Genomic DNA, 72089 nt, shown 5'->3' with positions numbered 1-72089 from the left:
TTTAGCCCATGTGAGCAGAATGCTCAAGTGAGATTTTGCCATCCGTTTTGTTTGAAGGGGGTATACTGGAATCAGCGTGCAGTCGGTTGGGCGGTCGCGCGGTCGGTCGAATCTTGTGTCGTGAACTACTTCCTCAGTTTTTGAACAATTCTAGTGAAATTTGGCACAAATGTTTGCCTTGGGGTGTTGATGAGCAGACACACTATAGGCCCCTGAGCAAATTTACAAACTTTTTTTTCCCCCTTGGGGCACTATGGGGAGGTTGCGAAATTCAGGTGAGCATCTAGTCTACTGGGCTCTTTTTGAGTATTTTTTATTTTATTTTTGCCACATCATATGAGATGGGGATTTGAGGTTTGCAAAACATTAATCACCCTGTTTAAATTACAGTATCTTTTGCCCATAAATAAATTGGTACATGTAGGTGTCCCGATGCTGTGGTTATGTTTCATGAGATAAAGCAAATTCAGGGGAGGGTAGTCATGCAAGCTGCAACCGGAGTGTTGTGCGTTTTAAAGTATTTTTCTTCTTTTCAAACATCTTTCATAGATGTAGGCACAACATGTGACAAACTGTGAAACATGTCTGAAGCGTAGAAGTATATAAGGCTTATATGTTATGTCATTACAGCCCGAAGGTACAACCGCTGGTCAAAGCAGGGAAGCAAGCAGTGCAAGCAGTATTTCTCTGCAGCAATCAAACAAGGGGAACCATTACCAGGTAAGCTTCTTTGTGTTTATGTTTAAGTGCATCTTTAGGCAAAGGGTTGAGAAAAGTTGTAATTTTGTTGTCATTTTAAAGGGCAGGAAACTGGTATAGCATGTATTAGAAGTGTGCATATAATTTATATAAAAATCAGAATATTGTGTTCCAAGAAACTAAGTTCCAGGGATCCCCAGCTTTCAGTTTTGGTAGCTTCCATTTACTAGTTTCAAGGTCTAGTCATTATTATACCCCTGCCAAACGAAGTATATAGGAATCAGCGTGTTGGCAGAAGTTGATGACAGTGGCAGAAAGTGCATTGCCATGGTAATGGCATATTATGACAAACAAAGGGGGGGGGGATCTTGCGTCGCGAACTACTCCTTCAGTTTTGAACAATTACGTGATAACTCAAGTATGACTTGATGGAATATCATCAAACTTTGAGTAGGACTTGGCAATTAATAAATTTGATTTTGAGTGACACTGCAATAGCTGGGGGGGGGGGGGGGGAGGGGGTTATTCCCCCATCCATCAGATGTTCTTCGTTTACGCGATAATTTGAGTATGACTTGATTGATGTCATTAAACTTGGTGAGACGGTCATGTAGGACATGACAAGTAACTCAGGACTCATTTGATTTCCCCACCCCCATCTCGGACCTCGGCCATATATCAATGTGTGGCATGTGTGTATACATGGATTATTTGTTTTACAAAAATGCATAGTCAAATTTATTGTTATTCCTATTTGATTATGCACATATGCAACTTTTTTTCCAGGAGTTCTACTTTTTTTCTTCAGTTTCCAGCATTTATGGAGAAAGTGCACTTAATTGACATTAATTGGCTTTTCATGTACTCTGAAAGATAGCTTAGTCAAATTAATAATAAGTATTGAAATTTCATATGAGTTGATAGTGCAAATATGCAAATTTGTTCAATATAATGCAGTGCGTGAGAGGGCAGAGGCATACCAGTCGACTAGTTCCTATTTAATAACCTAATACCCCATTCACAGTGGCCTCAAACACCGCGACAGCAGCGGGACTGTCCCGCTGCTGTCGCGGTGTTGTCTTCAGTGTGAAGGCTCGGACCCGTTATAAACTATCGCGGGATAACACCGCCTAGCGATAACGCCGACACAAACTATCGCTAGGGACGCCTAGCTACAGCAGCGGGACAGTCCCGCTGCTGTCGCGGTGTTTACTCAGTGTGAAGGCTCTCCGCTATAACACCGCGACAAACACGTGTGATTTGTTTACTTACCTATCACTGACCTCTTTTCTACAGCAATGGGGAACATAAAGTGAAATAGAAATAAAGTAACCAGTGGATTCAAATTGATTTTATTATTATGTAGGTATTATAATTATCCAAATAAAAATATTTCACACTTCAAAAAATTAAAATATTCTGACTGGAAGCAATACAAATGCTAGTTTTTTAAAAAGTAATATGATCGAGGATACAAAAAGCAACTTGACATGTTTACCGCGCAATTTCAAGCAAGTATTTCCGGTCATATCGGGGTCACTCGCGGGTCATGAGCCATGCATACACGTGTTTGTTACGGAGGTAATAAAAATCACCCGCTGCAGCGTGAATGGGTACATGATATTTATCCCGCTGCTGCAGCGGGATAACTTTTCTACTGTGAATGCATTTGTAGCGGTGTTATGGCGGTGTCGCCGCTCCGCTACAACGCCGCTACAAATTTCAAAACCACTGTGAATGGGGTATAAGATAGTATCGATGATGACAAAGGATTTAGAATGTATTGTTCTTATTTCATACCCAGGGAGGAAGGCCTGCACCACTTTCCTGCAAAGACATCAAATCACCATGGAATGGCAGGCGGTAAGAAATAAGGTGATGAACGAAAGGAATAAAGCAAAGAAAAACTTTGATGACAGAGAGAGGAGCTTCCTAAACTAATAATATTAGTTGGGTCAGATCATATGGTCTGATTAACATCTTTTGTTGCCTTTTTTGGCACAATACATGTACCTTCACCTGTATATTCCAGTAGGTATGTGGCTTCTAAATGAATATTCATGAAAGAGCTTGCACAAGGACTCATCCTCGTTTTGTTTCAGTGTCAAGCCTGGTCCTTTATCTGCACATGCGCAACCTGTAACTTGCTCTAATTTGTGATAGAGCTGAATTGATGAAAGTCTAATATGGTGGGCAAAGAGGTCAGTTGAAACATTGGTGTAATGATGATTAATGAGCCTGAATGAAGTTAGTTTATTTCGGTTTTCCCTGCCATTGACTTAGTGTATGTATTAAAGAAAGTGCTAAATGGTTATATAGTGGACATTTTGTAACCTGGATGTATGCAAGTTAAATGAATATTAAAGGTAATACAAAGTTTTGGGAATATTTCACTAGGGTCAGAGAATAACGTTTAAATTTTCATTATCATTGTAAAACCTTGTGTACGAAAAACCGCCTCTGAATAAATTGGGCTCTAAAACGCTTTGGATTTCGAGATATTCTAATATGAAATTTATCGGTGCTCCCGATAAATTTCAAATAGCGCCTACGGTCATATAACGGTAGCTGCGACCATGAAAATCTCGGAATATGCAGTTCTGATATTAGGTTTCCAAAAGAATAGTCAAGAAACATTGCTTTAAAGCTAAAGTAATATCAATCCGGAGAGGGCGCTATACAACATAAAGAGTTTATTATCTACAATTTCATCACTTTAGACTCGATTACAACAGCGACAACGATCATTGTGTTTTGTTGGATCGTATATATGCTTCCAATATGTACATTTGAACAAAATTCATGACCCCATACCAAAACTTTGTATTACCTTTAAATTTAATTCAGGATCAAATGAAGATGACATGTATCTAATTAATGATGTAATGATGAATACTGCTTTCAGTGCATGATGAAGGTTTGGACATTAGAAATGATTGGTTGCACACTGTACAGTGAAGTGTAGTTATGCAGTCAAACTTCAAGTTCAATTCAAGTTTATTAGAGTGAACTACATATTATTAGACAAAGGGTATTTATAGTACTTGATAATGATGTCAGTTTGAGCACAATCCCTTTTCGAAGTGTTTTTGAAGAGCATCAACTTGATTCCACAAGCACAGATATTACAAAGACACTTAGATGTCATTTTACTATCTAATCTTGCATATATATGGATTGCACGTTTGCATCTAGTTGAACTTTTGTTATTGTTATTCCTGTTATTGGAATATTTTACAGCATTGCCTTTTATATGGTGTACATATTTGGCTACATCAGTGTTCTTTGTGACAAGAGTAAATAATGCTAATTTGCTCATTTAGTGCTATAATAATTACATGTGTTAATGTTTTTATTCATGAGAAATGTAGGAAAAGTATAACGATTACATTCTGACCCACTAGGTTGTAGTGTTGCATAACATTGGGCACTGTCCCTATTCATCCCAGAATAGACATCGAAATATGAAAATGACTACATCGGGATTAATTTCAGAACCGAAGATCTCCACATGTATGTTCTTTCTTTTGCTTTCATTTGTGAGGACCCAGACCAAAAATGAGATGACTTCCTTTACTAGATTCAAAAGATACAGGCAAAGTTTTGACCACATCTTAATTTTACACCTTTTTTGAGAAGCTCTGTTTTCGTTCATGCACGAGTGGTTATTCATTGGTTCATGTCAAGTTAGTCATGGTTGGGTAGAGTATGTATGTTCCAATTATATGTAGAATTTCAAGGTTAAGCATTATTAGTTTTATAAATATTTTAGAAATATAAAACTACTACTGCTACTACTACTACTACTTCTACTACTACTACTACTACTACTACTACTACTACTAGTCTTGTATTACTACAACTACTACTAGTAGTACTACAGTACTACTACTGCTGCTGCCACTGCTGCTACTACTGCTACTACTACTACTACTACTACTACTACTACTACTACTACTACATTGGAACCTCTTTATAACGAGGTCCTTGGGACCATGAAAATTACCTAATGTTATATCAGGTTTCTCATTATATCAGTGTAAAAAACCAAAGAAATATAAAGAGCTGGGACCAGCAAAATTACCTCGTTATAAGAGGATTTTGTTATATCCGATATCGTTATAACGAGGTTCCACTGTACTACTACTACTACTGCTACTGCTGCTACTACTACTACCACTACTACTACTACTACTACCACTACCAAGGAGGTTTACTACCAAAACCACCACCACACTACTTTGTTCTGTCTCTCTCCCCTTCCTCCCTCCCTTTCCCTATTTCCAATTTTCTGTCTCTTTCTTGCCATTTCTTTATTTTCTTGCCTGATGATGTGATACACTGAAATATTTTCTTGTATTGTCTGTGCAATTTAAATTGTTTCTTTAATATTCAATGTGACTATTAATTTAATATTTTGCATTGAGATCTCTCCCATTTATATAATATATGTATTCTACTTCATGCTTATTTATAATTTTGAGCATGTGCCCAATTTTTATTGCTTGATTTTAGACTTGCTCAATTAATCCATGGTTTACCTTTGTAATAAATTCCTTGCTAATAAAATAACTAAATAGTTCCCGCGTTTTGTTTTTGCTTTTGAATGTGACCTTTTGTGGATGACCAGTTGAAGATGTGAATGCATATTTTGATTGAGTTTGTGTCCATATACACATGTCTGTGAGATTCGTTGTGTCTGGTTCGTTTTGTTTGGCTTGTGCTAAACGGTCGGGTCGCGTTCGGGTTCCTTTTTGAAAGTTAGCATATGGTGTCTTCACATGCAAGATTCTTTTTCCTTTTCATATTTTTCTTATAGTATACAAATCCATTCATATGACATTGATAATGATATTATGATTTATAAAGAGGATAGTTATAATTATGATAATGGGATGAAGATGGTAAAAACTGTTGCGCACCTGTTGCGCCCTGGATCCGCCACTGCATGTCATATCGAGTATTAACAAAAACAAAGGACATGTGCGAATATACCTCCACACAAGAAAAAAATGATAAAAAAAACATTAATAATAACATAGACAAAATAATCGATAAACTTGTACTTCAAGGAGACACAAATATGTCTCCATTGAGTGGGTGTTTCCTAGAAGTAATGCATGTCTTCAAAGACCCAGGAAGTTTCCAGTTTGTGGAATTAAATCAAATAACAATAATAATAATGATGATGATAATATTTCTATAGATCTGACATTTGGGAGACATTTTGGTGTTATTATACCTACTTATAGGAGACACCCACATGAAGGAGACATTTTCGTGTTAATAAACAAGAATTTATAACAATGTTAATAGAAATGATAATAATGATAATAGTTATTATAATTATAACGATAATAGTAATTTAATATAGACTAAGCCTATGTGCAATCCTTATAACCCTTTAGGCTTGTATGAAGACTAATAGTATGTTCAAAAATCTATAAAGCAAAACATACATTTTAATTATGTTACATTTATATATATATATACATATATGTGTGCATGCTCAGTATCACTATCATTAGGAGACATGTCTCCCAATAGTATGAGAAAGACAAAATGTCTCCCTTTTGTTGCTCAGATAGTAATGAAACGTAAAGGAGACATAAATTACGACGGTATATCTTTTACCGAAAAAGTGTGTCTTTGAGGGTAAAAAGTAATTAAGTAATTGAAAGACTCTGGTTTGAAGATCTTTTCTGCGAAATAAAAACGAAAGTTTGTATGCTTGTTTTAACTTTATGGTACCATTTTGCTACTGTCTCCAAAATATTGATTTTTATCACATGTCTTCCGTATGTGCAATCCATAGTTATATATATATATATATATATATATATATATATAATATAAAGATAAGAGGGAGAGAAAGAGAAAGAGAGAGAGAAACAGAGACAGAGAGACAGAGTGAGAGAAAAGGAGAGGGAAGTCATGTGGAAAGACTATGGTTATGGTTGAAAATACAACATATATTCAATCTTCAATACAACACTAACTTTAAAAGATGAAACGTATTAGCGGTTGAGGTGTCGATGGTACAATGGTTCATTCGTTTGACTTTCAATCCAACGTTTGAGTGTTCAGATCCCAACCCGGCACTAACGTCCTTGGCAAGACATTACTCAACATTTGCCCCTCTTCAACCAGGTGTAAATTGTTACCAGGAGCACGTGTTGTACAACCTATGCAGTAGGGGTCAGAATCTTTCGAATCCATTGAGAAGGCTCTTTGATGTCTTCTAGTCGACGTGCTATCATGCAGCGGAACACCTTCCGAAACACTGGGTGCCGCCACGCGTAGATGATTGGGTTCACGCAGTAGTTCAGTGACATGATGACGTAGAAAACTATAAATATTGGCGGATCAATAAACGTGAAAAAGGTCACCGTAGTAGGCGCGATGCATACAAAGAAAAATAAGACAACAACGAATAGATTCTTTGTGATTTGTTCGTCCAGCTGACGCCGGTCGACTTTCCTTTCTCTTGTCCGGATACTCCTGGTGGGATCTCCTTGGACGTCAACACGCACGCTCTGACGCATACTGTTTCTAACTTTTTGCACGTGGTTTCGAACATGCAAATAAATGCCGATGTAACAAAACACCATTGCGACCATTGATATTAAAGTACATGCGCCAACGAGGTAATTATACGTATGTCCTTTCACGACACCGCAGAGATGGTTAAACAAGCCAAAATGTACACGACCTACCCAAAGGAAAATTATAAGCAGTACAATAGGAATTGACAGTACAAGCACGATCACTGCTGCAATCTTGCGTTGAGAAAATAGCATCTGATGATTTTGCGATGGTCTCGTGATGATCAGGTATCGGCCGAATGCAATGACGACTAAAAGACTGAAACTCCAGAAGTTGACGACACATGTAATCGCACCCACCACTTCACAGACGAGTGAGTAAGATTTATGTGCGTCTGTAGCGCCAAGCAACGCTCCCGCCTGAAACGGTAGAACAAGAGCGCTCAGGAAATCAACGCAGCTCAGCGTCACTACGAAGGCATTGGTGGGGGTCTGGAGTCGGCGGGATAGCGACACGGCTACGATCACGAACAGGTTCCCGACAATACCGATGATGCAGATGACGATGAGGATGCAAGCTGGAACCATTAAGTACGGGTTGATGCCCATGTTGTGTGTGACGCTATTTGTTGTAGGCTGAGAAAAGGTCATTGGAGATTCTGTGGTAGTCACATCACTGTCAGTGGCGGTTTGCGTTTCCATGTTTCCTAATCAAAGAAACAAAAAGGGAAATCCTTTTAACAAAGCGAAATTTAAGAGAGGGAAAGATGGGATGAAAGTTAGAAACGCAAAGAAAGAGTACTGTAGGTAGGCTTAAAGTACAAATACGGTAGATAGAAGGCTTGTTTGAAGACACTGAGAAAAGAAGATGTCGAGAATAACTATAGAAATATGAAAGTGACTAGGAATGGTATGGGGGGGGGGGGTAGGGAGAGAGACGGAAAATACACGCATCCACATTCACTTTAGAAAGGAACTAGAAGGGGCACTTATCATTAAAAAGGGCACTTTAGGGGTAGGACTACATGAAAAATACGGTTCTAGAACACCTACCCCCTGGACATACACCCCCGGATAACCACCCCAGTCAACTACCCCCCGAACAACTACCCCCAGACAACTACCTCCTGGGACAACTACCCCCGGACAATTCCCCCGGACAACTACCTCCAGACAACTACCCTCTACGACAGCCATCCTCTAGGACACCTACCCCCCCCCCCCCGGACAACTATCCTAGAGGTAGTTTTTCTGGGGGTAGTTTTCCGGGTGGTAGTTGTCCGGGGGTAGTTGTCCGGGTTAGTTGTCCGGGGTAGTTGTCCCGGACGGTAGTCGTCCTAGAGGGTGGTTGACTGGGGGTGGTTATCCGGGGTGGATGTCCAGGGGGTAGGTGTCCGGATACGAAAAAATACTTGTACGCCCAATCTGCTCCTTCATCAGAGCTGCCTTTTCGGATGAGTCATACTTGTTTCTGATTGATCATACTTCTTTCGATATATTGCATACATTGTAATGATGGTCCACGTAGTGCAATTTGGATGTCTTTTAATGGTTTATATATTATTTTCTTTAGAAATCAATTGGCACGATGAACAAAAAAGACATCCAGGGATTGGGATTAAATACACACGTGAGCACGATCGATAAAGTATGCTTTAATCAAAACCAATATATCGGGAATAGGGTAAGATTGTAACGCCGACAGTTATTATGACTCGAATCAACTAAAAATTCCATGGTTACATAAAACAGTTTTAAAGAGTTTGAAGTATGTATTAATATCACATGCAGTAAATAGCCTTGATATGGCTGTAATTTCATGGATCAGGAAACGCTAAACTAATTTCCTCTATTTTGTAACAGAACAGGATATTGCCCTATTCCGATCGCTTATTATCTGTTTGCTATGTCATGCAAAGTAAATTATGCAAATAAAGATTATTGTTCAATTTTGCAAATATGCTTGCACAGTAAACCACATAACCCACGTAAAACAAAAAATACGGCATTGTTTTTGCAGATATATAAACATGACTGTACATGTCAAATAAAAGGCAATGCAGTCAAGCAAGGGAAAGAAACCGTTTCATAATATATATTTTTTGAAGGCGGGTAGAACATAAACCGCATTCGAGTTCGTATTAAAGAGTGACGTGTAGCATCTGTTGTTCAGAATATATAGGAGATCAAATGATAAAAAAGGAAATAAATGAACTTAGTAGTTTCATATTTTCCCCAATGGTTTTCCTTTTAATAATAATAATAATAATAATAATAATAATCTAATAGTCCACTCCAAATTTTATTAAACCGAAACGGAAATTCTTTTTGCCCAATTGATCGTGAGCCCGGCAGCAACTAAGCAGCGCCAGATCGACGTTGGTCTATCCCTTATTGTTGAACGCCAAACAAGGTAGCAACAACTCCCATCTTTTAACGTCTTTTGGTATGACGCGGCCGGTCGGTCAAATTTAGAAATGTCACAAACCAAAAGTACATTGAACCCCTATTGTATGCAATTAAACAAAAGCATTATATTAGCGGGAGGGTTGAAGCCAAGGGTTACGTCTATGCTCTATTCTAGATCTAGATTCTAGAGTGCATGACTATCATCAGGTATATCCAAAATGTGTAATATAGTTCTGAACAACAAAACTTGGACAAAGTATTGAATATTTGACAATAATATCTTCCAGTTCCTTTTTATCTCAAATTGAGAGCAATAATTATAACAAAACCAAAATGGCTTGAAAATGGATGCCTCTTACCTGTTAAAGAAAGGTCACTCGCTGAGTTGTATCTTTCTTGAGGCGGGTTCCGACGATGTCGATCATTCGTGGTCGTCCAAAGAATAGGATCACAGTCGCACTGGATCTATAACTTCACTGGGCCCCGGTGAGCAGACGGCCGGAAAGGTGTGATTCTGTGACGCGTAATCCTAGCACTTTCGCAATGTTCGTAATATGGAGGTAGTATATTAGTCGTTGATATAATAGGTGATAGTCTGGGTCCTGAAAAATGAGGTTAACCCAGATTTGGGCTGACGTGCGCTTTTTCTCTGCAATAGCCACTAGTCCTCCAATTACGTAATCCCTCGGATAGGACTTCAGCAGAAAGTCGCCTGGATCTCATTGCCTTTCAACTAACGCAGTGGAAAACAAGCTATCGGAGCAATCACATAAGTCTAACTGTCAGTGAAAGGAACTATGAAAGCATTTGATAGGAAATTGAGTAGACCTATAAATGAATGAAAATCAAAGCTCGTTAATTTGTTGTCACGGATCGAAATTGAACAATGGTCTATAAAAGTCAGGTCACGGTTCGCGAATTTTGGTTACATCACAGAGGGAAAAAAAGGAGAGCCGTATCTAGCAGATAGTTCAATCAATTTTTACGTACCTCATTGCGTTCAATCGCTTAATTTCAATCTCAAGGTTGCGATCAAAATAATGTCTAAATTAGATCTTTTCCGGTATAACTGTTACTGAACGTCATGCCGGCTTCCTAAATTCATCAATTATCTAAACTGTACGGTCTATCAGTCCAAATTCTCTTTAATAATAACAATATATAAAAGCGCTTTCTACCGGAGTCTCTAAGCGCTAAAACAAACAAAATACAATGACATACACTTATGTATTAAACCCAGACATTATTATACAATACATATAAAATATACATCGATGTGAACAGAGTAAGTTAATCATCAAAAGCAATTTTGAACAAATTTGTCTTAAGACAAGCTAAGCCAGTTCACGGCTGCAGTCTGAGCATGAGCAGATAAAGGTCATTGCAGAACAAGTTGTGAAGTACACGAAGACGAAATACTGGATACGTGCTCATGAAAGTTATGTAATCATTATTCATCTATGCACTCCATGATACACAGGTGGAAGTATTCTTTGAAAAGAGGAAACAAAGGCTATTAAATGTAGCACCTCCATCGAGGGGAGGGGATTCGTATTCGTGAACAAAAAGCGGGGGATTGGGGGGAGGGAATTGAGCACTATTTTGGGTATTGCTCAACGGGGGGGGGGGGGGGGGGGGAGGTAGTGGGCACTATTTGTTTTACTAAACGTCCCCCCTCCCCCCCCCCCCCCCCCCCCCCCCCTTGAGCAAAAAAATAAAAAGATGAAATTGTGGTTACCATCTTTCATGTAGGTGCAATAAGCCAGTTCACGGTTGCAGTCTGAGCATGAGCAGATAAAGGTCACTGCAGAACAAATTTTGAAATACACGGAGACGAAATACTGGATACGTGCTCATGAATGTTATGTAACATTATTCATTCATGCACATTTAGTGCACTCCATGGTACACAGGTGAAAGTATTTTTTGAAAAGGGGAACAAAGGCTATTTATAAAAGCACCTCCATCGCTATAGGAGTGATTATTTCAAAATGTATAAAGTGGGACCTCTTCATGTTTTGAAGATCTGTGGATATTCGGGGTCATTGCAGTAAGGTGGTAACCGTGAACTGGTCTATTACTTTGAGTTACCATGTGACACAAGAGTTAATGTACTTCTTGCTCTCAACAGACTGTATATAATTATGCAATACATTACATGTATTTTGTGTCATTCGTGGTTCTATCTTGGTGATGATGAATACACGAATTATGATAGAAGTATGGTAATGCTACAAATAGTTATATTTCATTATTGTTTTGTTGTCTTTTTTTTAAACGAACTGATGATAGTACACTTTTACTTGAAAATGGAAAGCTATTCCTCATAAACCAAATTGAAAACACAACTCTATGAAGTTTCCCGATTGTGTATGTAGTACCGACACAAAAAATATAATAAAGTGGCGAAAATAAAATTGTTGCTTTTGTCTCATTGTGCTATAGGTTATTTATTGATTGAAAACTGAAGAGAAAGTACTGAAGGGGTAGATCACTTATAATCAGAACAGTGTTTGCGTGTGTAAGCTAACAACCTTTTGGGAACTGATATTTCATTAATAATTCATTGGTGTTCAATAAAAGCATATCATTTATAAACAATAATACACGTATATCGTCTTGCTCATTCGTGGAGCCAATTTATTCAGCGATGTTTTATTATCATTAATTTTAATGTGGTTAGTTTTAGAGAGGGAGGATAAGAAATATAGAGAGCGGGCGAGAGAGGAGAAAGGGCAGGGTAAGTTTATCTCCCTAAACTTGCTGTGGGTGATGGAGAGAAGGAAGAGAGGGAGAGGGAGAGATATGGGGAGTAAGGGGGGGGGGGGGACCAATGATGGACAAGAAGAAAGAAGAGAGAGAAATGCTGATCAAATGATCTTCCACTAAGGGACTGTAAAACAAGTTGAAACACTGAAATATATATTTGGGGGGACGAAAGAAGTGAAAGAAGTGAAAGGCTTAAGAATGAAAGGAAAAAACTTGCCGGGGAGGAGGGGAGGTGGGAGGAAACAAAAGAGAAGAGGAGAGAGAAAGAGAGAGAGAGAGAGAGAGAAAGAGAGAGAGAGAGAGAGAGAGAGAGAGAGAGAGAGTTAGATCGGGATTGGATGTGGGGGGGGGGGGTGCTGACAGAAGAGCCGGGGCGAGGGAGGTCGCGCATGAGAAATGCCTTATTATTACGTAAGGAGGCACGCGTATAAAGTGCGCGTGCGCAGTAACGAAACTACTGAATATTCATCAGGCTTGGTGACGTCTCATGTGATTGCGCACGAAATGGGAGTAAACCCTGTCCGCTGATTGGTTGAAAGTTATTCTTCCCAAGTAATTTACGTCATCACCAGCTCATTTGCATACAACCGATGTGCGGCATGGAGATGAGTTAAGTTTTATCAACATACTCTGTTTATATGCCGAACAAGATAAAGGTGCGCAGAAATTCTTCTGGATTTTCTCAACTTTTAGAGTATTTTTAGACACTTCTGACGAAAAATAAAACTTAATCAGGTAAGAAAATCTATACTGATCTATTTAGCCAATTTTATAGAGAGAGAAAAGAAGAGAGAGAGAGAGAGAGAGAGAGAGATTGAAATGACAAGATTTAATGAAACACGCGACTTCGGAAGTCAAGTTAAATAATACTGTGCAAAAATTAAAAAAAATGATAACGAAAGTTTGAGAAGAAACAGAAGAAGAAGAAGAAGAAGAAGAAGAAGAATTAGATATTATTGTATTACATTGTATTGCATTGTACATGTATGTACCTTGGCACCATGAAGTTGTGTGATCTAATGCAAGTTAACATTTAATATTTCTTTAATCTTATTTATGTTGAATATTAATATTATTTTTAATTATTTGTATTTGCCTTGAGCATCTCTAGAGATGGATATGTTGCGCTTGATAAATATTGTTATTATTATTGTAATATAGAATTATTAATGTGAAAAGGAGATGGTGAAAAGAGATAGTTAGATAGATATCTTCTGACTTTGGAGTCAGCAGGGCGGTATTCCGCATGTCGCTAACTTGTACTGGGGGTGTGTGCAGGGGGACCACTACACCGGGGTTTCCCCCTACTCTTATACGAATGGTGCAGTGGGTTCTTAACGTGCAAAGGTAGTGACTCTTCTCTACACGGGGCCTCTATTTAATGTCCTATCCGAGGGACGTGAAAAATAGAAAGATATAAAAGGACAAATAAAAAAAAAGTAAATATGATAAAGAAAATAAAGAATAAATGAATTAATGATAAGAAAAGGAAATAATTAAGTAAATAAATAGATATATGAATAAATATTCATATAGATAATTAAGCAATAAATAAAAAGATGAATGATTAAATGAACAAATATGTTAGATAAATAGATCTTGTTTTCAACCTGGTAGAATGTCTGGATTTCTTCGCTTTGTCGGTGGGATGGTGAGAAACTCTTCTAACCGTCCCATTCTCAGTCGAGACATCATCAACGAAGCTAAGATTCGAACAAAGGTAAGTTTTATTTATCAAATTATTACATTTAAACTTTTATGAATAATGTTTCTCTCACTTTGCATATTATTTTGGCAATTATTAGTGTTTAAAATGTCAAGAAAGTTGAGAAAAGTGTTATTTGTGTGATTATCACCAAATCAAAATTATATTTAAAATCTTCTATTAAAGTTCTAAGGCTCCTAAAAATAAGTCATCGTGAGAATGATATCATTGACTCCCATTGCTATTCAGAAAATGCATGATCACATCATTCTCACATCGGTTGAGAACGACCCCCTGAAATCTCGACCCGTTCCAGAGAAGGTAGAGGATGTGGATCAAGTATACAGTATCGAACATCGAATCAAGGTATCTTGAGACTCTGCTTAATTTCAGTTTGCTTAATGCAATTGAAAATAATTCTACCATTATATAACTAGTTATAACTGATTTTAACAAGAGTTATGGGGGTGGGGCATGGGAAATGAAGGTGGGGAGCTGGAATGCTAAAATTCATAAGGAATGGGGAGAGAGAGAGAGAGAGAGAGAGAGAGAGAGAAAGAGAGAGAGAGAGGGGTGGGGAGGGGAGAGGGGGTCAAAAGATTAGAAGAGTGTGAAGCGTGCACATTAAGAAACGAGTTTGTAAATTCTTTAAAATGTCTAAAAAGTTACAGAGTTCCATGAACAAAGATCTTTAAGATAAAAGTCATCATAATTTTGATTTTATTATTGCGGTATGGTACAGGCACTTGTTCTGGAGATGGGTGATCACCGTGCCTTAACTAATGCTGACGTCATAATGACACGCCTGGAAGGGGCGTGGCATCTTCAGCAAGAATCCCATCACTATCTGGCCAACCAATACGACACACTTGTCAACAAACTCAGGGTATTTCTCGATCCTCGTTCTTCTCTTCTCAGTTCATCGATTCTTCTCTTCTTTTTATTTCTTTCTTTTTAGCCTTATGTTTCTTCTTCTTCTTCTTCTTTTACTTTCCACTTTGCTTCTTCTTTCACGTTCTTCTTGTCCATCCTCTTTTCTTCTGATTATCTAATGTCTACCGACCTTTTTTCCCCTTCAATATATTGTTTATAGCGATTACATGGAGCACGGCACCCCCCCCCTCTTTAAAACTTGATGCCCCTTTTTGTTTGTTTGTTTAATTCTTCAATTTCGCATCTTACCTATTTTCATGACTTTCGTATGATATCCATTGTCATTCATCACTATCCTATATTGCTACTTTGGTTTTTACTACTTTTTCTTCATCCTAATATTCTTTTAACCATCCTAACACATTTCCAGACCTTCGCTCGCAACATCGGGTTCGATACCGACATCGCATCATCTGATGATGTCCTGATGATCATAACCAACCTTGATCAACGATGGCGCCAGATACAGAATCAACTGAGGGAGGTGACTGGAGCTCTGGACTCAAAGAACACACAAGTCAAGGTGAGATTAGCTGATCGATTCCATAACAGGATCAAAAGTATATAAGTATCCCTGCTAAAAGTCTGTTCCTGTACAATATACTGTATATAATATAATTATCAGCAACTACATAAACTAGAGCAATTAGGGTTTTAAGACGTATTCAAGGAACAATAATTATTGTGCACCATCTTTCGAACAATGATAATTTCCAAGTGCCCTTTTCTAACCCACTGGCTTGATGTTTCCTATACGCACTAATTGGGGAAAATGGCACGTTCAGTGTATACAGCTCCCTACATGCAGGTCAATCAAATCTCAGAGTAGATGAATAACCTAGTACATTTAACTTAATGATGTGTCATTCTCAAACAGGAGCTGGCATCCTTCCTTGGTGTGAAAACGCCTGTCACCGAGTCTAGCGTATTCGATGACGTCATGGTCAGATGGACAGACCAGCAGTCAAAGTTCAATGACCTTCAGAAGGCGTTGCAGGAGAAGCAGGAGGAAAGTCGAGAGGCATCCCAAACTTTGCAGGTGATGAAATAAAATCAAAATTACTAATAACAATTTAAAGTACCTTTTAGGTACAATTTAATTGTTTCTATTGTTTTCATTGTAGTTTTTGTTGTTGTAAACATGGTGAAAAGACATAACTATGACATTAAATGCATTACGATTATACTGCTTGTCTGTGGTAACATGTGATTTTGATTTTTCTTTTCTTTTTTTCCAAAGTGCATTCACCAAAATTTTTAGGACTGGCCCTTTGTCTTTTGCTCCATAAGTTACACAATGTCTTTGACCTAATATGCTTAATTCAGAAAAGTTATATTCTTTCAAATCATGCTTTGAAAACAAAAACTATTCTGATATTTTTTAAGTTTTAACTTTTTTTGAAAATAATTGTCAACCAACCAGAACATCGCAAAGCTGATGGGCGTGGTCCGTCCTGAGAAGAAGGACGCCCTCTCGGACAGCATCGGAGGGATCTGGACCAGGAGCCAGAAGCAGATCACTGACCTCCAGCAGGAGCTCTTCCAGCATAAAGAGCAGATACAGCGATCTGGAGAACAGCTCCAGGTACAATGACACAATATTTTAATTTGGAAATTTAAAAAAAAACTCGCACACACAAACAACAATCAACTTCTTTCATTATGATCCCTTTGTTATTTGTTTCGAAGGTTTGTCGTCTTTAAATGGTTTTCACAGGTATGCCAGAGTCACATAGCACTCTTGCAATATCAGCAAATTTACAAACATTACAATCTGGATGGTTTAGAAAATCTATAGATATGAAAAATTCGTTTTTTGTATGACATGTTCCAGCGAAGGAAGTACCTGTAATAACTTGTAGTCTAGAAGCAAATTCAAGTGCATTAACAAATCTCCTTTCTGCGTTATCTTCATCCGAACTATATTTGTAAAAATCAATAGATAGTGAATAAATAAACAAGTAAATGAAACAAAATATATTAAAACATATAGGACCCGAGGTGGATTAAATTTCCAATGAATAATCATTGTTTTTATCTTGCAAACAGAACGTGGCAGGGATCTTTGGAGTGGCATCAAACTGTGTAAATGGAACGAACATTCTGGATGCTATCTCAGTAAAATGGGAGGATATGAAATCTCTCATCTCTCAACTAAGATCCTCGCTACTTGTTGAGAAAGATCAGAACAACAAAGCTCATGAAAACTTGCAGGTACAAAGTCTTCTATAAAAAAAATTTAAAAATGATTACAAATTTGTTAACATCTAATTATGAAATGTAAAACATTTTTTTAAAGATATACACTCCTTGCAATTCTACAATATATCAGGTGAAAAACTTAATTTATTCTTCTATTCAGTAAATTGTTTACTCATTTATGTTGGGTTTTTCTGGTGTTTTTAAATAGGGCTTGGCAGATTTCATGGGTGTAGAAACGTCTGGTAGTGAGTCTACAATTGTTGGCGGTATGATGGACAGATGGACGGAGAACAGAAGAGAGGTCATTGAACTTCAACGAGCCTTGATGGAGGAGAGGGAGAAGACCAAACAGGCTCAAGAAGCTCTCATGGTAATTATAATGTCAAAAATCTACACAAACAACAAAAATATGCAACCAAATAACAGAAAGAAAAGAATTAAAGAAAAAAAAAGGAACGTCCTAGATAAATATTAGGCCTACCGATAATTTACAGTCAGTTACTAATAAGTATAATGAATGGCATCCTGTATACTACAATCAAGACAGCAGTAAGTAGTAATCCAATCTATTAATTAAGTAAAGTCAGAATCTCCTCTCCCTTACTTGCTCTCTCCAGGCCCCCTTTTATCCCTCTTCCTCTCTCGCTCTCTCTCTCTCTCTTTCTCTCTCTCTCTCTCTCTCTCTCTCTCTCTCTCTCTATCTCACGTTCTATCTCTCTGCCCCTCTCTCTGTATATCTCTTTTTTTTCCTCTCCCTTTAGCTCTCTCCCTCTCCCCGTCTTTCTCTTTCTTTCTTTCTTTCTCACTGCCTCCGTACCCTTTTGACTTTACACCTATTCAGTAATTTTGTTTTTCCCCACCACCCTTATTTTTGACAGGATCATCTCTCCCGTCCTGGTCCAGTGCTTGCCTCAGTAGTCACTCAGACCGATGACCACCAGGTCCAATCGGAAGGCCAACTTTGTCACAAGTCAGTCCCAACAGATCGGTAAGTGAATTATTTTAATCATCGAATGTACAAAGTCGTAGATTCATCATTTCAAAATTAAATTGGCTAATGATTTTTAATTCGCTGGTCTCTTGGTTATAAATAAAATTGATGAGCCCCATCATGCCAAAAAGATAGAAATGCTTATGAACAAAACTTAGCAGGCTGTCCATGTTTGCATGTAGTAACTCTACCTTTTTAGATCAATCTTTTGATTTAGTAGAGTATTCTTGATTTTAATAAAGGTTGTGACTATTGTAATATTTTCTAAAATTCCTTTTCGAACAGAGACCCCTTGATCTCCGGTAAGACCGAGCAGGAGCTACAGCAGATCAAAGAACACCTTTCTACGAGCATCTCCTACCGAAGCCATAGCTTCACTTTATCTGCATCTCGCGATCTCATCCATCTTGGTCCTCGCTGCAGAAGCCTGAAGACACTCAGGGCAGGGGATGCCTTCAGACCACCAAGTAGGACATCTCTGCTTAGAGGTGATTCTGCGATAGCCAGTAGGGTCAGCTGTTTGGAGCCACCATGTAACAGCAACATGATGGTCTCCAGTATGTCCGACCTCATTCCTTGGGCGGAGACGAGGTGCAGCATTGAACTTGGGAGAGGTGTCGCAGGAACTGTTTACCTCTTCCGTCACGCAGTCTCGAAGATCCCCGTCGCTGCCAAACTCGTGGAATACCCAGGAGAGTGCTTCAGGAACGAGGTCAGGATTCATCAAGCAATCAGTGGCCTCCCATGGTTTCCTACCTTCTATGGAAGCTTTGACATCGCAGATGACCAGGCAGTCCTGGCCATGGAGTTCGTTGGGAGTGAGTCTGAGGATCGTAGCTACACCATCACTGACTGTCTCGAGAAGTCCTTTATGAAGACAGGACCGGACCTCACCAGAGATGAGTGGTTTTATGTCCTCAATGGTGTTGCAGAAGGACTGAAAGCGCTCCATTCCAAGGGATTCCTGTGTAATGATCTCAAAGAAGACAACGTACTGGTTGTCGAGGAGTCTGGTCTCTGGCGAGCCAAGATCATCGATCTGGGATGGGCTTCTGAAATTGCCACTCCTTTTGTAATGTCTCTGGATGAAGAGCAAATTGATTTTTACCGTAGCGGCCGAGGGTGTAGCCATATTGCCCCTGAATGCGTGTTGGACGCCAGGCCCTGCTCAACATCCAGCGATGTCTACTCCTTAGGCAGATTGGTTGCATCCGTAGGTCGCGCCATGAGGTATGATGATTTCGAGTTATTGGGTACGCAAATCTACCTGGCTGACGAAGACCAGAGGCCAACCGTGCAAGAAATCATCGACCAGCTTTACGAAATGCAGCTGGTAGAAGGAGGGGAAGATGGCCCCGAGTCATCTTCTTGTTAGTTTATTCATCGGAAGGGGAATGGGGGAAGGGCAAAACCATATATAGCAGATACTGTAGCACATTTAACTTGAATGTAGCTTGTAGAACTGCAGGGGGGGGGGGAACTAGTGCATAGGGGAACTGAATGCAGAACTGGTCTTTAGAAGATGGATACAGGAAAAGAAGGATGAAGGAGTATATAGATAGAGAAGAAGGTGCAGGATGAGAAGGAGCAGCAGGAGCAGCAGGAGCAGGAGGTGAGAGAGGGACAGGCCCAATGGGAACCGCAGGCCAAGAAATTTGGGGAAAATAACCGGGAGAAAGACACAGCAGGCCTTAGAACAGCTGCAGACCGAGGGTTGGCAGATTTAGACGTATATAGAAAGACAACAGTGTTGTGATTTAAATCGGGGCAAAACGATGAAACTGTACATATCATCATTTAAAAAAATGTATATACTACTGTTGCCATGAACAGTCTGCTTTCGAAATAATCACTGTGTTATGTATTGCACCATTATATATTGTTGTATGACTAAGCTATTCTGAGTAACAGACACAGTGCTGTAATTCGATTTTGTAGAGCGCATTTCATGACCAAAGGAAATTCCAATGCGTTTTACATTGCATATCAAATAAACAGGATAATGGTAAAATTTCAACCCTAAAGAGTCGCATTTCTACTACAAATTGAATCGACAAGTGTATGAATATTAGACGATATCAAGGTGGAGCAAGTATAATCAAACGTGAACAAACAAAAAATGCTACATAATTTTGGTCACAATGCCATAATAGCAAAGGTTTGATTATATCGAATCCAGAATATTTTCTGATATCAAAATATTTTCCCCGGAACTTGAAAGAAGAATGTAACATACAACATTTTTTCAAATGATTTTTTTTGCAATAATTAACAATTCATTAGTGTTCAATAAATGCATATACATGTATGCACAATTACACATGTTTCATCTAGTGCATTCGTGTAATCTGTGCTAATTTATTGTTAGTTTAATTAGCAATGTCTTAATATTAACAATTGAATCTGATTAGTTAAAGAGGGTCGTTGTGCTGAGAGGTAGGGTAAGAAGTAAGGAGAGAGGACGGGAGGATCGAGAAGGCAGAGCTTGTTTTAATACCTCAACTTGCTGTTTGTGAAGGGGACGGAAAGAAGAAGAAGAAGAAAAACGGGACTGTAAAACGAAAGAAAAGCACTGAAGTATATTTTGGATGAGAAATGGCCTATTAATGTTTAGATAAAGACAACCTTTGGCGGTGGGACTAAAAAGGCAATATGTTCGAAGGAAAGAAATCATTACTAGTAGGAGAAGGTGGGAGAAAATAAAAAGAGAGAAAAAGAGAAAGAAAAAGATAGAGGTATAGGGGCCCGTTGTATCAGTAATGTTATTTCCTAAATGGGTAATAGTTATGTTCAACAAAACATGGACAAACTAGTATATTGTAATTGCAATTGTTAAGGTGTATTGAAGAAAAAAAAAATCAAATTAACAGGCTAAAGCTGACACACCTTTAAATAACATATAAAATTCCAGCATATGAAAGGTCCCTCAATTTTGTGCTGAATTTGTTTTCTCCAAACGGACTCAAAATAAAATGACCCGCTAATAGCGTAAATAATAATTGCATACGTTTTACATTTAGTATTAGATAACAGATTTGATTCTGTCATTTTCAAAAGCGGAAATTTCCCTTTTTACAGTGCTAGATAAACAAAACTTCTAAACCGCAAAGCTATTGTAAGCTGCAAACTTATTCGTAAATATTATTGTTAAAATATTGGGGAGTGTATGAGGTCAACTATATCCCTCTCAAAAAATAATTCACGCTTGAGAGTTCATGGATGAAGTGTGTAGATCCTGTTGCGGGAAACTATAAAATAAAACCCACTCAAGTTTTGACAAATGTTTCGAGAAAACAGTAAATATAGGCCTGCTACGGGGTGCAAATATCGTATGTATTTGAATTTAGAAACATACACGTAATGTTCTGCTATGTCTTTGTCCTAAAATCATATACATATTGGGCCGAGGCACGTAGCCACGGGGGGGGGGGGGGGGGGGGGGGGCTCGGCCTAGTCGGGTCATGCTCATTTCGGTATTTTGCTGATCTTTATGACACTGATATATAACACACGTCAAATGAAACGGAATTCAGATTTGTACTTTGCTTAGCCCCTCGGAGAGGACTTAAAGCTTTCGCTCCCCATTATGGCTGCAATACAAGCATACACGCAGTCACATAAAACAAACCAGCAAACAAAACAAAAAGAGAAAACACTTTCAGCGAGAGATAATCATATACCTAGAGAGATAGAATCAAAGAGAGATAGAAGTTAGAAAAATATAATCAGAGAGAGAGAGAGAGAGAGAGAGAGAGAGAAAGAAAGAAAGAAAGAAAAGGGGGAGGAGGCGAACGTGGTTGGTAGCATGTATGAATAGTCTTTAAAACAGACTCTATATTATATCACGATCCAAATTGGAGTAAAGGGCAGCGTTATTCAGATTGATCTGTTACATAGTATGTATAAATTGTCAAAATTGATTTATTTGTATAAAAAACAAATACAAAAGTAGATAATATAACAGTTGTATTTTACACCGGCGATAACAAAGTAATTTAAAAAAATTTGATCCAAGACTAGGGTCCTATTTTCAACTTTGACCTCGACCATACCGGCTTATTTTCCAATACACGTGCATTACATCAGCGAAGAAATTTCAACTAGAATCTTTTAAAATGTCGTGGCTGTTTGGGATAAAGAAGGATCAGCCTCTGGCAGAGGCCCCACAACTTCCAGTTTTACAAGATGGAGGGGCAGCAGCTCCAACAGGAGGAGGGAAAGAGGGAAAAGGGGATAGTGGAAAAGGAGGAGGAAAAGGAGGTGGCTACGACAACTTCAGCAACTTCGATCCGTCGGGCCTGGAGCGGGCGGCCAAGGCTGCCCGGGAGCTCGATTTGTCGGGTGCGTGTTGAACTTTTTATTTCGAAGAACGTTGTCATTTTGTGGGCGATTCCTGTCCTTGATAACAGGATGATCTAATTTGTTATAAGATTAATTATAAGTAAAGGAACTCTTTACTATATCAGGGAGAAGAATATTGGGCACTAGTTCAGAAACCTAACCAAAATTTTAGTCATTTTGACCCGTGGCGTAACTCCAATGTGGAGATAAAACACTAAAACATACCGGTACCAAAAATCGAAAATGAAGTAAATATTCATCAAATGTTTAAATAAAGATCATGAGTTAAAAATCGTTATGTTTATTACCTGTTTCGTGTAAATTTTCTTGTTATTTTTGGAGTATTTTTCGGAAAAACATTGATATTAGTAGTCTAGATCTAGATTCACAGGTTTTAACTTTTACGGCAAACCGCTGCACAATACAAGTGCACACCGATGGTGGGTTGCAGGCGGGCGCGCGTCTGTGTGAAGTCTTCTTCCGTTACTCCGTATAATGAGGATCTGAGACATTTTTAGAAATACGAAATGACACCCTTTGGAAATATGGGGATTATTCTGCTCTTTCATACGACACCTCATTCATATCACCTTCAGGATCACAACAAATAAAGATTTGAATCTCAATTTTAAAAAAAAACAACGTTGACCAATTGTGCATGGTCGCGCAATGCACATAGACTGCATAGGTATGCGTGCAATCTCTATGGGAAGGATTTTAGGACACAACATCGGGTGCATGATCAGACACCCTACTCATAACGTGAGAGTCTCTGTACAAAGTCAATGTAAAATGCATCAAGATAATCATTGCGGAATCCTTTTTTTCGCATCGCCCACGCGCAGATCGTAAATATGAAACGTCTGTAAAAATGTGGATGATCCTTATTTTTGTGGAGGGGTTTGTCCGCGTTTACAAAGACGATACTTGTTTATGCGTACAATTCTTATTCTCGAAATAGCGCCCCTACTGACTCATGTTTTTCATCACTTCAGTTCATCATTCATGGCTTCATTCCTATAGTACAAGTACAAGTTCAACAGTTAGTACAACTTAGACCTGAGGCTGAAGACGAGTACAATATATGGCTATTTCTTTGACTGTGAATTTCATATAGTATTAACATAGCATTTACTTTCACTTTAGTACATAATGGAATTACAATTACATATTACAATTGCGGGTCACAAGGTTTTATCTATTCTATAAAAATAATTACAAGTAACTGCCCAGCTTTAAAAAAAAAAGATTCATTAAAAATTGTTTGAACTTTGAAGAATAGGTTGCACTGGTAACTTGTAAGTGTAGGACCTATCTTTATTTTATCAATGATCAAATAAAGAAATTGCAACTCTCCATTCTGTCATATTTTTGTCCCTTTGTTGGAGAAAAAGGAAGATCAAAAGATGTCTTGAATAGAGGGGATGTATATAATGTCATTTGAAGTGAAACACATTCAAGGCAGTCATGAAAAAATGGGATTGTACTTGAGAAAAGTGTTAAAAGGAAGTAAATTGTTTTTTTGGACCGGTGCTTGTCACTGCTAGAACTTTCATATCGATGAAGAGACAATCACAGATTTGTATGTGTTTGATCAATCAGATACTATGTACAGCGATTTATTTTTCATTGAATCATATTATTTGTTCTATTGAATTCAAATCTGTTTTGTTCAAAGTTTACCATACACATTTATGCCCACTTGGGAGTTTTATTATGGTTGAACTTGAATCCTCATTGCAACGTTTTTCCCTTCTGAACAGCCAATGCTAGAGGAGCATTAGACCTGGCTAAGATGCAAGAACAGACTAAGCAGATGGAGCAGCAAACAAAGATCAAGGTATAAATTGTTTTTATATTACATTCAATATTAGGCTCTTTTGTAAGTTTGTTTATTAGGTTTGGTACTTCATTTCTTATCTTATCTTGTGTTCCTTTTTGATGTCTTTTTATTATATCAAAGGGTTGGCCTCTTACAAGGTTTGTTGAGGAGAAATAAATGAACTGATTTTTACAGCAGTATAAAATAGTACTTTTTGTAATGAAAACTTGCTTGTTTTGACAGGAGTATGAAGGAGCTGTGGAGCAGATGAAGCTGGATCAGTCTAGGGTCCAGCAAGAGGAGAAGAGAAAGACCATGTCCCAGGAGACCCAGGAACATCAAAGGAGGGCTCAGTACCAGGACCAGCTAGCAAGGAAAAGATATGATGATCAGTTATCGCAACAGGTGATTTATAGGCTCCTTTACACTCTGTTTTTAATCTTCTTTAACGCTTAGAGGCTTCGGTGTTAAGTGCTTATAAGCACTGTTTTTTTAATTTTAATTATTATTTTGTTCTGATAAACCAATTGGGGTCGAAGAGAAACTAGCTGAAAGTTTGTTTATCATGAAGTACATAAAACCTGTATGCAAACAAATGACTGCCGGAAATCACATTTGCTGAAAAAAGCACAACTCAAATTAATTATAGGAGACTGCATATGCATGTACCTTTGTTAGGACCGTTAACTAGATTTCCTTATTTGAAATTATAAATATTTATCACCTGGCTATTACAGTACAGTTTGTACCAAAGTATTATTATAACTTAAATGTTTCGTGCTTAAAAAAAAAAAAAAATAATAATAATTTAAGGTTATGTCATGAAATCTCAGTATAACCTTTTATATTAAAAAGTTAATATAGTTTGTCCTGTCCATCTTTAGAGCATACAGTATCTTTCAAGCAGCATGTTATATAAAGTCCACATTATAAAGAATTGTTCACTCATGAAGGTCTGGAAAGGTTTAACCTCTCATGGCTAGATCAGTTGTCTTCCTATAAAACCAGAAACTTTTTCCCTCATGAAACCTCTTTAGAGTTTGTGAGTAGTCCAGATTTGAGAAAGTTTCATGCCATAAACTAGTGGCATAGTTTCAGTGAGGGGCATAACCAATCAAATTATTAACAACAAACAAGATAAAAAGAAGTAGAGAGGCAGAGAGAACTACAGAAAAGAATAATGTGATGATACTTATTTTATTTCCCAATTTAGAAAAGGATGAATGAAGATAACCTTGCCAAGCAGGAGGAGTCTGTCAGGAAGCAGGAGTCTATGAAACGATGTAAGATTACATGAATCCTTTCCGTACTTGACAAAGAGAAAACCGCCTTAAATTACTCATGAATGTAAAATTTATGTTATATGAAAAAGAACAAAAAATTGGGGGTGTACGAAAAGAGTTGCACACAACAAAAGGCTCATAATTACACTCGCCTTTCCATGTGTTTGAAAAAAGATAAAAGTAAGAGAAAGAGAAAAGGAAGTAAAAGTGTGTATGGCGTCTTAGTTTGTCACCACAGTTTCTTTGGGCAGTTTACAGCATCATATAAAGTGAGGCTGTGCAGTTGATGAAACAGATACCCATTGCGGTGCATTTTATATGAATACCGAGTTTTGTTGAATGGGTTCAATTTTAGTTTATATAAAGTCTCTTTGACTAGAAGCAAAGAATCACCTCTCACCTGAACCAATTAGTATAAAGCAGTCTCATACCACCCAAAATAATGAGCAAGTGTATATTATAAATTATCCTATCTATCATTTGTGTTATTTCTTTCAAGCAAAATTTTGTGGATATGAGACAATGTATAATCAGCTCTATGTGGACTTTTGTCTATGCTCTTTATTTGCTCAATTACACATAACCACTATTACATTGTTCTTCACTTGATAGCATCGATGGATTATGAAGCAGAATTGAGGTTAAAGAACGACATGAAGAAGATCGAAGCCGAATTGAGAGGGAAAGCTCAGATAGAGAGAGAAAATAAAGATATTAGGAAGGATCAGATCAGGCTTGAAGCAGCAGAGTACAGGGAAACAGTACTGCAGTCAATCAAGTAAGCAGGCCTGATAAAAACCTGATTTTTTTTTTTTACCCTATTTTTTCTTCTTCTCGATTTTATCTTGATTTTACTGATTTTCCCTTATTTTCTCTATTCTTCCCCAATTTTTCTTACTCAAAAGGGGGGGGGGGGATGTTGTGAGATGCCATTCCCCCCCCCCCCCCCCCCCCCCCCCCCCCCTCCTTTCTTTCTTTTTTTTTTTTACTCAAGGTGGGCTCACTATCACCCATGAGTAAGATGCTTGTTCTTAAATCACTGGAAAAAATAAAAGGCATACAATTTGCAGGCATTCTATAAATAAAGGTATTCTGGGTTTATGTAGCATTTAATTCATTGTCAATGTGTTAAGGGCTTTACAGAAATTATTACCTTGCTCATCGGATTCAGGCTTTCCCACCTACAATGAACGGTATGCACATTCTTCACTCCTTGGTGAGCATACCAGCCAGATGCCAATTTGTAAAAGCTCACAATGCTGAGCAAACTACAGTTTATTTTTCCATTTGTTTACAAATTTGCTTTTATGACGTAAGAAATAGAAAGAATATAGTTCCTGATATTTTGTTTATAATATGTAATCTGGAATTATCAAGTAAAATTAATAGCACAGGCAAAGGCAAGATAAATGAAAGTGACAAGTTAATTATCATCTTATTTTAAAACTAAAGTGGGCAAATGTTTGTTCATCTGTATTGTGATAAAAAAGGTAACTGTCAAACCATTCCAGGAATTTCAAACTTTATCTAGTACGCATTAACATAGAGGGATAAACTCATTTAAGGTAAAAGGTCTTTATTAAGGATTGATTTGGGTAACAAGTTCATGTAAAATACATAAATTTCTCTTATTTTCACATAGTTTTATTTGAGGTGGATGAGTGGGTTTTACACATAGTATCATTTTGTTTCATTGCTATTTATGGAAACAAAGTCAAATATCGTGAGTAAATTTATTTATTTATTTTTTTTGATTGCGAGGCAAAATGATGAAGTGTTATAACAGTTCTGAAAACCAGCGCAATTATGTGTATTAGCAGATGTCTAGCTCTTATTTAATAATTCCAAGTTACATGTAGCAGTTTCTCTGTGATTTCTATTTTAGAACGGCAGGAAATATTCTTGGAGAAGGTTTCAGAAGTTTTATATCTGACTGGGATAGAGTAACTGCCACCGTAAGTTTCTGAGGAACTATTATAATGATTCTGTATCTAATATGGTTGAACAAAAAGAAAATGCATGATTTTCTGCTTGAAATTCAAAATGGTTTAATTAATTGTGAAGTGAGATAACATCGCACAATGTTTCATATCAAGATATTAGACCAGAGGAAAGCGCATAATTTTGTACTCTCATTAAAAAGTATCTCAACAATTTGATTCATGACACGTCTCTGTCAAATATGTAGTGTACCAGATTGTCGATAATATTTCCTTCTCTTATATTCCTTTCTCTCCTCAATGTTGTTTTGTGTATAAATTATATAATACTTTTTCATTTTTGTTTGTATATCTGTTAAGGGGTAATTTATAACAAGCCTCATTGTGGGTTTTATGATCTTGCCACTATTACAGTAATAATTTGTCATTGATTTATATGTGTTGTTTTTACAGTGAAAAATAAATGATTTGATTTGAAATGGTTGGCCCTGTTAAAGAAGAGTCCATTATTTTATTCTTTTATGATTTTGCCACTATTATTTTAATAATAAATTGTCAATGATTTATATATGTTGTTCTACAGTGAAAAATAAATGATTTGATTTGGTATGGTTGGCCCTGTTAGAGTTTAATAAAGAAGAGTCCTTTATTTTTTTCTTTGACAGGCAGCAGGAGTAACGTTACTAGCCCTCGGTGTGTATTCAGCCAAGATGGGAACGGGCGTCGGTGCCCGGTACATCGAGGCCCGTCTAGGCAAGCCGTCGTTGGTCAGAGAAACGTCGAGACTCACGCCGATCGAAGCCGTCCGTCATCCCATCCAAGTGACCAAAAGGATCTTCAACAATCCCAAGGATGCTCTAGCAGGTGTTGTATTAGAGGTAAGCAGCATCTGGACCCTGTTTCACATAACTTGTTATCAATAACAAGTTACAATAACTGTTACAAGCTACTGAAATCGTGGCATTTGATTGGCTGAGAGTAAATTTGATGTAGGAATTTAGCATTTGTTATAGATAACAAGTTTTGTGAAACAGGGACCTGTTTGGGGCCAGAGGGAAGTTAACTCTGTGTTCAAGTATATGCGTGAATGCCCTTCTGGCTCCAAACAGACAGTGTATGTATCTATCTATTTACATTTAAAGATAAACTTGAGTTCTAGTAAACAAAGAAAATGAATTCTCACAGAATCTAACGAAACTTACACTGAATGTTCAAGATTACAAATAAATGTCATGTGCCAAACAATTTTGGAAGAAAATGTATACTGGCTGAGTAATGAGCATAGGAAGATAAGGAAATCAGGGTAGTACTAGCCCTGACACCATGTGTGTTGTCCCATACACATCTTTCTGTGTAAGTGATTGTTACTTTATACCAAGACTCTGCCAAATTTATGATGATTTTGATGACTCCAGAACCTTGCATTACACACCATTACTTGCATGCTATATGATCAACTTTTCTGATCCATTCCACACCTTTTCTTTCACAATGCAATCGCATTACCAGTACTCAAGTACCAGTACTCTTTAACAACTGATTTATTCATACTCCTTGTAAATTTAATGTGTTTTTGCTTCATTTGTTCATAACTCAAGAATGAAAGGTGGACTGTTTGAATTAGGGCCTTTGTTGAATACTTTTAGATGACACATTTTGAAGAAAAATAAATTTTGGACAAATACATTTTTCACATACATCTAATATTTCAAACTTTGTAGGGTATGAATAATTTCGGGCTAAAGGGTTACAGATCCTTTAATTCAGAATGACTCCCAAAGTTGCAATTACAATTATAATGCCATTACCCTGTCACTTACTCTCCTCAAGGTTACTCATGATAAAACCAACTATGCATGTGAAATGGAAATAAGTCTTCTCCATTGGGTTTACTATGATACTGCAAGATGACTTGTTATCAATGATGCCCTTGAAATTACACCCTTTATTAGAAGAATGTGTGGAGACCAGCCTTTTTGGGGAGAATTATTTGAGTTTAGTATGTATAAAATAAAGTAAATTGTATCCCTGCTCAACTTTTATTTTGACAAAGAAAGCCACATTTTTTTCAATACAACAAATCTTCTATAAATCCTGATCAGAACTAACCTATAATGTACTGACAATTCACGAGACAGTAGGGAAACTTTGCCTGAAATGCTTACAAAAATTGGATGGATTTTGTCTTGTGCCCTTCTGCAGTAATTCTTTTAAATCATTCTTCTTATGCCTTCTTTAACCTTTGACCTGTTTTGTAGCCAAAGCTTGAGGAGCGTCTTCGGGAGATCGCCATAACAACTAGGAATACCAAAGCAAACAAAGGCATGTACAGGAATATACTCATGCACGGACCACCAGGTACCGGCAAGACTCTCTTTGCCAAGGTAAGAACATTGTGAGATGTTGAATGCCAGGAGTGTCAAGTCTGATGAGACATGATTGGCTATACAAGAATCCACTAATTTTGTTGGTGCTGTTGTTTTTTTGATTTTCAGAAGTTTTTTTCTTTAACCACATTTTGTTCTATTACATATTACTGACTCTTTGCAGTGAAAGAGATTTTGAAAGGAACCTTTATTTCTTAATTCATAATTGTCGATCATGAATTTGAAGGTATCATACACTGTGAGGTTGCTAGGGATAAGAGATGTTGTATTATTTATTCAATCAGCAAAACCATAATTATTTAGATACCATTATGTCGTAAAACAGGGAAATTTTATTGTTTTTGTTGGTGATCCAGATTCATGCAAGTTTCACATTAAAAATGATAGAATAACATTCAATTTCTTGCTTTCTTGACTTTCTTGCTATGAAAATAGCAGTCCTTACAATTTCACAAAACTTTCTGGTTGCAAAAGTTTCTGGTTTAAGGTACATGTACTCTAAAAGGCATGGGACATACTGTAGATGGGCATTGATGTTTTATTTATTTATATAAGATTACCTGTCATGCTTGCTGTATATAGATGTTATGTTATATTATATTCTTGGTAGACATACATGTAAATCTGCATTTGCCACCATCTACCTACATGTAGGTGCCATAAACTTGGTACATGGCAGGATTTAGTCCTTAGATATATGGTTGCCGGAGCTAAAGCCAGGGTAATAATGTCCAAAGTCCTTGAAAAATCATGGATGGCAGTTTTCAGGCAATAGCCTGAATTCAGGCCCTGGCAAGTTATTTTCAGACCATAGTTTAGGTTTTTTTGTGTACAAAATAGCTCATTCTAGGTGATTTCCAGACCCTCTGATCAATTCTAACTGGCATCCCTGAGAAAGACATATAGACATTACATTGTATGTGATATGTGCTATACAAGAACTGCATTTTATTATTATTATTATCATCTGTATTTCATTTGTATTTGTATCACTACAGAAACTTGCCATGCATTCAGGGATGGACTTTGCCATTATGACAGGAGGTGATGTAGCCCCCATGGGGAAGGAGGGAGTCAGTTCAATACATAAATTATTTGACTGGGCTTCTACAAGCAGAAGAGGGTAAGAATGTATATTGGATTCTGATGTCAAAACCTGCACATCAATTGATTCTGACTTATAAATTGGCCTGATTTCCACCCCCAAAATTAAACACAAACAGACAATTTTAAGCCAAATCAGGACTGAAATGACCATGTTGTTGTTGATAGGGGTTACCTTGACCACTTTTTCTAGGATCAGGTAACAATTTTACGCAGAAAAGTTCCATTCAATCTCCTTTGCTGAAAATAACGATCGGGAGAATAACCCATGACCTTAAGTGATAATAATTATCAGTTTTGGGCCGAGAAAGTGGCCAAAATTGCTAAAACTCAAGTAGTGTCAATATATAGGACTAATATTTTTGGAATAAAAGCAAAGTTTTACCCCGGATAATCTATTTTAACGGTCCCTACGACCTAAGATTCTGATTAAATTTTGATTTCCCCTTGGGTATATGAATGCCACAGCTAATATTTAACGTTATTGTTTTTTTTTCTCTACTTCCAGATTACTACTGTTCTGTGACGAAGCTGATGCATTCCTGAGGAGGAGAAATGCGGTTAGTACACTTTTCTTTGTTTATTTCTGATACTTATACAGTGTAGTGCAATTTGTTTAACCAATAGTAGTGGTATTCCATAAGGTCCTGTTTAGTAATAACAATACTCCATAACAAAATGAATTTGAACTTACAACAGCAATTAAAAATACAGAGGAAAATGTACAATAGAGTCTGTATACAAATCCTTTGGTATCCTTGCAATAGATGTTGATTTGTCAAGAAAATATGATTGCATATTTTAATACGTTTACATATGTACAGACAGTAAACGTTGTTTAAACCAGATGAAGTAATCATGAATGAATCATGAACTTTTTGTTTCATTCAAATCGAATTAAATTTTTAATCATCTAGCAATTATGTGTGTCAATGTATTTAAAGTTTGTTGTGCTTTTTGTAATTTTTGTTTGCTGCAGGAAATAATAAGTGAGGATCTCCGTAGCACACTTAATGCCTTTCTGTATCGTACTGGTGATCAGTCGAACAAGTAAGTAGCTTGTTAAAATGCCTCTTTGTAGCCCAAAAGTTAAATGGAGGATGTTGATGAAAGTCAAAAGGATACCCTTTAGGGTACTAGACAACTGCCCCACCCTTCTTTTTTGCTCTAGAGTGCCTGCCTTTCAGACAAATTTGACGGTTGGTGTTTATTTTTAGGAGATTTACTCTGTAGCTGTCCTTCAATATATATATTATTTTGTGGCAGTATTATTTAATTGTATTCAAACTTGAAAAACTTCACAGATTATATTGTTTTGTGTTAATAAATCTTATAAGAATGAAAGATAGACAATGACCAAAGGCAAAGCACTTTTTTCTAGCAGTACAAATAACCCCATCCTTCATGTATGTGGTAAAACAATACCAACAAAGAAAAATATTGATTTGGTCTTCACCAATTAGATGCCACAAAAGAACAAATCAAATTTCCATAAAATCCATGACTGACCCAAAAGAGCAATTGAGATTAATTCTAGATTTGCTCAAGGTTTTTATTTCAAAAAATAAAAGACGAAGTATAAGTCTTATTTTCTATGAAATTAATATTTGTAATGAATATATTACTTGATGTTTTTGTTTCTTTGCAAAATCTCCATTTTCAAAACACATTGGATTAGTTTTGTGTCATAGCCCGAGTCAGACAAAAGTAAATTGTATGCTGACCTGTTCTGTTTCACTGTTTGTTCTTTGTAATTGTTATGCTTTACTGAGTAGGGGGGGGGGGGGGGGGAGGTATTGGTGACTTTCCTCCTCTAAATTCATGTTAGTAAGTTTAATACCGGGGTAAGTTTGATTGTGTCATCACCACACCGTACCGGTCATGTAATCAATACCAATATCTTCCTTCCCCTTAGATTCATGTTAGTGTTGGCGAGTAACCAGCCGGAGCAGTTTGATTGGGCTATCAACGATCGTTTGGATGAGATGGTAGGGTTTGATCTGCCAGGCCGTGAGGAGAGGGAGCGCATGGTCAGGTTATACTTTGATAAGTATGTCATTCAGCCTGCTTCGCAGGGCAGGAGGTAAGTGTGTAGTCCCATGTATGTGTTGTGATGTAGGGTTTCTTATTTCATGTGTAGTCCCATGTATGTGTTGTGATTTAGGGTTTCTTATTTCATGTGTAGTCCCGTGTATGTGTTGTGATGTAGGGTTTCTTATTTCATGTGTAGTCCCATGTATGTGTTGTGATTTAGGGTTTCTTATTTCATGCGTAGTCTCATGTATTTTGTGATGTAGGGTTTCTTATTTCATGTGTAGTCCCATGTATAGTTGTTGTAGATGCTTTTATGTATTCCTATCCCTCACATGACTCTTCTTGAAGGCATTAGTGTTTTAAGACTATGTTTTAGTTTTGAAAGTTAGAGTTGACATTATCTTCACAAAGAGAAGTGTTTAAAGGTAGTGCCATGAGAACAGGATATTCATGTACTGTGAAATTAAGAATATGATAACACTTGTAGAATACTTGAACCTTTCATAAACCTTCTCTACACTGTGGGATTTAAATGATACTTAGGCTTTTTTTTTGGCTTAGAATACCCCTAACTTACATTTTCGTCACGTAAACAGAAACTTAATGTATTGTGAAAAATTAAAAACTCAGAATGTGACTCTTGATTGTTCATTTACAATAGCTATTTATTGACATACGATGCTGCCACATACACAGAAGGGTGTAATTTTGTGAGCCCACATTTGTGATAAATGTGTAGTCCCATGTACCAAATTTGTACTCATCATTGCTTAAACTATTAAAATATATATTTATTTGCTTTTAATTTGTCTCGAATTCACTTCATTGTTATGTATGCCCACAATTCACTATATATCTCCCAATTCCGCCAGAAATGTAAATTTTGACAGATATTATGATAATTCTGAACCCGTTTTTTCGTACCCATTTGTAGACGTCTGAAGATTGGCACGTTTGACTTCAATGAGAAATGCAGTAAGATAGCTGAAATGACTGAGGGCCTGTCTGGAAGAGAGATTGCTAAACTTGGAGTGGCATGGCAGGTAAGTGGATTATGGAAATAAATAGGCTCAAGTTCTGGTAATGATTCATAATATGTTCTCAGCATTCTAATAAACTACACATTAATACTAAGTCTAATAAACAACACATTAAAGGCTATCTGCATTACTTTGGATTGATTAGACCTCCCTGTGTGGTCACAGGCAGGTGGTTATCTCATCAACTCAGCTCTCAATTAACTTAAGAAAAAGAGGACCATGGGGACCAACGGGTACTGCTTAGGCATTGTTTGCTATACAGTGTGTCCCCCAAAAAAACTATACACTCTTGAAATGGCTGCCGAATAAAAAATATATGATTCTGAGGAAAAAGTTGTATATGTATGGAAAGCTCATACACTCAACTTTCATATGACACCAAAAAGTCTGAAAAAAATTCATGCTTCGGTGAGCACTTCTCACGTTTGTAAAGGGTATGAAAATTAGGTGGCGCAGGAATTAGCATTCCAATTTGTGAGAGGTAAATCCTTTGGCACTTACAAAATTCATTGGTAATCTTGTTGCTTGTAACAAATATAATTTTTCTATATTACTTATAATTGCAAAGTGATGTACCGTATTAACCGGCGTAAAGGCCGCACCGCCGTATAGGCCGCACCCCCGATTTTGACATTTAAAAAAAAAAAAAAAAAAAAAAAAAATCGTTTTTTTTTTTTTTTTTTTTTTGGTTGTTGTTGATGTTTTGTTGCCGAAAACCCACGCGGGGAAGGACCTTCATTTAACATCGAGGTGCAGTTAAAGGCGCTGATTTGTGCTTGTAAACTTGTCACAAATAATAGTAACAATGTCGTTTTTAGAAGAATGTGTAAGATCATTAATGTAAATTAAACACAATAGAGTACCTATGGTACCAATGGTGTACCTTGTGGTACACCATTTGTTATAGAAAAAAAATTGAGGAATTATTATTATAAACTACATATTGAGATCTGTTAGAAAGATTACTTTCAAACAAAGATGACAGTGAGTGTTGTTGTAGTTTCCGAGTGGTGAGTCAACACACTGATTACTGAGCTGGAAGACATTGCCAGGCATAGCGCCATAAATAAAATTAAAAAAAAAAAAAAAAAAAAAAAAAAAAAAAAAAAAAATCATTTTTTACTCTTTCGCCGCATAGGCCGCACCCCGACTTTTTGATATTTTCTCTTCCAAAAATACTGCGGCCTATACGCCGGCAAATACGGTATTTTCTGGCATGCATTAAGACAAGTTTTCTCGTGTGGACTTGTACATATGTAGATGTGGTTTCTAAGTCTACTTAGCATTGAATATCATAATTTGTTTTGGCTGCCCCAATACTTGATATTAAGTGCTTACAACATAATGCCTCTGAATTGGCAAGAAAGAAATTGAGTCTTGGCTACATCTCTCATCAATTTTTGTCATCTTTTTATTGTTCCTGTTGCCAGGCAACTGCATTCGCTTCTGAGGATGGCGTCCTTACGAGTGAGATGATTGACACTAAGGTGACGGAGAGTGTCAAACAGCACAAGCAGAAACGAGACTGGCACCAGAAGGAGGATGCTAGGTTAGACAAACTAGAGAAGCTGCACAGTGTGACATAGTGCCCTCTATGGAGATGGAGCTGACAATGATAGAGTATTACAGAGATTTAATGGATTGTGTTCCCCACGGCATATGTCTATTTTCCCATATTGTATTCCCAAATAAAAATCTCTTGGTATGAAAATTAAATAACGGTGCTTTCTGGTATCACAACCATTAACCATAGTCATATCAAGACATTTTTTTGTTCATGGATGAAATATATGGATAAATGTCAGACATCGTATGTTGTATAGGCACATACATGGAATTACCTGCCAATGGTTAGGTAAGGGTGTTACAACATGGAGGCAGTGTACCCTACATTGAAATTGGATTGGTTGTAAGGCTGATCGTGAATGTACTGAATGACAAATGAAGTTCTATCAGAATATACCAAATGGTATCTGCCAAACAGATTTAATAAGGATTGTATAGCTGCTGAGTAATCCGCAAGAAGAGTGAAGATCAATATGTAGTCCCATTTATGCATATGTGTGTGGTGCTTTTGTAGCATCTAAGTTTGTTTTACATTATGCTGGTCCAAAATTTTCAGAATACTGTACAACCAGAATTGAGGAACGTGTTTGCATGCATGAAATGGAGTGGTTCTGATTTGCAAGAGTTTCATGTCACAAATATTTGAATCACAATTGACACAACACAAAATTTGTCTAATCCAAGCAGGTTTCTTGCTATGAAAATGGCTGCCCGTAACAATTCATGAAAATGCCATGCAGGGAAGTTTCTGGATTTGAAGTTGATTGTGCATTAAAAAATTGCATAGTGACTATTTAGCCACTTTTTCCTCAAAGTGGAATTACTTAAAAATAATTTTTCTGAATCTTCATATTGATTATTCCTTGATATCAAGCTCTTTATGTCATAAAATGAGAAATAGAATTTAATGAAGATCGTAGATAAGTCAGTTTATGAAGTGCAAAGGAAAATATTGGTATTCCAAACTGATTGGTCCCTTTGTAATGTGTATTGTTGTATTGCGATCTCTATATTCTGAAATGACCTTGACATTGACTTTGTTGTGGTCGATTTGTGAAAGAAACCTTATTCATTCATTCATTCTTTCAGAACACTTAACATGTTTTTGTAACTCCTGAATGAGTATCATTTTTAACACCAATTGATTATATAATATGCATAGTTCAGCATAACAATGTGCAAGTACATGAGTATTTCAAACATCTATTATGCAAATACGCTGTACGACTCTGAAAGATGTATCTAAACTCTATAAGGATGTCACATTTTAAATGAGAGAAAGGTCTATTCATGGTAACATCAAGCTTTTATATTATTTTTCACGTTGAATGATTTAATCCAATCTGAAAAAATCATGTTAATGAATCTACCAGGATTGTGTCAATATGAATATTCATGATATAGTTATGATATATTGATACAGTGATTTTTATTATGTGGAGAATGTTTTGCTGTTTGGGAATGCTTAATCTTTGTGAGGGAAAAGCATTATTTTGCATTTTATAAATGCTAAAATTCATCCCTGTTTTACAATTCTGTATCCAGATTAGTATATCAGGAGTGATTGATTATTTGACAAGGTGAGATTGGCCTTTTGTTACTGAACATGTTGGTCCTTCATTCTCAGATTAAGCCCTTTATTTGTAGTCAACCTTTGTTTACATATCTTGTTTGAACATCTGAAGTTGTAGGCCTATATTGAGTTTATATGGCATGAATGAGCGAAATCAGATTTTGAGCCTGCCAAAATGATATACTGACTGCTGCATAAGATAATGTACATTGGTTTATCCTCTAAACTCTCATCACTATGCCGGGGCGGATCCAGGATTTTCCAAAAGAGGGGGGGGGGGGGGGGGATGAAATTGCGACCTTTATGCCGTGTGGTCCGGCCAACTAAGGGCCTCAGAAAATGTTGAACCTAAAGATGCCCTATGGTACATTCCATGGCATAATCTGAACATTTATGTGAATATTTCTTAGCCCATACCCCCCCCCCCCCTGGATCCGCCCCTGCTAAAACTCCAATTAACAAAGATAGAAAAAAGCAGAATATATGTTTTTGAAACACGATTGTGATATACGCTCCCCAGAAGGTTTTTGGTCTTCGTTTTTTTGCCTGTATCTAGACCCTTTTTGCTACTTTTTAGTTTCACCCTTTCGACCAGCTGTAGTAATATGGTTGATAAGACCATGGTGAAAGTTTAAATTACCATTGAGAATTCAGCCCCATATGGAATGTACATGTAAATCTGTTAATTATCTAAAGTACATACGCAGCGACATAATAATTAATATAGTGAACATTTGTAATGACAAACAAATTGACACTCCTGGCGCACTTGTGTGAAAATTGTTGGCATCAAATGGTCAGAAAGACCAAGAGTTCATATTGGATTAATGAACCCCTTTCGCGGGAACTATCGTGATCATGAAACTATTGAATTATGAACCTTTCGAAAGAGTGAATCTTATGAATAATGAACGTCGCCTGTCCGATCAGATCTGAGGCTTTACTCAGTTCTCTGTCTACAACATACAAGTAAATTCTTTTAATAATGAATGTTTCGTGTGACAATTGGATGGATTTCCCCAGTATTCCCTAGTGCTTGTCAGCAATTTAAGTACATTCGTTGCATTGATCTATACCAGCCTAGTAAATGAGATCCATTTTGATCTTATCATATCTCCTTTTTATGATATAGTACATACCATGAATTACAAAGTCAAATTGTAAAGTATTTACCTCTATAATAATGTACTTTCATAAGTTCTATATGAAATAAAGATATTATTGAATCATAATTGATTTTATGATACATGATTTGAAATACGAGTTCCTACACGTTTGTTACTGTTTTTGTGCTAACAAAATTTTGATGCTTGTTATTTTTTGCATTACATGTACATCCCTCCTAATTTTGCATGAGAGTCATTCTGAGTCTATCTTGTTAGGTCTATATCCTCGGGTTTTATCTCTCTAGGTCTATCTCTATCTATTTCACTCTGATTCTATCTTTTTAGGTCTATATATATATATATATATATATATATATATATATATATATATATATATTTCTCTCTGATGCTATCTCTCTAGGTCTATCTTTATCTATTTCACTCTGATTCTATCTTGTTAGGTCTACATATATATCCTCTGGGTCTATCTCTTTAGGTCTATCTCTATCAATTATATTTCACTCTGATTCTATCTTTTTAGGTCTATATATATTTCTCTCTCTCTAGGTCTATCTCTATCTATTTCACTCTGATTCTATCTTTTTAGGTATATATATATATATATATATATATATATATATATTTCTCTCTCTCTGAGTCTATCTCTGTAGGTCTATCTCTATCAATTCTATTTCACTCTGATTCTATCTTGTTAGGTCTATATATATTATATCCTCTGGTTCTATCTCTCTAGGTCTATCTCTATCTATTCTATTTCTCTCTGATTCTATCTGTTTATGTCATATATTTATCTCTCTAGATCTATCTCTGTCTATTTCACTCTGATTCTATCTTTTTAGGTATATATGTATTTCTCTCTCTCTGAGTCTATCTCTCTAGGTCTATTTCTATCAATTCTATTTCACTCTGATTCTATCTTTTTAGGTCTATATATATATTTCTCTCTCTCTAGGTCTACCTTTTATCTATTTCACTCTGATTCTAGCTTTTTAGGTCTATTTATATATTTCTCTCGCTCTAGGTCTATCTCTATCTATTTCACTCTGATTCTATCTCTTTAGGTCTATATATACATTTCTCTCTCTCTCTCTGAGTCTATCTCTAGGTATATCTCTATCTCTTTCACTCAGCTGATTCTATCTTTTTAGGTCTATATATACATTTCTCTCTCTCTCTGAGTCTATCTCTCCAGGTATATCTCTATCTATTTCACTCTCTGTGATACTTCCGATTCTTTTGAAACTATAGACGTGGCTTTATAGATGACCACAAAAGGCCCTTTGTAAATAAGCGTGAGCCGGGAAAATATATAGGTTAAAGAGTTGGCATCATTAAAGGGCAATTTTATTATTAGAAACAAAATGGGACACTTCAGTAACAAGGGGAACATATTTATTTGTAAGGGGCACTCGTTTGAGGTGAAAGCTAGGGGGGCATTTATATATAAGAAGGGAAAATCGAGGCATGAGAAACTTGAAAAATGGGCACTATAGAAGGGATCAAACGGCACTTATAAGAAGGGGAAAGATGCTGCTTATCAGAAATGAAATGGGGAACTTGCCAAAGTAAAAGGAGCGCCTATCAGAGAGGTGAAAAAGGGGCATCGACAAAATAAAGCTCTAGGAAGGGACACCAGTATGGGAAACGAAAAAAGGGGCACCGTTATCAGAAGGGTAAAAGCCCGGGAAAAGACACCTATTAAAAAGGAAAAGGGGCACATATCAATTATAAATTGACAAAAATATGTCAGAGGTGAAAAGGGGCACTTCTCGCACCCGAAATGGGGCACTCATCAGAGGTGCATTGAAAAGGGGCATATGCACTTAAATCAGGCGCGGATCCAGGATTTTCCAATAGGGGGGGCCGGAAATTTGGAAAGTGTGCAGACCATTTTTACAACTCAACATACCAATACTGACAAGGTCATATCAGAAGCACCATACCGGTACAATTTTTGACATTTTCATCGGGGGGGGGGGGGGGAGGGGCTAAAGCCTCTTTCATGACAAAAGTTTTATTAAATTATTAGAGAAAGAAGATGATTCGTTATATTCTCGACTCTAAAATAATCCTTGTCTGAATTCAGTTTTCCCCCGCCCGCGCGTAGCGCGTAATTTTCGGACGCTTCATTAAATTATGAGAGAAAGAAGACCATTCGTTGTACCATTCTCGACTCTTAATCCTTGTTTGAATTCAGTCTTTCCCCTTGCCGCGCGAAGCGCGGCAGCTTTGACGTTTCATTAAATTATTAGAGAAAGGAGAGGATTCGTTGTACCATTCTCGAATCTCGATCCTTGTCTGAATTCAGTTCCTCCCCCCCCCCTCCCGCGCGAAGCGCGGACGCTTTAACTTTCCATAGTTTAATGATATTGTTAGAGGAAGAAGATGATTGGTTGTTCCATTCTCGACTGTCCTACTTGTAGCTACTTGCTCCCTCTATATAGAAAACTTCCCCAATCGGTGTCTTTTGTTCCCCCATGATCCTCTTCTGGCTGAAGTAGTAAAGCCTGCCTTTAATCCTTCACTGAATTCAGTCCCCTCCCCCTCCCGCGCTAAGCACAGAAGCTTAACGTGTCATTAAATTATTAGAGAAATAAGACGATTCGTTGTACCGTTTTCGACTTGTCAGAATTTTCAAAAATATTTCTTTGTCTGCTCCTTTTTTGTCTTATGTCCTCTTACTGCCCCTACCGCCCTTGGCTACACGCCTGCTTTAAAGGGAACATGAAGCAATCATGATTGTGATAGCACACAATTAGGTTAGTAGAAACGAAAGGAAAAAAAAATATCTATTACACCAACCATGGATAAATCACGGCCGGGAGCGTCATATCATATCATATCATATCATAGTTTTGTGTTATCGGGCGAGGGCCGGGGCGAAGCGACCAAGCGAGATTTTGCAATGTTGAATGCTGAAATTATGCATTCTAGAAAATCCCTAAGCCCAATAATTCTTTCCGCTATATGTCTTTCTAGCTGTATTTTTAAATTTCCAGGGCGACGTGTCCCCCTATCGGGCCCAGGATCGCCGCCCCTGCCCCTGTCCATGTACCTGTGTTGGCTAAGTCAGTAGAGCGTCCGCCTCACAACCGGGAGGTCGAGGGTTCGAACCCCGGCCGCGTCATATCAAAAGACGTTAAAAGACCTTGCTTGGCGTCCAACAATAAGGGATAGAGCAATGTCGATCTGGCGCTGCTCAGTGGCTGCCGGTCTCACGATCAATTGGGCAAAAAGAATTTCCATTTTCGGTTTAACTTAATAAAAGATTACAAAATATGGACTATAAAAGATTATTATTATTATTATTATTATTATTATTATTATTATTATTATTATTATTATTATTATTATTATGATTATATGCTGCTTAATGGTACGGGTATTTCCACATACCCATGTATTGTCCAACTCATATTGTCTGAGCTTGGCTTCACGCACATCTTCCTTACGTATACAAATAAAACGACTGAGATAGATGTCTATAATAGTTTTTGTTTGAAGAGGTTTATACGCAGGATATTTTCAATAATATGTATACTACTCTCGATCACATTATAACACCGGCTTTTAGCCCTGCGGCCATGATAAGCATTGAAGCAATCTATCTCTTCCTACCGGGTACCCATTTATTTCACCTGGGTGAAGGATGGCAAATGTAGATTGATGTTTTGCCGAAGGACATTCGCGCTGTGGCAGGGGTTCGAACCCTAATATTTAACTCTTTGTTAATAGTGCGTTTATTTATCCAATAATCAAACTACATAGTCTCCATCTATATTAGTTTATTTTACACAAGGTTGCAGCCACCGTCTATTAAAGTGTAAATGACGAGACGAAATAGTAATGACGGCAATTTCTAATGACAGTTATTTAATATGGTTGAAGACATAAATATCTACAGATTCAAGTTGGAAGATTGTTTTACAAGTTTCATCATTTTTTTTTTTTTTTTTGGATTTGATTTGATTTATTTTTCACTCAAATATCCACAAATTAAATGACATATATAAACCATACAATAATACAATATATAATAGAACAAATGAATTATAGAAGTAACGAAATACTGACAAGTATGTTCGTAATCAAATAAGTTTACAGAGTACATTCAAGTTTGAGAATAAGAGAAAATATTTTATATTGCTTGACTTAACTGAGAGGGGGAAAAAGGGAACCTCAGAAAAGCTAGGTTTGTTGAGCGAGATTCCCAGTATAAATCAAATAATGGACCATCAACAAAGTGCATCAAAATCTGCACATGTCCGCTCCCAGAGAAACCAGAGACGAGCGAACCCACCCGCCCGCGCCAGATCCTCGGGTCTCCCCCGCCAAGGCCAAGGCCAAGGCCCATTCATAATCCTCTTTTAATGTAAGATATATGGTAAATCTATCGACGAAATCAAACGAATATCTGTAAACAGGATATGAGTGTACCTGTACTTTTAAAATCAAATTCATCATTTGCAGACATGCAGGGTACCATTTCTAATACCTTTTGTAGATGTGATGCATGCAACAGGACGTTAAAAGAAAATACATCAATAAGTGCCACGTGATACTATAAATTCTCATGACAAACAAAGAAAATATGAAATCCGTTTCATTTTTTAAATCAATCACTCAATATTGTTTGAACGACATACAGCCAGCAAGAATAATTTTTTGGTACGTTTTATTTTTATCCGTAGTATTGACAATATACAGTTGCATATGAAGTTGGAATACATGTTCTTACCTCTCATCCTGAATAAACCTCCGACAATATGATTTATAAGTTTGTGACTTCTCATAACCTTATAGATCAATATTTTACCTTTTTAGATTGATTAATAAAGTTCGGAGAAGATATTAACTTTATACAAACCATATTGGCGGAACCATTTCATGAAAAGGCGAAGGACAAACTTATTCCAACTTTACGAGGAAAAGTGCAGAAAACCAAAGAGGGAAGGGCGAGGAAAATTCATGTCCACTTGTCGATCCTGAACCCTGTAGCTTGTGATCTATAGTCCGGTGATTTATCCACTAGACCACAGCACCTTAGCTCTAAACCGTGTGAGTCAAAAAAAAAGTTTACACCTAGAAAATGGCTAAGATGCAAAAATCGACTTGCGCCAAAGTTGCTTATGTGATGTATTAGAGTAATAGAGGATGAATTAAATGTATCAAATAAGATGCATTGCATAGGCTTTTTGCAGAAGCAAAGTCACACACACATACATTTGATATTTGATATTGTGTGGCATGATTTATTTTGTTACGGGTGTTATTTGGATCTGCAAAGAACGAATTAATACCCAAATCCCAATTGTTTTATTCAAACATCCCATAAGAAACTTTGGCGCATTTAAGTCGATTTTTGCACTCTCGCAAACAATGCCTCCTGTTCATCCAAGCGTGAACACATACCACACAAAAATTATACTAAATGATATGGGATAAAACAATCTTTCATAAGATGTATGATAATATACTGTTCATAGATGATTTTTGAAATAATTAGCAACTATCTAGGTGTAAACTTTTTTTTTGACTCACACTGTATGTATCCGTTCTAAACAGTGGATTATCTAGTATAGAGATGATCCGGCGTAAGAACCTAGCTCGATGGAAGATCCAAAGGGGGAGGGGGGTATTGAAGGTCATCATGCAATTGTAATGTTTCTATATTTCAATTTGTGATGCTTTAAGCTTTTGAAAGTGCCTTAAATTGATTTTTTTTTTAGTCTCCGCGATCTTTCTTCTTCTCGCCCTCTCGCCTTCTCGCCCTCTCCCTCTCTCTTTATCTTTCTTAAGCTCCCCCTCCCCATCCCACTCCCATCCCACTCCCCTGCCCTTACCCTCCCCTCTGACTCTTTCTTTCTGTCTGTCTCTTTCTCTCTCGCACTCTTATCTATCATGTCTTTTTCTCCTGGCAATATGACACAATCTTGCAGGCGGATGTTTGCCTCTTAATTTCCAAACTATACGGCAATTTAAAACAAAGATTGATTGTACGACCAGTATAAGGCAGGCGCGGATCTAGGATTTTCCAATAGGGGAGCCGGAAATTTGGAAAGTGTGCAGACCATTTTTTCAACTCAACATACCAATACTGACAAGGTCATATTAGGAGCACCATACCGGCACAATTTTTGACATTTTCATCGGGGGGGGGGGGGGGGGGGGGTTAAAGCCTCTTTCATGACAAAAGTTTCATTAAATTATTAGAGAAAGAAGATGATTCGTTGTTATTATTCTCGACTCTAAAATAATCCTTGTCTGAATTCAGTTTTCCTCCGCTCGCGCGTAGCGCGTAATTTTCGGACGCTTCATCGTTCGTTCGTTCGTGCAAAGAATATCAGGGAGTACATCATCTAGATAGGAAGATCCTTATTGAGCCAACAGATCGTCTCATCATCGAGCTCACGAAGTCCGGAAGCGCCGTGGGGGGATTTGTAGATCGGACAATCATCAATGACATGATCCATAGTTTGGATCTCTCCACAGGCGCAGTTTGGTGATGATTCAGCTCCAATTTTATGTAGGAAATATTGTGTGCGGCCAACTCCAGTTCTGACACGGTTTAGGTTGACCCAGGCTTTTCTTGGGAGGTCGCTGCCACTTGGTTTTGCACAGGGCTTTGGGATGAACTCCTTCAGGTTGGTAGTGGACGAATTCCACTGGTCTGACCAGCGTTTTGTTATCCAAGTGGCTAAGGCGGAGGGGGGGTTCTCAGGCCGCAGCTCAGCAGCCTGTGTTGCAAAGTGTCTTCTAGGGAGACGCTGTCCTTCAAAGGCAGAGGGGGCAGGAACAAGGCATTTATCTCTGTCATGCTTTTGGGCAAGCTTAGCATACTGCGCATCTCGTCTGAGCTGAGCTGGTGGTATGCCAGATAATATTGGCAGGTTGCTGACTGGTGTTGCAGTGAGTGTTCCGCTGATTAGTCTCATAGCGTCATTGAGGACAACATCAACCTTGTGTACATGGGTGCCGTGGCTCCATGCAGGTGCAGCATACTCGGCAGTGGAGAAGGCAAGAGCTAGAGTGGAGGTGCGAAGGGTGGTGAAATTAGCTCCCCATCCGGTCCCTGCAAGCTTCTTTAGGAGAGACACTCTGGCTTGGGTCTTTTGGGCTGTGGCTTTGGCATGCTCGTGGAAGGTGAGGCTTCGGTCAAGAGTGACACCTAGGTACTTTGGTGTTGAGACGAAGTTCAGCCTAGACCCATCTAGTGAGATATTCAGCTCTCGGTTGGCGCATCGGTTAGCCAGGTGGAAGACGGAGGATACAGTCTTTGGTATGCTTATCTTGAGATGCCATCTGTTGAAGAACTCGGCTAGCATTTTCAGGTCCTTCTCCAGTGATGTTTCGATTGCTTCGAAGGAGTGGTTGTTGAACCCCAGTGCGGTGTCGTCTGCGTAGGAATACTGCATGCATTCCCCTTTGGGCATATCAGAGACATAGATGTTGAAAAGTATCGGAGCGAGGACAGAGCCTTGCGGCACACCATTGCGGAGTTTCCTCTTCCTACTGCATTCGCCGTTTGATGTTTCGAGGACAAATGACCGGTCTTGTACAAGCAGCATGATGAATTTCACGATTCTTACATCTGGAATGGTCTGCAGGGTCTTGAGGTATAAGCCACGGTGCCATACTGTGTCAAATGCCGCAGTAAGGTCGACAAGAACTGCACCAAACTTCTGCTTCTTCTGGAAGGCCGTCTCTATGTCGTTTACAAGCCTGACTACTTGGTCGGTGGTTGATTTACCTTTCCTGAAACCTGCCTGTGTAGTAGGTAGCTTCTCTTCGACAGTGTCAACGATTCTGGCAAGTAGCAGCCTTTCAAGTACCTTGTAGATGTGCGATAGCAGACTGATTGGACGGTAGCTCTTGGGTTCGTCTGCAGGCTTCTTGGGCTTCAGAATGGCAATAACTTTAGCGGTCTTCCATTTTGATGGAATAGTGGATGTTATCATGCAGGTAGAGAGAAAGGCTTGTAGCCAGGAAGTAGCTTTGCGACTCATGTTCTTGAGGAACTCTGTGTGGATGTTATCGTTGCCTGGCGCTTTGCCGGACTTTATTCATTAAATTATGAGAGAAAGAAGACCATTCGTTGTACCATTCTCGACTCTTAATCCTTGTTTGAATTCAGTCTTTCCCCTCCCCGCGCGAAGCGCGGCAGCTTTGACGTTTCATTAAATTATTAGAGAAAGAAGAGGATTCGTTGTACCATTCTCGAATCTCGATCCTTGTCTGAATTCAGTTCCCCCCCCCCTCCCGCGCGAAGCGCGGAAGCTTTGACTTTTCATAGTTTAATGATATTGTTAGAGGAAGAAGATGATTGGTTGTTCCATTCTCGACTCTTAAAGGCACACTGTCCTACTTGTAGCTACTTGCTCCCTCTATATAGAAAACTCCCCCAATCGGCGTCTGTTGGTCCCCCATGATCCTCTTTTTCTTATGTTAAATGAGAGCTGTGTGTAAAGTCAGTACGGGCCGGATTTTGTGTATTACGGGTCGGACTTTGTTGCGTGAAAAGTTACCCTTTATCGGAGATTCCCGGAGTGGGAGGGAGGGATGGGGGGGGGGGGGGGGGGGGGGGGGCTTTCTTCTTTTCTTTTCTCCTTTTTTTTCTCTCTTTCTGCTTCTTTTCTCTTCTTTCTTTTCTCTTTTCTTTTCTTTTCTCTTCTCCTTTCTTTTCTCTTCTCCTTTTTTCTTCTCTTCTTTCTTTTCTCTCTTCTTTTCTTTCTCTTTTTTTCTTTTTTTGCGCCGCCAATAGGGGGGGGGGGGGCCGCGGCCGTTTCGGCCCCCCCCCCCCTGGATCCGCCACTGCTTAAATACAAAAAGAGGAAAGTCTCATTAGTTCTTGGATCTTGGATTCTTTTCCTCCTAAAAGATACTCATGACTGGAGGTGGTGCAGTTGTAAAATATCTTTGTATACTAGGCTAGCTTTAATTGTATTTTGTCCATGCACCAGGTGGGGGCCTTTAAGAAATAAAACAAAAATTTCAACCTTTAAAAAATGTATCTTAACTTTTATGCACGCAAAAAAATTGGCAATGCGCCACTTATTCGTAAAAATATGAATAGACCGTATTCATCCATTTATTGGCATTGTTTGTTTATCGATGTGATTTAGCGTTCCCTAACAACGGAGAGTCCAGTGCCAATTTTAAGCGGTGGTAAATATGGGATGATATATTTTATTTCATTTTCCTTTAACGAATTCTCGTCTCGTATATAATGCTTTCATGTGTTTTATGTGTGTTATTTTGTTTTCTAAGATTGGATTTTATTGTCAATTAATCAACATTGAAATTTGCCACAGTCCCATATGCAACTTTATATGTAGGGTCTATGGCCAAGTCTCGGAGGAACGCACGTCCGTGTCCTCATGTGTGCAAGCACCATGCACCAGTACCAGGGGCGTGGCGGCTGCGCGAATAACTGTGCCATACATGTTGCCCATTATTTAGTTTTTATTAGTGGTGTAGTAAAGGATCTAGTATGGTAATATGGTGTGGTAGGGATTACCATCCTGACTGTGTATTAAAACAAGCTGTGACTTGTGTGAGTGTGATATTGATTCTCAACAATTCAAACACCACTGTACAAAACCCTCCCGCTTTTGGAGCCTGGAGGGAGTCTCACGCCACCATGCTCATTCTCCTGCCGGCCAAATAGCTCGTAGCGGGAGACTCCCGCCAGCACGCCTTTTCTCCCGAGTCCCGCTCTCCCGCTTCGATGTAGAATCTCCCGGTTTATGAAATAACCTCCCGCCAAACATATGGTAACCAATTTTTCGTCAAATAAACGGGACCCATAACAAATAGAAAATTTTTGACGCGATATTCAAATTTTAAAACACCCCTTGAAAAAATCATGCGTACGCCACTGCCGTTGAGCAAAACAAAAATTTGCATACGACCTCCCTCGAAGCAGTTCCCCAAACTTGACAGCCCTTACAAAACTCAACTGATATTTCACTCAAATAGTAAAATGTACTATAGTGACGATTGTGATGACACATAAATGGCAGTAAAATACAATTTTTTCAACTTTCCGATGTTAGAAAGAATAGTTTAAAAATTCAAATTATGAGTCCAATTGTCAAACTTGCCGATCAGCCGCATCAACATGATTGTGTGCATCTATGTGTTATAAGTGTATTGACTATTCATGTATTCAAATGCTGCCTATTAACACGTAGATCTAGTGCAGTGCTAGAGGTCAATATGCATTAGCATTGACCCTCTATGCTTTGCTGGAGTCAAATGGAGGAGGGGTTGCCTCCTCCTCGTCCTCTTCAACCCCCTTCTCCTCTCCCCATTCCTCTTCCTATTCTTCTTCCTAGAGTTCTTCTTCTTCTTCTTCTTCTTCTTCTTCTTCTTCTTCTTCTTATTCTTCTTCTTCTTCTTCTTCTTCTTCTTCTTCTTCTTCTTCTTCTTCTTCTTCTTCTTCTTCTCTTCTTCTTCTTCTTCTTCTTCTTCTTCTTCTTCTTCTTCTTCTTCTTCTTCTTCTTCTTCTTCTTCTTCTTCTTCTTCTTCTTCTTCTTCTTCTTCTTCTTCCCATTCCTCCTCCTAGCCCTCCTCCTAGCCCTCCCTCCTAGCTCCTCCTCCTAGCTCTTCCTCCTCCCCCTCTTTCTATTTGAATCTTCTCTTTCTTTTCCCTCTCGCTCTCCTGAATAAGGCTTCTTTTAACTCTGTTTGCTCTCTTCTCTTCTGCACTTTCTCCACGCCACGGACTTAGCATCTAAAATGTACCTTGGTGACCAGATTACATTTCTGTACTCAAGGAGGGGGTGCAAACAACTTGGGAATGGTGGATGTGTCGTGACCCTGAAAGACACGTCCGATGCTGATCAGAACCTTGTTGGCCTTGTTGATGGCATACGACACATGGCCTTGGAACTTCAGTTTGTCATCAATAATTACCCCTCGGCCCATAATCCTTTTCCTCTCCACTCCTGCACTCAGGGCTGTACTCCCAATTGTGTAGTGCTCCTGACAGTCTCCACATCGAAGATGCAAATCACTACATTTGCTTGCATTAAACCAGAGTTGCCACTTTGAGGACCAGATGTGCATTTTCTTTTTCTTCTTTTCTTTATATTCTTCTTCATGTTCTGCTTCTTTGAATCTACTCCTCTTTCTCTGTTTTTTTTCTTTCTCCTTCAGCAATATTTATTGAAGGTGATCGATGTACATAGATTGTCTTTGTGTATGTTTTGTGATTCAGACAGACTCTTCTGCAAATTGAGACCCATTTACAGGTCTTATTTCTGCATTTTTTGTCATAGGGCCCAAGCTCACTGTAAGATAATTACAGAGGCAACTAAGAGTGAAAACCACAAGTCGTCATGGGATGCGGATCTTCACGCAGTTACCCGTACGAGGTCAGTCAGCAATGGGAATCCGTAGAGAAAACAATAGAGTCAAGGGGTCGCCAAAATCGGGTCACCATTAGGCGATCAGGCTGGAAGACGGTCAGAGTATTTGTGTCATCCACTTTCCGGGACTTCCATTCAGAGAGGGACGTCTTGGTCAAAGAGGTAATATCATTCACTTTAGTTTAATAACTTACATGCATAGCAGTTAAGAAGTTTGTAAAGGTGTTCATGAATTAGCCTTGCCTCCTAAACTAATCAGCTTTTCTTTGCAAATAAGAACTTATTCTTATCTCTTACTCTTCCATTCTTTCAGATAAATCTTAAGGTATATATCTTTTATCTTTTTATCTTGTCAAAGTGTGCAATTCAGCTGAGAAACACACTATTCAATATACTGGCATGCAGTATGTCTATATGTATGATTTTTATTTTTAAGAACAATAGGCAAAATTATTTTTAGACATATAGCAATTAAATGTGAAGAAACTAAACGAGTCAAAAGATACATCTTCATGAAATTGTAACTTTTTCTATGATGCAGGTACCTCAAACCACTCACATTTTGATATTATATCCAATATCTTTTTAAAAAAAAGGGGGAAAAAACTGTGATTCTTTGTAAGATTTAAAATTTGTTTGTGAATTGTAAAGTTAGATATTCATCAAGCACTTCTTTGTACCTGTATGAAAATGAACAATGAAAAGTTGAATTTCTCATACATGTTGAAGCATGGTAGCACCATAATTCTAAAGGTTTATTCCTTATGTGTTGACATCAAATGGTTATATTTCATTTTTGGCCAAGTTTTTCCAGATATAATGCTCTGAGAAGACAAGATATGTTATTGAAATGTTTGTTTCATCTGTAAGATTTTCTCAAATATAGGAACAGTTTTTTAACAGACTGAAGATGGTATTAGACGATATAATTTATAAGCAAGTAATATTTCTTTACTTTACAGGTTTTCCCAGACTTACGAGAGTGGTGCGAGAAGAGAAGACTACATCTTGTAGAGTGTGATCTCAGATGGGTAAGGATTATCTCCTCCATGTAGTAAAACTCTCAAGTTTCATTCAAGTTCCAAATTCTTAACCCTTGCAAAAAGCTTCTTCTGTATTCTGGTATTGACGCGAGATGATTTTGTCAGAAAATGACTGCGTAATGAGAAAATGAAGACAAGGAAATTCAACTCTTCTTTTCTAAGCAACTGTGTAATCGTTCTGTGCAAACTGTTGGCAATTCCGTGATTTTTTTTTCTTCAATTTCATGCCAGTTTTATCATATACTTGCTGCAACTTTAAGATTCACAAACTGTTATTGTTCTATCAGTGTTTGTAATTGGATAATTGGTCTGCAATGAAAACACACAACAAGAACGATACTGTATAAAATACTGTACCTAACCATTAACTTTACCCAAAGCTTTAATTAAACCATAACCCAAGTACTACCCTGTGCAGCATACAGTATACTTTGATATAATAATAATAATTATATGTGCTTATATAGCGCCTAACACCTACCTTACCAGAAGTCTCTAAGCGCTCTACAATAATGCGGCATAATTACTCTGGCTTTAACAGAGCAGCTGTTACTGTGCTTTAAGGAATAAGTTCCTACCAGGTCGCCATTAACTTCACCTGGGTGGAGTGTAGCACAATGTGGATGAATTTCTTGCTGAAGGAAGTTAATGTCCTGGAGTGGGATTTGAACTCACGACCTTATGATTAAAGACGAGAGTCAGAACCACTACACCATGATGCTCCAGTACACCAATAAAATCTATAGAATCTCCTGCTCTTCTGTGACCATAACGGTATTGTTTCTTTTCTGCAAAGGGAGTACCAAAGGACACTACGACCGAAGAAACTCTTAGAACATGCCTGAGTGAGATTGATAGATGCTATCAAGAAAACATCATGCCCTTCTTTCTCAACATGACGAGGTAATGACACTTCTTTTTTGTTCAGTTATGCTTCTTCCTCATATCTACTTCCAAACCTTTCATTCAACTCACATTTATTTGGCAAAGATAAAAATCAAAATGAAATCGTTGCAAATACCGGGATTGCTAAAATAAGTTAAAAACTTGTAAACGAGCAACCCCAAACATAAAAAGATACAGGTACAATACAATACAACAAAAAATATGATTCAAAAGAGTTTACTGGTTTTATTTTTTCCTCAAGGAGGCTGTTCACACCGACAGAGATAGCGCGGTCTAGCGCGCGCTAGACCGCGCTATCTCTGCGGTGTGGAAGGTACAACGTCGTTTCGGTCCGCCCAACAGCGAGCCACGGCGAGCCAACACTGGAGCACCTCTTGGGGGTGGTCCAAGAGGGATAGCGCGGTCTAGCGCGCGCTAGACCGCGCTATATCTACCGGTGTGAACCCGAGCTACGATAGCACGCCGGATTTCATCGTTCTACACGCGGGGAATTTTATACTCATTCTATTTTGGTGCGATCTGAATCTGAATCGGTACAATAGGCCATTTTCGTAATGTAACCAAATTTAATGCATAAGTGTTTGTGAGGTGCCTCAATACAAATTATTTCATTCACCTGATAGGAACAATAGTATTTCAATAGTCAGAATGCAACTGCATATATTAAGTGTTGCTATATAGGTAGGTCAAGCCATAATGCTTGTCCAACCTGACAACAACTAATGTATGCAGTTTGGATTCTGTCTATTGAAATACTATTATTCTTATCAGGTGAATGAAATAATTTGTATTGAGGCACTTTACAAAGACGTATGCATTAAATTTGGTTACATTACGAAAATGGCCTATTCAGAACGTCACGCGTCATGACAACAGGACCTCTCAAAAAACTTGGGTGCAGTTAGACCGCGCTATCTCACTGCGGTGTGGATCCGGCGAATGCCAATGGGCGGACCGTGGGTCGCGCTACGATAGCGCGATCCATGGTCCGCCCACGGTCCCCCCTTGCGGTGTGAACACGCCCAAGGTTTCTCTTATTGTCAGGTTTCATTATTATAAGAAAGATACAATATCACAGCTTTACGTGTTGACTTTAAAAATGATGTCGGTTATTCTTAGTTTTTGTTATAATATTTTATCTTATTGATTTTATCTTTGAATGTATTCTCGTAAGCATTACATGTATGTAATAACTGTTAAAAATCCCTTTGAATGCAATTTAATTTTAATATTTTCATTGGCTCCAGTCTTAGAGGTAAGTCCTGAAGAAAATGCCATCAAATATTTGCAGCGACTACTGCTTGATATTAAAAAGACTCAAGGTGATAGTCAAATCAAATCAATTTTTTCATTATTCAAATTGACATCTAAATCCAATCATTTTTCTTCTATTATTTAACGACAGTGAACGATGTGGATGGATCCCAGGCCTAGAGGAAGTGCCCTCTAGTGTTGTGAGTGATTATCGCTGGATTCATGGTCTCTCCATTACAGAGATGGAGATCATGCATGGCGCCTATCGGAAAGAGAACCCAAACTGTAAGTTAAAAAAACAGTATTATTTATTTTATTTCATCCAATAATAATGATAATAGTTCACTTCTATAATGCGTCTAATACTTTGTTTCTAGGCGCAGTACATATTATTACCCGGTCATCGGATTCAGATTTACTCGCACACAATGTATGCACATTCTCCACTCCCTGGGGAGCATTCCGGCCAGTTGCCCCTTGCTCATCGAACCAAATTAACTTTCGCATCCTACCCGGTACCCATTTAACACCTGGGTTGAGAGTGGCAAACATAGATTAACGTCAGGCCAAAGGACATTCATGCCGGGCATTATGGCTCAAGGCATGGGCACACAGAAGATTTTTTTATGTTGGGGACCGGGGGGAAATTCAATGAATTATTACAAATTTATTGCATTTTCTTTGTTTTTGTTAATTTGTGGGAACTGCCCCCTACCCTAACCCCCGCTGCGTACACTCATGGTTCAGTGGCAAAGCAATGGCCTCGCAGCTGTGAGGCCCCAGGATCAAAACCGTGTCAATGTGCTATATTAGTGCCCTTTTGTGGGGCATTAATCCCCATTACTGTCATTTATGACTTAAGGGCGTAGGTCCCCTAGTTGATAAGCATAGTAGCTTACATATGCTTTAGCAGTCACGCAAAACAAACACTGGCAAATTCTTATTCAATAAAATCTGAGAATGTATACTATTATCTAGATCTATTAGGAATAAATCATTGTCAAAATAATTCCATAATGGAGGTTAAAAAAAAAATATTCCAACTATATGAGCGACAGTTTATATAACAGAATTAAAATTGTAATTTAAATTTTGTCACTTATAGTACTTCAGGTTACAGATTCTATTTTTCTCTTCTCCTTTGTAACAATTTAGCCCTCTTTGCCCTGCGAGATGATTCCTTCATCGACCAGATACCTCAGAATTATCGAGAGGAGTTTGTGGATAGCAACCCCATAGCAACCCACAAACTCAAGATGCTCAAAGAGATGCTGCAAACCAGATTTGGGGTAAGAAAATGACAAGATGGTAATAGCGGCTTCTATAGTATAGTGCTCATGTCTGTCTTGCTGTGTTGCTCCAGGCAGTCCAATATTGTTACCTCAACTGTACCCATACATTATTGGCAGACCTACCAAGTGTCCTGCTTTGTGTAGATTAGAAATGTGCAAAATCAGATTTAAAAAAATAATTAAGCATTAAAAATCCATCTTTTTAGGCCTCTGGATACCCTTTCCTAAATGCCTGAAAGTGCCAAAACCCATGTGCTCCCGGGGGCTTTGCCCCTGGACCCCCTGCCTTTATATGCTCCGCTCGCATTGTTCACTTTGCTCTAATAGACTCTTGATTCCAGTTGTCTCACATTGCAGTTTGGAAAGTATGCTTGTAAGTATTAAGCAACCAGGGGACTGATGGCTATAAGTCCTCTCCAAGGGACTTGATTTGACTATGCACATGGAAAATGACGACCCTCTCCCTTTAAGTTATGTGAACAGTTGTATTACATCCACATGTTTACAATAACATTACTCTGTTTTGCAACATACTTGCAGATGGATAAGGTCTTCAAGTACTCCTGCTCATACAATGGCATTGATATTGATTCTGGTAAGGTGGAGCTGGATGGCCTGGATGACTTCAAGGTCAAGGTAAGAGAAGGCATTAAGGCTTTGTTTCATGACACCTAAAGGGAGTGTAGCTTGGCAAATACTATTTAACACCATCTACGCCTTCTTTTGGACAACTGCACGTAAACGAATGGACTTGATTAACGGTAGTCAGCGACTTAATCTCTACATTGTCAGCGTTCACGAAACAGGACAAGTTCTCCTCACGCTTTGGTTTTGCGTATGTTGTACGCACGTGATTGCTGCGGTCGCATCATCCGTAGTCGTATTATACCCGATTTGCCCCGAGTCAGGTCGCGGGAAAGACACGTAGTATCATCAGGCTAGTCGCTACCCTCCCTTTAAAATGAGGAACAATATCCTGTTGACAGAGCATTCACAACTGCTGCTCCCAAACTGGAATGACCTACCCATATTTCTTTGCAACCAGCAATCACTAAATATCTTTTTTTTAGAAATCTCAAAACTCACCTCTTCTGTTAATAACATAATTGTGAAGGTGCATTTAAACATTAATATGGAAAATATTCTACTTGAATACATCATTATTGTTATTATTATTATTGCTACAATTCTGTAAACAAATGTGCGCTCTTCCAACAGAGACATATATCTGCAAAGCGATTAGAGACGGTATTCCGTTAAGTGATATATGAATCCAGATTCATTATTATTATGAGAATATGATTTTGATAGCAAGTTTCCATGCATCTCTAGACTCCTTTCCTCCTGCCCAAATGTCTCATTTTATAATAATAATAATAATAATAATGGCTTCTTATATAGCGCACATGATGTGGCGCTGCTGGTGCTGCCCGATTATTACCCTGGCTTTAGCAAGGCGGCCATTACGTCGCTCTACCATTTCCAACACCTGGGTTGAGTGTGTCAAATGTAGATCAATGTCTTGCCAAAGGACATTAGTGCCCGGCGGGTCTCGAACCGAGAACCATGTGATTGACAGTCCGGTGACGTATCCACTCGACCATGACACCTCTACATTTCTCATTTCTCTAATCTGTGTTTCCTGTAGGTGTTTGACTTCTTCAAGAAGGCTGTTGCTGAGCAGTATCCCTTGGATGAGAGCAGACAGCTGGATCCCTATGAGCAAGACAAAGAAGCACATGAATCCTTTATGAAGAGTAGGAGTAGCATCCTCTTAGGACGCAAGGATATCCTGGAAAAGGTTAGTGGCAATCTAATTGGTCAAATTATTATTATTAAGTATTTGGCATCACCTGTGCCTGAGAGGCAAGAAGCTAAATGAATCACTGTGACCCTCGGGTCTCTCCACTGGTATAACCGATTGGCAGGGGGACCACTAATCTGGGGTTTCCCCCTACTCTTTTACGAATAGTGTCGTGGGTTCTTAACATGCAAAAGTGGTGGCTCTTCTCTACATGGGGCCTCCATTTAAAGTCCTGTTCGAGGGACAGAGGGTTTTCCACTTAACATATATGTAGCCTGCGTCTATGACTCCAAAATTCTCATTAAAAAGTGATCACTGCTCAAAGTGAAAAAGCACGGCTACAATGCGCATATCCGTATCTCTGGCGTGTACAAAATAAGATGCAGTGAATTGCATGCAGTTTCAAATGGCAAGGACGTTGATGGCACTGAGACTTGCATTGTTCTGTTTAGCTGCACTTCTGTGATTTCATTAAATAAAAACAAATGACGGCCTAAAAGACTGCAACACTAGGCATTTTGATTGGGTTCATTGCTTATTTCTGGATTCATCATTTCATATTCATCTTGCCAACCCTGTTTTATCAAATATATAATTCATGTTTTGAAGCTCGTGCAACAATGTTTCATAATTATTTCAAAACTTCAATTTGTTATAGGCTACTGAAGTCCTTGCATTTGATTGGCTGAGAGCGTATTTTTTATACAATTTTAGCGCTTTCATTGATAAAAAGTTGTATGAAAAAGGACCCTGATGTTGATATCAATTGTGCATATACATGTATATACCAAACATACATACACATCGATTAAACGCAATTACTTTTACATACATATTCTTATTACAAATGCCAATCTATCTTACAGATTGAATCCTACATCCTGGACAAGGAGAAGTGTAGCGCCCTCATCCTTCTCGGTGGGCCAGGTAGCGGCAAATCTTCTCTGCTAGCCAGGGTTGCTGATGTAGCTTGCTTGAGGGCCGCCAAGGGAGAAATACCCAGGTACATTCCTTTGATCAGTTCATTGAACTTAATTACTCTTTAGTGGCTTTATTCGACAAATGGGACAAACGGGGGACTTCCACAGTCAAATTATGGATGAAGTAAAATGTATTATACTACAAATAGTGTGGTAGTCCAGGGGAGTGTTTGACAAAGACTAAGATCGACTTTAAGTTGAACTTATATATGGCAGGCCGTTCATGCCACTGTTTCCTCTCACCATTATGATCTTTAGATGATATCTTTTCCTTCAATAATGAATTATCAAAAAAGGTAAATTCTGTAGATTTGTGACCATGAATTGTACGTCCCTTGCCAGTAAATGGTGAGAACAAAGAGTGGCATGAATGGCCTGCCATAGTTAAGTTCAACTTAAAGTCAATCTTAGTCTTTGTGAAATACTCCCCTGGTTTTAAATCCTTGATGAATGAAGATTTTTAATTAAGTCATGTCTCGTCAATATTCTTAATGTTGGATGCTTTAATTTCATTAACTCAATGTTCTTCTTCTTCTCCTTCAGTGGGCAGGGACCTTGGAACATATTCTATCACTTTGTCGGTGCCATCCCAGGATCCACTAATCCAGAGAAAATGATCAAAAGACTTCTCAGAGAACTCAAAGTCTGTAATGTAAGTACATCATGATAAGTAATTAAAGAGTATATGTAATCGTCAAGGTGTATAATATAAACAGTTGTATAAAACTGTGAAGAAAAATTATGATGACATACTTCTCAGAGAACTAAAAGTCTGTAAAAGTACATTATCATAGTTAAGGAGTATTTGCAGTCATCAAGGTGAATGATGCAAACAGTTTTATAAAACTGAAAAAAGATTATGATGACATACTTCTCAGAGAACTCAAGGTTTGTATGTTAAAGTACATTATCATAGTTTAGGAGTATTGCAATCATCAAGATGTATGATATAAACAGTTGTATAAAACTGTGAAGAAATTATGATGGCATACTCATTGTGATTGGTATTTGGTGCTATCTTTGAAATACTGTTCTTTGTCAAAAGAGCAGATCAGCATGTTTTAGACACCATCTTATACTATGTACTTACAAGTTTTAAGATCACCACTCTCCAATGTTATTTTGAAACTTAACACAACAAAAACACAATAAAGGTGTCTTTTGCTAGTCTAGTTAAAAATCAATGTTTAATTCATTTTTTGTACTTCACTTAGAGTTTATGAACTCAACTAAACCTGAATAGTTTGATGAATTGCCGTCTAGTAATTTTATTTGCTAAATCTTATGATGTACTGATCGCTGTTTTACCCTGCCACACTTAGGCCTGTAGTGCAGCTATATTCCTAGCTTCTTTTTTTTTAGCATTATATTTGATAGTCCCATGTATGCTTTTTGTTGTTAGGACTCTAACATGCCCAAGGACTATGAATCAGCATGCCAGATTGCAAGCAGTGCCCTCTCAAACCCAAACACAAAGCCAACAATCATCGTCATTGATGCTCTCAACCAGGTATGTATTAAATCAGTTCTAATCATGTTAAAATTAATATCTCTTTCTCTATGGTTTATAGAATAAATTATATTTGCCACTCTCCACCCAGGTGTAAAATGGGTACCAGTATGACGGAATTCTTTGAATGCTGTGAGCGCCGAAATCGGCTGCCTAGCAGAGCCGGGGTAATGTTGAAACGTCTTGAGCACCATGCATGGTGGATATGTGTGCTATGTAAATATGCAATAAAATTATAATTATTATTATTATTATAGCTTGCAGATCGATAGTAATGACAATTTCACTTTTCAAAACCAAACTGAGTCATCCTCATACATCTATGAAAGAAGTTGACATGAATTCATTTGAAAGATGGTGTTTAATTCAATATGCATGACCAAGAGGATTTTATTTGTTATCACTATTACATGTATTATGAGGTCAGTAATTACTTTTCCCATCATAAAGAGTGTTAATTCCCAGAAGAAAAGTGGTCTTTATAGGCAAAAGGTCTTTATGTACAGGTCCCTTTAGTACATGTTTCAATGACAAACATTTCTTTATAGCCAGGTGGTCCCTAAAGCAGGTTTGACTGTACGTATATATCTAGAGAGTCTGGGTCTTAAACAGTTGATTATCATTTCTCTCTGTCACTGATAAGCTTTGATGAAGATGGAACAGTCTCCACGCTAATACGATTGCCATCCAAGGCGGGGCCCAAGGTCCGTTGTGTCTTCTCCACAATCCTAAATTCCATGAATTCAATAAAAACATACTTTCTCTCTTTTGCTGTTCGAAGCTTGATGAGGACAGAACGGCTTCCACCTTAAGATGGTTGCCATCCAAACTAGCACCCCAGGTACGTTGCGTCTTCTCCATGATCAACGAGACTCCGCCTCATCGTATGCTGAGAGAGAGGAAGATCAAACCGGTGGAGCTACCTGTCACCCCACTGGACATGGAATCTAGAAGGGTATAAGATCATTTAGTCTTTATTTTTTCCCCTGCCATACTCAATATGATTCAATAATACTTGTTGGGGTGTAGTTGTACAGGTGTATATATATAGATATTTAATGAGTTACGAAATACTTCATTACCAGCTCTCATATCCATATTAATCAGATTAAGTCTCGGTGGAAATGTATGAAACAAGTTAGAATCATTGGCAAAAAATCTAAATCAAAATAATTTGTTGAGTTTGGCAAAGCATTTATAAACATAATAACAGTATAGGTCCTAACACTGAACCCTGAGGAACACCACTTATGTTGGAAAATATTATTAAGGACAAATATTTATTGCTATTCAATGAATATTTTTTGTATAATTTTAAGGCAAAAGAGAAGGCTGTTTGTTAAGTGTCTGCATGGACACCCAACCCCTCATCATACTTGATGTTTATCTTTTATTAAACAGGAGATTGTCTCGGAGATACTAGGTCAGTTCAACAAGCGTCTGGACGAGGAACAGATGGTGAGTCTTCTTAGCAAGGAAGCATCTCAGAACCCTCTGTGGTTGTCCATCGCTTGTGAAGAGCTCCGAGTCTACGGTGTCTTCGCTAAGGTCACAGACAAAATCAACACCCTGGCAGATGGTCTTCTAGAGTAAGTCTATTGGGGTGTTGCAAGAAATTTGTGATTGATTGCCAGTTACAAAATTCTGATATTCTATATTTAATTCTGCACTTTCTTCCAAAATCTAATCATCTATAGATGGGTCATAAGACATACATGTACAGGTAGAAGTAGGAATTAATGATGTAGTAAATGTTTGTTTTCAGGCTTCTGGCCTAAGTGCTAGAGATTCGGAGATGAGAATGAAGGGAGTGTGATGGGAGGACACAATGTCTCCTGGAATGATCCTTTTTAGCGCTCCTTCCTTCCCTATGAGACAAAGTTGTATGAATATTGATGTTTTAAATTTCTTTTTTGTAGGCTCCTAGCTAGCACAAGTCCTGGAGAGCTATGAGAGTGGAGGGAGCCTTATGGTAGCAAACCTGAGTCTCCTGGATTGCTCCTTGTCAGGGTCCTGGAGGCTGAGCTCCTTCCTTTTTGTAACCCTGTATGATAACGATGTATGAATGATCATGTATCACCTGTCTATTTCTTATTTTCAGGCTCCTGGCCCAAGTCCTGGTGAGGTTTGAAGATGAGAGTGGAGGGTGCCTGATGGTAGCTACCCTGTGTCTCCTGGAGTGCTCCTCCTCAGGTCTCCTGGAGGCTGAGCTCATTTCCTCCCTATGAGACAGAGATTTATTAATATTGATGTGTAAATGTCTTTTTTCAGGCTCCTGGCCCAAGTCTTGGAGAGGTTTGAAGATGAGAGTGGAGGGAGCCTGATGGTAGCTACCCTGTGTCTCTTGGAGTGCTCCTCCTCCAGGCTCCTGGAGGCTGATCTCCTTCCCTCCCTATGAGACAAAGATTTATTAATATTGATGTGTAAATATCTTTATTCAGGCTCCTGGCCCAAGTCGTGGAGAGGTTTGAAGATGAGAGTGGAGGTAGCCTTATGGTAGCTACTCTGTGTCTCCTGGAGTGCTCCTCCTCGGGGCTACTGGAGGCTGATCTCCTTCCCTCCCTATGAGACAAAGATTGATTAATATTGATGTGCAAATGTCTTTTTCAGGCTCCTGGCCCTAGTCCTGGAGAGGTTTGAAAATGAGAGTGGAGGGAGCCTTATGGTAGCTACCCTGTGTCTCCTGGAGTGCTCTTTATAGGGCCCCTGGAGGCTGATCTCCTTCCCTCCCTATGAGACAAATAACCTGTCTATTTCTCTTTTCAGGCTCCTGGCCCAAGTCTTGGAGAGGTTTGAAGATGAGAGTGGAGGGAGCCTGATGGTAGCCACCCTGTGTCTCCTGGAGTGCTCCTCCTCGGGTCTCCTGGAGGCTGAGCTCCTGGCCATCCTTGGAGATGAGGATAACCTGATGCCTTCTGATGACGGAGAGAACAACAAGGAAAAAGGTTTGTAAGATGAGATGATTCATTGGTCATTTATTTCGCACTTTCTAGGAATATAAAAATGAAACAATACAATCAAGGTGATTTACAAAATTAGAATGACAACAAATTATACAAATGCACATTTTTGTAGCTATATCCTGATTGCAAAAGCTGGCAGCCAGGGAAGAGGAGAGCAAACTTAATAACTGAACCGGTAATGGTCCCTCTGCCCATGTTATAACATTTATCACCAGGGCGTACAGGCCCAAATCCGAAGTGATAGAAAAGGTAACCCCTAAAGTTCCACCATTTTATAGCTTGAAAGTTGGGCATGATCTTAATGCCCCCCCCCCCCCTCCAATTTTTTAAAACCTTTTTTATGCTTCCTTCAATACCTTTAATCCACATGCTTTGCATGTATTACGTATCACATATTAGCATCAGATTGTCCTGTGAAAGGGAATGACGAAAAAGAATTATCAAAAGATGTTGTCAAATATTGCTGCGATACTTGGTGATTCATGAGACAGAGAACTTTGTGAAATGGGTGTCGCTTAATCTCGTGTAACTGCTATCAAAATAATACCCTTTTCACATACAGTAAAGACTGCTCAAAAGAGACATGGAAAGTGGTCTTTATAGGCAGGTTCCTTTAGCATATATTTCAATAACAAATCACTTTCAAGGGGAACAGAAAATGGGGTCTTTATAGACAGGTGGTCTTTCAATACAGGTAGTCGCTAAAGCAGGGTTGACTAGCACATGTGCTATTATCTGGCCCCTTTTACCAACCAATAGTTTCTCTTCTTGTATAATGTAAAATCATTGTATGAAAAATGTATTGCTGTTGGTAAATAAATCAAATCTAATCTAATATAATCTAATCTACTGTATATTCTCTGTATTTTGAAATGTTCAGGTGCCAGCGAGAAGAGGGAGAAGTCCAACAAGCTCCAGCCGCTACCCGCCGTCAAGTGGGCCCGGGTCTACCGCGCCCTTCGACCTTTCCTGCGACCCTTCGGGGACAGCGGGGAGGGGCGGCTCGACTTCTACCACCGCTCCCTCAGCAAGGCCATCAGAAAGAAGTATTTCAATGCCCGGCTCGCTGGGGAAGGAGAGGGTGGTGAAGAAGAGGAGGAGGGGGCAGCCATGAACGAGACTCTTGTACGCTGGTGGAACACAAAACTGGCCGATTACTTTGAAAATGTGTCCAATCTAGAGAGGAAAGTTGAGGTACGTGTCAGATGATGTACATACATTTTATTATTGTCTCTTCCTTAATTCACGCATAGATTTGCTTGTAATATTTATGTATGTTTTTGTATGTGTTTATTGATTAATTGAATTTTTTAATTGTATTTTAATATTTATATTATAAGCAGGGGATGACCCCCGATAAACCTCTGTGGTTTTTTTATCATCCCCTCTGCAGGTTCATCTTTTGTTTTAAAGGCACACTGCCATACTTGTAGCTACTTGCTCCCTCTATATAGAAAACTTCCCCAATCGGTGCCTGTTGGTCCCCCATGATCCTCTTTTTCTTATGTTAAATGAGAGCTGAGTTAATGAGATAGCCACCTGTCACAGTGACCTCGATGGCTCTCTGTGTGGTCTAATCCCTTCTGGCCCAGTAGTGGTGACGGTCTTTAATGCTATCATATTTGATTGTAATTTATATTGTCTTTTATGAATCTGTGGAAATCTATAATTATTATCATTTGGCCTTCTTGTTTCTGTTGCTTTGCTGATATCTTTAGTATTAGAATAAGACAATTCAAGATAGCAATTTAATTATTTAATTATGTTTGCATTTCAGGAATACCCTTATCAACTGATCAAGCTAGGAAACGAGAAGCGTTTGACTGAATGCATCTGTGATTGGGATATGATCGAGGGTCTGTATAATGAAGACTACAGCTCGCAGCTTCTGTCTTACTGGAGAAAGGTAATAGAAATACAAATGCAAATCGTATTTTATAGAATAGAAACCAAATATAGAGAGGATCATTCTTAGTGTAATTTTATAGCCAAAACAAGAGTAGAAATAATCTCTTAAAGCCTGTCTGCACTAGTTTGGCCAGGAGGGATTAGACCACCCAGCATGGTCACTGACAGGCGGTTATCTCATCAACTCAGCTCTCAATTAACATAAGAAAAAGAGGATCATGGGGGACCAACGGGCGCCACTTAGGCATTGTTTTCTATATAGAGGGAGCAAGTAGCTACAAGTAGAGCAGTGGAGCTTTAACTTTATAAGTGCATTGGGATGTGATCTGCACTCTTTAAAGAAAAGTTGTTTATTATTATTATCATTATTATTCACTTTGCAAAATAAAGTAATAAAATTGTTATTTGATTATTGTTGGCTTATTTAAGATCCAATACAGTACATTCCTTGTATATTCAAAACCATAGAGACCTTCCCAGGTTTAAAGAAATGTAATAAAATTGGTATTTTTAGTTTCGCCAGCATTTCAATGTTTGCCAATTAATCATGTTTTTTTTATTCAGTTAAAAACCAATGTTTATCTTGCCTCAAATGCACTAATAAATGTTCTGATGAATGAATCCGTCTGGTTCTGATTTTGGATGCAAAATATCCATCTGCCATGTATTCACTTTTTGTGTGTAATGTGCATTTACATTTGGCCTTTGCGTTTAATATGATTTTGTTTTAAATGAATTGAATTGATTTGAACTTGTACCTTTATTCTTCTATAGATGGATGAGAAGTATGATACGATGGCTTCTAAATACACAGAGATGAGTGCCGCTATGTCTATTGATGATCCTAAAAAAACTGCAGATAAACTCAGCTGCCTTGCACACACTCTGTAAGTACCGAACTGATTTTATACTGACTTAAATTTTCAAGATATATACATGTACATGAACATGTATAATACCCATAAAATTGTCTGTCATTGAATTATGCATAAATATTTTTTTGATGTTTTGTCTTGGGTGTTGTAACAGCCATTGAAGAGCGTAAAATATGACTGTTGATTTGATTCTTGTCTCAAGAAAATCCATTTGAAAGAAGTTAATATATAAAGGTTTAATGATGCATCGCCTTTTCTCAAGAAACATTCATTCAAAAGAATAGAAAGCAGGACTGTCTTTTTTATCCTCATCGTAAAAGAGTAGGGGGAAGCCCCGGTATAGTGGTTCACCTGCACACCCCCAATTAGTTATACCGGGAGGAGAGACCCGAGGGTTACAGTGATTCAGTTCGCTTTTCGACTCCCAGGCACAGGTGATGCCAAATACTTAACGGTAATGATAATGGTTACAAGAAAAATCCATTGGAGATTAAAGATTAAAGATTAAATACGACCAGTTATCGAATGTTATTACATGCTTCATATATAATATTCTTTAGAAAAATTGAAGATTTCACAACTTGTTGATGTATTGTTTTATCTGCCACTAAAACCCAGTTTAAGACATAATAAATTTCCTGTCTTATTTCATACAGCACACAGGCAGGCCAGTACAAAGCAGCTCAGGGCATTATTAATAAAGTTCTTGAAATAGAGACTGAGCAACTGGATTCGGAACCAGAGAGACTCGTGGAGCTTTATGACTTGTGCGGGGAACTCTTTGATGAGGTATGTAATGTAGCTTCGTGATCTACTTTAAAACTAAAACGGTATATTCCATTCATGAAGTTTTTGCAAATGTTGTAAGTGACTGCTTTTCTAAAAGTTTTATGCTACAAAATTATAGAATCACATATGACCTTGTCTGCTTTTCATTTTTGATATTCATTTTGAGAAGTTTTTGAAGACAGAATTTAAATCATTCAAACTTAATCACCATAACTCATTTCAACTGGCTTACGCTGACAGATCGCCAAGCTGCATGATTTCATCACGAGAGAACAGATCTCTGACTTGAGACCTGCCATTGACTACTGCAGGAAGGCTGTCGCAATAAGAGAAACATTAGAGGGACCCTCTCACAAGGTATGTAAAATACATGCAGTCTAATCCACAGGTCAACGTACCCAGTTTACACAATCATTATTCACTTGAATGAATAGATTTTTCGACGTGTTGGCAATTTGAAGATTTTGGTATCCTAAATTCCTATCATATTTCTGGTGTCAAAGGACATTTGATATAGAATTCAACAATCCTGGGCACAATTTGTGCAAAAAGTTTAAATTTTTATCGCTCTGCTGAAAGTTACTCATACACTAGACACATCAAATACTACTATGAATTGAAATTTAATTTGTGTCAGTGTGATTCATGAACTAGCAATTGCTAATAAGTAAAAGGTCAAACTCAAGCAAGTTAAGCTAATACTTTAGATGTAAGTAATTAATACATGTATTTGTTGGATAAAACTTATTATCAATGACAACTACCAGATCAGCTTATAGATAATAAAATTTAAGGATCTCAATAGCTTAAAACAGTTATAGTATACAAATATACACTGCCTTGAGAGGTTCTGGTTAAAACTATGCGCAAGAGGTGACTCCAATAGTACTATTTGCTGAGGGGCGCAGCCCCGAAGCAAATGGTACTTTTGGAGTCACCGAGGCCCATAGTTTAACCAGTACCTCGAATAGAAGGCATGGTATATTTGTTTTATATCCTGCATCAAAAATTTATTAAAAAAAAAAAAAAAAAAAAAAAAAAAAAAACTTTTTTTGGAAAAAAAAAATTTAGAACAAAAAAATGTCAATTTTTATCTAAAAGATTTAAAATATTTTGTTTTCATTAAATTAAGATTTGAAAAAAAAAATTGATTCCCATTTTTTTTTCAACTCCCAAATAGTAAACCAAAATAGTACTCTCATATAGTACTTTCTAAAAATAGCTCAAATATTTTTGGTCATGTGACGAGCTCTCAACCAATCAGAAGCCAACAAATTTTTGATGCAGGATATAATATCTGTTATTGATAACATGTCTCAAGAAAATAGGCCCTATGGTAAGGCATTGATCCTCATTACCAAGTCCCTCAAAGGAAGGGCTTAATATAGCATTCGGTCCTCTCGTTGCCTACTTACAAGCATATACCGGTACATGCTTTCTTAGCAGTAGGGTAAAACAATCTTCAAAGATCATAGACCGATATATGGAACCCCAAACTAAACAAAGTGACTCTAAGTTTCTTTTCATGATACGTCTTGTTTGTTTGTAAGCCAATTTCTTTCTATTTTTTCTTTCCTCAGTTCAGATTGGCAAACACGCTGATGCGCCTTGCTTTCGGCCTGAATACTTGGATGGAGTGTGGAGGAGATAACACACTCTCTCCAGCTGAAGCTTATGAAGAATCTAAGAAACACATAGAAACATCCATACAGATGTTCAAAGAGGTAAATAATTGATACCGTACTTGATACGTGATGAAGTAATCCCTTTAGCAGCTCACTCAGGAAGCTATAATCGGATGGTAGGTTAAGCGAATAGCTGCAAAGAGTGCCATGAAGTGCAGAAACAGTGTGTAGACAAAGCACTTTCAATGTGCAGTAAAATATGTACAGTCTAGTGCAAGTAAACACCACACTAGTAAACTTAAACTAAGTGAGAGCTTACATGAGGCTGCATCATTCTAATGAAGGGTATAGCAGCCCCCTTAAAGTAGCTTGTTCCTTTTGTTTCGTCTGCTGAGCCTGGTAGATGGTTCCAGATCCTTATTTTTCTTGGATAGAAGGAAAACTTGAACGCAAGATAATTACAACATTAGAATTCTCAATCGGTTATACCATGGTTTTCTCTCTATCTCTTCCCCAGCAGCATGTGCAGCTGGTCAGTTCGTATTGACCAATGAATAACTTAATACATTAATAAATAAATAATTTTGAGAAAGGAGAGACCCAATAGCTTAAAGTTTGCTTTACACCTCCCAGGCACAGGTGATACCAATTATTTTGGTATCATTGATAATAATGAAACATTGACAGCGGATTATTTCATGGTTCAAGAATGAATGCATATAATTGCGATTGATATCAATCACAAATAAGTTGCGATTAATATCAAGATGTGGCCCTGATGTACTTGATGAGGAATGTTCCATTATAATTTCAGATTGGAGACCTCGGTAAAGAAGCAGAAGCTAGTATGACCAAGGCTATCCTATTTGAACGTGGAAGCGAAGAACAGAAAGAGGTAAGATTGACATCGTATATATAGCTGAACCATAAGAAATGGACACTGTAAAATGAATTAAGAGTAATATTGATGCTAATCATTGCTGTTTTATATTGTGCCTATATCCATTCCATGGGATGCTCAAGGTACCTAAAAAGTACTACTATAGCACAGGCTCTAGTTGAGTTGCCCTTGAAAAGAAGAAGTTGGAGGAGGAGGAGGAGGAGGAGGAGAAAGAAGAAGAGAGAGAGAGAGAGAGAAGGGGGGGGGGGGATGAAGAGGAAGGAAGGAAGGGGTGAAAGAGAAGAAGACATAATAATCTAGTGCATTTCACATTTTTGTATCTACTGAGTCACAGCTATGCTAGTAAGCTGAGGGGTCTGTTGCATGCAGCTTCTTTTTCAACATCAAATTGCTTTTATTTTGCTGTCAGTGGTAGACTTTAGAGGCATAATATATGAACAAATCTTAAAGGAGTGCGGTACCATACACCTTGAATATTTTCTACATATCAGATGTTTGTGACAAATTCCTACAACAGTTCCATGTTATCTTTTATTCATGTATTTATTTATTTATTCATGATACATTAAATACAAAATATGATTAGCAGCCAATGTCTGAATTGTTCACATTTTATAAGCAAATTTTGAAAAAGCATTGAATACAATATTGCAAATGGTAAAAATTACAAACACCAGATGATAATCAGGGTACATAGACCATTGTGCTTCGGCCAATAGGCCTTGTCCGTTATTGTTCTAATTATCGATCAAATTATTTGACCACCGTTCCATCCGTAGCATATAAAAGACGCTTGCTTACAATATATTTTATCACCTGACGAAGTGTTGCAGTGGTGCACGAAACGTTGTGATCTCTTAGATCCCTTGTTGACCATACATTGCGAGACAAACGAACATATCACTAGCGATACCGGTGTGTTGGCTCAGTCAGTACAGCATCCGCCTCACAACCGAGAGGTCGTGGGTTCGAACCACGGCCGCGTCATACCAAAAGACGTTTAAAGATGGAAGTTGCTGCTACCTTGTTTGGCATTCAACAATAAGGGATAGAGCAACGTCGATCTGGCGCTGCTCAGTGGCTGCCGGGCTCACGAACAATTAGGCATAAAGAATTTCCATTTTCGGTTTAACTTAATAAAATTTGGAATGGACTTTAAAAGATTATTATTATTATTTTTGATAGACCATTGTTTAAATAATTCAAGAAAAACTGAAATAGAACAAACATCGTAAGTCATAAAACATTATTTATAATTCATATCTTTTTTTTCTTTCTTCAGTGGTACCAAATAGCCCTTGAACAGTGTCAGCAAGCCTTTGGAGAGAACTGCAAACTCATGACAAGGATCGTCAGCAATACGGGTATTTACTACGAAGACATCCAAGACTACCATACAGCTTATGACTACTTCGTCAAATGGCATCAGCTCTGTATTGAGGTGAGTATACACCCAGTAGAAATACACCCAGTAGAAACCCACAAGATATTTAGAGTGCTAAAAAATATGTTTATGTTATTAATTGCCAATTCTTGGGACCATCAACCTGTTAGGCATCCAAAGCTTTTAATGACAGTCCCTTTTGTTCTTTTTATTTTATATGAATTCATTTGATGTACCTTCTATTCTTACCTTGAAATGTATTTGACTGTTTTGGTGTATTTTTAATTGGAAAATGAATAAAAACTGAAAGAATAATCAATGTATTCTCTCTTGGTATTATAGGTGTTTGGGGAGGGTCACCCACGCACAATCTCATCAACCAGCTGTCTGAATGAACCCCGCTACGTACAGATTGCAAATACCAAGGCTGTCACGGATCAACTACAGGACACAAACATTGAGGATGAACACCATCAGGAAGGTGACGATGATGACGATGATGAATATTAGGATGACCTCCAGGCTAGTAGGGTAAACAAATCAGATTTCAGTTTATTTTAAAGGCCCACTGTAATACTTGTAGCTACTTGCTCCCTCTATATAGAAAACAATGCCTAATCAGTGACCATTGGTCCCCCCATGATCCTCTATTTCTTATGTTAATTGAGAGCTGAGTTGATGAGACCTTCAGTGACCTTCCTGGGTGGTCTAATCCCTCCTAGCCAAACTAGTACAGATGGCCTTTAATAAAATAAAATAAAATCAGGATTCCCTTGGTCATGAAAAAACCTGGAAAGTCAGTGATAAATATATCCTTCTGGAATGTCATGGAAAATGAGGTGGAAAAATCTCACAAAGTCATTGAAATTGATCGTTGGGTGAGTGCCGTTTGTGGTTATGGCAGCCTTTCAGTTTGAACTGACAATGGGTGCGGTATTATTACGCTGCTTGGATGCCGCAACCCATACCAAAATGGTACTTTTCAGTTCATGGTAAAAAGGCACAAATGTGTCATGGAAAGTCATGGAAATTTGTTCTCAAATTTCTATGGGAACCCTGTTTATATTAACTACATATCACAATAAATTGTAGACGACTTGTGAGGTTAGCTGTTAAAAATACACATCGAAAAATTAGCCCAGACCATTGTAAACAGGATTATATTAACGACATCAAATTGAATGTTATGGAACCAATCCTTAGCCTGTAATGGTATTTCCCTTTAATGTGAAGATAAGTATTTAGAGATACTGGGAAGATTCATACTAGTATGTTGATGGTTATTTGGAGCTCAGGGATATTTATTTACTCAATCTAGAAGAAAACATATCTTTTTGTGCCTTTAAAAAATATTTGTATTTCTTTATTGAAATTTTGTATTATTTCTTTATTTTTTAAAACTATCTAATGCTTGACTATCCAGAAGTTTTTATACTCCAGTAATTTACATGTCCATGAAGATAAAACCTTCAAATTGAAGAGTGTGAGTGAGTTTATTAACGCAATGATTATGGGTATGATTTGTCAGCTGCAAATTCAAAGTGCATTAATTTAATATTTGTACTTGTTTTTAAGAAGAGGCTTAACACACATATCAGGGATTACACGTATCAAGGGCATTTTTTCTTTTTAAGTATTTCAAAATGTCTTTCAGATTTGTATTTGTCCAGTTGTGTAAATACTGGACGAACATTTTCTCCAAGCTTAATGTAGTGTGTGTGATATGGAATGACATGAAGGTCCATACATGCCAACTGTTCAGATTAAAGAGGAACATTCCTCTTTTTGGGAGAAGATAATTATCATTTTAATGCAGGTGTTCCTCTTCCTGTACAAATTTGTCTGTAGTATTGAATAGGAGAGTTAGGATTGTTCCTCTTTTTTTTGAAAATAGCATAATTTGTACAGATTTCTGATTTTCAAATGTTGGCATGTATGAAGGTCTCTACATGTATAAAGTTATGTGCATAAACCTGTCTAGAAAGACCGTTGGTTCTAGATATATCTGGTTCATATTGATTGACCCAATACAACACCTGTTCATAAAGGCCATGTACAATATCAAGTAACCTGTCTATTGGTTCTAGATATATCTGGTTCAAAATGATTGATCTGATACGACACCTGTTCATAAATCTGTCTAGAAAGACCATTGGTCCTATAGCTGGTTCAAATTGATATGATACGACACCTGCTCATAAAGGCCATACTGTATCAGGTGACCTGCACGTCCAGCTGTCTCAAAGAATGTGATGGCTAGCAAATAGAGGCACAACCGATAGTACATATATTACAGAATCAGGGGGTGTTTCACAAATACTAAGATCGACTTAAGTTGGACTTAACTATGTCAGGCAATTCATGCCACTTTTTGCTCTCACCATTTACTGGCATTTGTCTCTCAAGGGACGTACAAATCATTGTAACAAATCTACAGAATTTACATTTGTTGATGATTCATTATTGAAGGATAAAATATTATTTAAAGATCATAACGGTGAGAGCAACCAGTGGTATGAATGGCCTGCCATAGTTAAGTCCAACGGAGTCGATCTTAGTCTTTGTGAAACACCCCCAGGCCTGATTATATTAATTCATTTTAGAGCTGAAATATTTAAGGCCTGCTGTGTATGGTTCTAGGTTTCTGTTTAAAAGCATACACTCTCTTCTTAAGAAGAATTTGTTGGACTTTTCAACTGAAACTAGAAGATGCATCAACAATGACTGTGTGTGAACATGCATTGAGTGGAGTCTAGATACCTGTCAAATGTATGCATTGTGAATGACCTGTCTTTCGAATTGTGTGATTATAGCAATAAGTCATACACAATGATTTCATTGTGCATGTACCATAATATAGATATAGATAATATCATCATGAAATTTATGTCATTGGTAATGCCTTTAATTTCCGTATTCATCTTGGAAAGCATAGTATTGTGTGATGTAAATATGTAAAGAGTTTACCAAAATGTGGTAAAGATGTAAAAATGCGTTTCCAATGGTTGAATTG

The 72089-nt window shown here is 37.9% G+C and overlaps 3 protein-coding genes across 4 annotated transcripts in view; all 3 read left to right on the top strand.

Annotated features, from left to right (window-relative positions):
- Window positions 1-3324, top strand: part of LOC105437506 — a 7585-nt gene extending 4261 nt beyond the window's left edge. The window contains exons 3-4 of the mRNA XM_030987143.1: window positions 631-720; window positions 2504-3324. Coding sequence (XP_030843003.1) covers window positions 631-720; window positions 2504-2640 — 227 coding nt within the window. The 3' untranslated portion in view covers window positions 2641-3324. The remainder of the gene's footprint in view (window positions 1-630; window positions 721-2503) is intronic.
- An 18986-nt stretch (window positions 3325-22310) lies between these two features.
- Window positions 22311-38601, top strand: LOC588531 (ATPase family AAA domain-containing protein 3-B). The gene is made up of 14 exons (XM_030987142.1): window positions 22311-22594; window positions 24358-24434; window positions 24660-24821; window positions 25630-25699; window positions 26312-26477; window positions 27585-27654; window positions 28305-28517; window positions 29898-30023; window positions 31025-31149; window positions 31639-31690; window positions 32110-32180; window positions 33046-33213; window positions 34099-34207; window positions 35635-38601. Exons 1-14 carry the CDS (start codon window positions 22369-22371, stop codon window positions 35788-35790), a joined length of 1791 nt encoding a protein of 596 aa, XP_030843002.1. The 5' UTR covers window positions 22311-22368; the 3' UTR covers window positions 35791-38601.
- Window positions 38602-47564: 8963 nt separating this feature from the next.
- Window positions 47565-69637, top strand: LOC588578 (TPR repeat-containing protein DDB_G0287407). Of its 2 annotated transcripts, XM_030987141.1 has the most exons (24): window positions 47565-47635; window positions 49753-50004; window positions 50805-50873; window positions 51682-51788; window positions 53197-53330; window positions 54201-54334; window positions 54878-54973; window positions 55986-56138; window positions 57008-57144; window positions 57665-57773; window positions 58524-58631; window positions 59413-59586; window positions 60033-60220; window positions 60733-60835; window positions 61501-61576; window positions 62475-62788; window positions 63372-63500; window positions 64277-64389; window positions 65034-65166; window positions 65407-65523; window positions 66747-66890; window positions 67606-67686; window positions 68975-69133; window positions 69419-69637. In XM_030987141.1, exons 2-24 carry the CDS (start codon window positions 49813-49815, stop codon window positions 69584-69586), a joined length of 3138 nt encoding a protein of 1045 aa, XP_030843001.1. In that variant the 5' UTR covers window positions 47565-47635; window positions 49753-49812; the 3' UTR covers window positions 69587-69637. The 2 variants fall into 2 exon arrangements, with proteins under 2 accessions (XP_030843001.1, XP_030843000.1); XM_030987140.1 differs by lacking the exon at window positions 60733-60835 and having other exon boundaries at window positions 61398-61576.
- The last annotated feature ends 2452 nt before the right edge of the window (window positions 69638-72089 follow it).

The sequence above is a fragment of the Strongylocentrotus purpuratus genome, unplaced genomic scaffold (genome assembly GCF_000002235.5).
Source record: "Strongylocentrotus purpuratus isolate Spur 01 unplaced genomic scaffold, Spur_5.0 spur5_scaffold_16, whole genome shotgun sequence".
NCBI classification, from domain to species: Eukaryota; Metazoa; Echinodermata; class Echinoidea; order Camarodonta; family Strongylocentrotidae; genus Strongylocentrotus; species Strongylocentrotus purpuratus.
Note: the sequence above shows the minus strand (reverse complement) of the source record. Positions and strands in the feature narration are given on the sequence as shown.

Bases quoted from the DNA above. Each gene is read 5' to 3' on its own strand.
- LOC588531 (XM_030987142.1), top strand. From the start codon at position 22,369: ATGTCGTGGCTGTTTGGGATAAAGAAGGATCAGCCTCTGGCAGAGGCC. The intron at 33,214-34,098 runs GTAAGTGTGTAG...ACCCATTTGTAG, and splicing joins CCTGCTTCGCAGGGCAGGAG to ACGTCTGAAGATTGGCACGT. The intron at 34,208-35,634 runs GTAAGTGGATTA...TCCTGTTGCCAG, and splicing joins AACTTGGAGTGGCATGGCAG to GCAACTGCATTCGCTTCTGA.
- LOC588578 (XM_030987140.1), top strand. From the start codon at position 49,813: ATGGGATGCGGATCTTCACGCAGTTACCCGTACGAGGTCAGTCAGCAA. The intron at 54,974-55,985 runs GTAAGAGAAGGC...TGTTTCCTGTAG, and splicing joins TGGATGACTTCAAGGTCAAG to GTGTTTGACTTCTTCAAGAA. The intron at 67,687-68,974 runs GTAAGATTGACA...TTCTTTCTTCAG, and splicing joins GAAGCGAAGAACAGAAAGAG to TGGTACCAAATAGCCCTTGA.